The 72089-nt window shown below is 41.9% G+C and overlaps 1 protein-coding gene across 5 annotated transcripts; it reads left to right on the top strand.

The window, feature by feature from the left end:
- Nucleotides 1–28646: 28646 nt before the first annotated feature.
- Cnr1 (cannabinoid receptor 1) lies at nt 28647–54255 on the top strand. 5 transcript variants are annotated; one of them, XM_029476548.2, is made up of 2 exons: nt 28647–28762; nt 48967–54255. In XM_029476548.2, the coding sequence occupies exon 2, from the start codon at nt 49029–49031 to the stop codon at nt 50448–50450; it is 1422 nt and encodes a 473-aa protein (XP_029332408.1). In that variant the 5' UTR covers nt 28647–28762; nt 48967–49028; the 3' UTR covers nt 50451–54255. The 5 variants fall into 5 exon arrangements, with proteins under 5 accessions (XP_029332408.1, XP_029332410.1, XP_029332409.1 ...); XM_029476550.1 differs by lacking the exon at nt 28647–28762 and adding an exon at nt 29102–29454; XM_029476549.1 differs by lacking the exon at nt 28647–28762 and adding an exon at nt 29551–29622.
- The last annotated feature ends 17834 nt before the right edge of the window (nt 54256–72089 follow it).

The raw sequence follows: 72089 nt of genomic DNA, 5'->3' as shown, positions 1-72089 counted from the left end.
GTGAGGGAAAGCATTCCAAGAAGAAAGAGAACAGTTCTCTCTTCAAAGCTGCTGGAGCTCCTAGGATCTGTGGAAAGGCCAGTGTCGCTAGGACTGTGCGAGTGAGGGAGAACACACTGGAGGATGGCGTGGGTGGGCACCATATGGTGGCTGCGTGAGCGCCAGCCCAGAGAAGGCAGATGCTGGGTTCCTTCAGAGTTGTTTTCTCCCTAGAGAATGTGAAAGGACAGAGGGCAAAGATGTTGAGAACGTGTGTAAGAGGGTGGCTCTATTGAAAGGCTGTGGAATTCAAGTGAATCAGGACAGGAGAAAAGATGACCCGGACTAACGGAAGGAAGAAACGGGAGAGCCCGAGTGGGCGGCATCCACCCCACAGGAAGGGTGCTTCAGGAAATGGGAGCTTTGGGACGAAAACAGGGCTTAGATGTGTTAGATGAGCTTGCCTAAGTGCTGCTGGCGACACAGGCGAGGGAGTGACTCTGAAATCACATGGGTGAATGGGGTATTGAAGATAATCATAGAAGCGTGCACATATTGGGGGGACTGTCTGTACAGAGTCCTGCTACCAACCAATATGACCGCATTGCATGAATTAGAGAATGATACTCCCTTTCCTGTGGCTTTATCATCATCTACCAGAATCTATCAAAACATCTTTGCAGGGACACTGATGGACATATGCAACTATCTACATGCTGGATCCAACAGGAATGACAGAAGTCAGGGAAGAGGAGGATGCTCTGGGAACTCAGGCTGGAAGTGACCAAAGGGGCATGAGCAGCGTCGCTTGAAAGACAGTCAGGGTTGGGGGAAGCAGTGTTAAGACTAGTGGTGGGAATCTCAGGGGAGGAAGACTAATAGTGTACAAAAGAGAATAGGGTCCCAGTTGTTTGGGGTTTATGAAGGCTCGGCACAGATAGTCTAGACAAAGGGTAGCTTCCTGGATTGCCCAAGTATTATTATTATTTATTAAAATTTTTATGCACTATGTTTTGATCATATTCTTTCTCCTCCATCTCCTCCAAGATCCTCCCCAACTCCCTACCTATACAACTTCATATCCTCCCTCTCAAACGAAAACAAATCTATAAAAAATGAAAATATATAAAAACAAAGAAAAAAGAAACTCAGCAACACAAAAACAAACAAACAAACAAAGGGTGTGCAGACAAGCACACCAGAAAAATAAACAAAAAATTTTAAGCAGCCACGGAGTCTATTTTGTATTACCTAACGACTCCTGGACTCTATGAAGAATACCTGGAGTGTGGCTGATATCCTCAATGTCGTTTCACTGGAGAAAGCCGATTCCCCCTTTCTCAGCAAGTATCAATTGTAAATCGATTCCTGGTTAAGGATGGGATTTTGTGTTCACTTCCCTTTTCAGTCATAACATTTTTCTTGGTTAGAACCTGTGAGGGTCTTGTGGCTACCGCCACAGTCTCTGTGAGTTTATATGTGCACCAGCCCTGTTGTGCTTGGAAGACACTGTTTCTTTGCTGTGAGTCATCACCTCTGGCTCTTAGAGACTTTCTTCCTCCTTTCCCCCATAGATCCCTGAGCATCGAGGGAAGGGGTTTGATAAAGACTACCCTGTCCCAAAGTTCCCCAGTCTCCGTAATTGTCAAGTTGTGGGTCTCACGTTGATTCCCACAGCCTGGAAACTTCTCTGATGACAGCTACGTGACAATTCTGTGCGTAGAAATGTCACTAGGAGTCATTTTGTTGCTATGTTCCTTGAGCAGAATAAGGCTTAGTTCTTATTTTTTTCTTTACAAAATATTTCTGATTTTTTTCTACTGGATTCCATGCCCCCTCTTCCAAACTTTCCAGTAAATAATTTGTGCCTCTTTTATCTCAAGATCTGTTTTCCTAAAAGCCACTGCGTAGATTCCTATCTCCCCCAAAAGAATGTGGGCCTTGTTGCCTTTGTATTCAGCTGTGGTTGAGACATAATAAGTATGGAATGAGTGAATGAATGAATAAAAATATTTTTCTTTTGCTACCAAATCCTAGGAAAAACAATTATTTATTCACATCAACTAGCTTTATGTATGCTGCATCTAAAGCTCCCTTAGGTGTGAACTTTGGGTATTGCAGAGATATTTGGTGGTGTTGCCCACCTTTTTCTTTTATTAGATTAGATCCTTTATTTTGTAGTTGCACTTAATACAATTTTATTCTATTTTGACTATAATGGAAATAATTATTTTTTTAGCTTTCAGTCTTGCTAAATGAAAGAAACATTAAAAAGTTTAAACTATATTATAAACAACCATCAATTTATTAATTCGCAGTTTTACTTTTTTTGTTGTTTTGGGTATTCGGAAATCTCATGTTATTTCATCATTGACCCAATCATATATTTTGAATTTATAATAGCATTCTTTATCTCAGTAAGAAAAAGCTGACAACAGCCAAGTTCATCTCTGTTTTGAGAGCAGAAGAGTGTATTCATGGCTATGTGGAATGAAGATTTTAATGGCTTTATGATCAATATAGGTATGTTAATTTTTCTTTGATGATGGTAGAGTATATATATTTTTTCTTTTCTGGAGAGTAAATGAACGACTACTTAAAAGTTCCTTTCCTAAAGTATCATTTCAGGGCAGTAAAGATGCCTCGCCAAGTGAGGGTGTTGCAGCCACGTCTGATGCCCTCGGATCAATCCTCAGACCCCACAGAGTTCATCAAGAGAACAATTCCACAGTGTTTGCTGAACTTCAAATTAGGTAAAAATTTAAGTATCTACAAGAATTGAGAGGGAAAAATAGAGTCTTCAAGGACAGGCATTCTGCATCAGTAATCAACTCTCACATAGTCTGTGTCATCTGCATCTCGTTGATCTTGCTGATCACCTGGATGGTTTTGAAGCAAACTTCATCTGCATGCATTTCAATATAGAACTACTAAAGAACTCTTTTAAAAACTAGGCATGGGTCTGGGGAGACAGGCCAGTCAGTAAAATGTTTTGTTTTATGAGCATGGGAATCTGAGTTTGATACAGCGCATGTCAGCTTTCTGGTGAGGGTGGTGTATGTTTATAATCTCAGTTCGGGAGAGGCAGAGACAGGAGGATCTCTGGGGCTCACTGGCCAAACAGTCTAGCCTGATGGAGAGCTCCAGGACAATCTACTTCAAAGGAGATAAATGATCTTCCTAAGGACGACTCTAAATATTGTCATCCTGTTCCTAGGGCAAAAAGAACGTTCTTGTGTGCTGTTCTGTGCACCAAAGTTCTTTTGCACAAATAAAATGCAAGTAAAACAGAAGAAGGCAAAAACATACATGTTAATGTATACTTATGCACCCACATACACATGTGTAAACACACACGGACACATATACACACATTAAAAGTTTAATTACAATGCTATGATCACATTTAAAAAAATTAATACTTCTTACTGTTACTAAATATCTTGTTGATATTTGACCTTTTCCTTTTTATTCATCATTTTAAAATACATGTTGAATCAGCACTAAAAGGGGGTATAGGTATATGACTGTACTTAACTGTTGTCTCAAATCTCACTATTTTATATTGTTCCCTCATTCTGTTTCCCCTGCATTTTATGTGTGCAAAAGAACTTCAATGCACAGAAGGGCATAAAAGAACTTCCTCTTTACCTTTGAGAGATCTACGTTTTGTTGACTTATTCTGAATGGTACTTTATTAAGTACGTATATTCTATGCACGTCCTGTAGTTTGTTCTCTGCAGTTATAGAGGTCAGTTGGATCAAGCTGAAGTTTTGTGATGAACAGTTGGTGCTTAGCAGCGGCGTGTGCTACCATTGGGAGGTAAACAATACATGGCTGTCTCTCTGTGATGGTCACATCTCACAGTAATCACTACCAAGCTATTGTTCATTAAAGATTGTGTTGGCACATGTGTTGCTGCCTTGGTCCCAAACTGTAAGTGGAGCCTAGCCAAGCAAGTTAGGACACATTTTTTTTTTAAAGCAACTTAGAAAGTGCTTGCATCACAAAAAGATTTTTGGCTAGGTGTGGTACCATATAAAACAAATATATTTGCAATGCTCTAAATAGTTTAGTATCTTTTGAAAGAAGTATGAAATTGAGTGAGCACCCTGAACTTGCTGTTGTTAGGCACATAAAATTCTAACATTAATTTTTATTTAAACAATTTGGAATCCCTATTTTGAGGCCAATAAGTGCTTGAAAGAACATTTTCCTGTCTCCCTTTGGCTTCCTGTCCTCCATGAGGCCAAGTTGTTCTGTCTCTTCATCTTCAACATACTATGTTGTCTGGCAACAGACCCACAGCAGTGGAACCAACTGATCATGGGCTAGAACTTCCACACTGTAAGCCAAAATTAAACCTTTCCTCTTTTTAAGCTATTTCGGGCATTTTATCACAGTCATGGAAAGCTGACCAACACTTTCATTGACCTGTGTAGATCTTGTCTGCTGGACCTGGGATCTGAGGACCCAAAAGAACAGGTAGACTAGAGTCTGATGCTGTAGACAACCTGACTTCAGATTCAGTGTACTTTTATACATGAATGTAACAAAGAAAGCAATGACCCAAGGAATATTGCTTGATTTCAGAAAAACATAGTCAGAAAGGTATGTAAACAAACACCCAGAAGCACATACTACATATTGACAGAGCAACCCTCCCCCAGAACTTTGCTAAGGACAGGCCAATTTAAACACAATTGTCTGGTAAGTACCATAGATTATGTCTGAGAAAGCATGAAAGCAAGGCAGAAGAACATATCCAGGTTCAGGATACACTGACCAGATTGGGTTCTAAAGCTATGTTCTGACATACAATGAGAATAAACATGTCTTATAAATTGAATGTAAATTTTTAACAAAAAAAGACATGAAATCCAGGTCCAAGAACAATCCAGGGAACAAAATGCACCTGAGGCAAAAGGTCCTCTGCCTTTTTCCTGGAGCCTCTTTAAGTTTCCCAAGGCCTTGTTCACCATGTGCCATTCTTCTGATCATGTTCCAACAAACACAGTAGCAGCATTTCCAATTAGGATATTCCTTTTAATGGTTGGAATTCTGTAGAAAGAAATTTCTTATATGTGTCTATTTTGCTCATATCAGAAAAAAATGCCTGACTCCCTTTACTTACATGCTTTCAAAATAATACATTTTCATATCATGCTGGATATTTTTGTGTGTCAGCTTGACAAAAGCTAGATAGACATAAGCTGATGACATAGTCATCAGAGAGGAAGGAGCCTCAGTTGAGGAAATGCCTTTATAAGATCCAGCAGTAAGGCATTTTCTCAATTAGTGACCAATGGAGGAGAGTCCCCAACCCATTGTGGGTGGGGTCACCTCTGGGCTGGTGGTCCTGGGCTCCACAAAAAAAGCAGGCTATGGAAACCCTGGGAAGCAAGCCAATAAGTAGCACCCTCCATGGCTTCTGCATCAGCTTCTGTCTCTGGGTTACTGCCCTGCTTGAGTTCTTGTCCTGACTTCCTTTGGTGATGAAGGTGATGTTGAAATGTAAGCAGAATAAATCCCTTTGTCCCAACTTACGTTTTGGTCATGGTGTTTTGTTAGCAGCAATAGAAACCTAACCAAGACACATGTTTTCTACAGTTGACCACTGACTTTTTATTTTTCAGTGAATTTTCTTCTGAGTATCAGTATAAATTCAAGACTTGGACTATATATGATGTTCTTCTATTTAAGCACCAACTGTCTGGCTCTATTCCCATGTGACTTCTGAGAGCTCTGACAGGTCTTCAATAGAGCTTAATAGGCTCCTAGTTTTCTTAAATGTCATGCCAACTTATCTTGTCCCTCACCTGAAACCAGTCATTTCTTCAAAAACCCTGGTTTTTTTCTTTGTTGTTTTCTTTTCTTTTCTTTCTTTTTTATTTTTTTTAATGGAACTAGATTATTCTGAAGCCACCATCTGATTAGCAGAGGTGTTCACTCCTATAGCCCAGATACTATTTCTAGCAGTTTCTATTGATAAAGAGTATAAAAACTATATTTACATAAAGACACACAAAAGTAAATATAGGCTGTGGTGATTGCTCAGTGAGTAGAGGTATTTACTGTTAAGCCTGACAACCAATCCCTGGAACCCACATGGTGGAAAGGGAGACTCAATTCCTGGAAATTGTCCTCTGACCTTCACACTAGGACACAGCATGCATATGTGCACACACACATGCACACACTCAAAAATAAATAAATGTTCTATATGCATGTGTAACTATGATGGTAAATGTTTTTATTTGTTTCACTCTGGTATTTGGTTTAAAGAACATATTACTTCATGTACTCTATTGGGACAACCCTGGAATCTTTCAAACTATATTGGTAGGAGATAATTTTGAGTAGATCCCTCTTGACAATTTTTCTGATAGCAAGTTTAAAGCAAAAGCATGTTTAAAATTTTAGAAACAAAATTGTAAAGTATAGAAACATTCGTGGTTTAAAATTATATTTAAGACAAAACCGATCACTTTTTCAAAAAGCAAAGTAGAAAGTACATATACCACAAAATGAATTTTGGCTAAGTATGAAGTCACAGTACACTTACAACACTCTATTGGATTTTAAGGGGGGAACGGTCAAGACAGGGTTTCTCTGTGTGCCCCTGGTTGTCCTGGGCCTTGTTCTGTAGACTTGGCTGGCTTCAAATCCTCAAGCGCTGTAAGGCAGCACCACTGCCTGGCAACTTATAGCACTCTGAATACTAGCACATTGAGATTGTTTTGCTTCACAAGTTTTATTACAGAGGATATGTATACATAAAATCCTAAATCAGTTTTTATCTTATAATTTGAATGCGTATTTTGAAAGGCTGTTTTCAGAAAGGGAAAACGATTATTTTCTATATCATACATCACAACTGTATCTGACTTGTTTGCTCCACAATAAAATAGGCAGATTATCTTCCATCCTTATCAGCATTACTGGCTATTTCAGTTCGGCATCGAGTGAAATACTTGTATACATTCTTGCTTTTTAAAACCATTCTGTCGTGTCCTGTGCACTAAGTGTCTAGGTTCAAACTTGGCTGGCATTTTTATTTGCACTGAATGGACGAGAGCAGAAAGGATCTGAAATAGCTTTGCCCTAAAGTCAACTCTCCCATCCGTGCTAATTCAGGAGTGTGGAGGAGAGACAAATTATAAAAGTCCCTATTTTTGTCACGGTTTCTTCCTCCCCACCAGTGCCTTCACATCTCTGAAGGCTTCTCATCCTGTCATTACAAGGACACATTTTGGCATTAGATTAGACTCAGAGTTAGGGAGCAAGTTGATGAGCCTATCCTTGACTCTCACAGGAGTCCAGTCTCAGAGTTTACACCATCCACTGCTGTTTCATGTGCTTCTGACCCTTCCTGCTGCCCAACAAAGCTGCTGAGGACTGCAAAGGACTAAAGCATGCTGAGAGAGCATCTGTCAGCAGCTTGGATGACAAGCTACCTAACAAAACCCACCTGGTTACAAGCAGCAGATGCCACAGTGAGAATGTCACTCCACTCCTATGTGGTGGCCAGGAATTGGCACTGTAGAGATAGGTTGTGAATAGAGAGGAAAAAAGTCACACTATAATGCAGGTATATCAAAATCGAAGCTTTGTTTCATAAGTAAAGATGAAAGGAATTCTGATGGTAGAGGCTGGTAGAAAAACAAACAAACAAGCAAAACTGTCTACACCCAGAAAAACAGATTAAAGATCAGTTCTTTAGAGTTCCTGTTTTCAGTTCTTCCCAGAAGATATAACATTGTCTTAGTCAAGGTTTCTATTCCTGTACAAACATCATGACCAAGAAGCAAGTTGGGGAGGAAAGGGTTTATTCAGCTTACACTTCCACATTGCTGTTCATCACCAAAGGAAGTCAGGACTGGAACTCAAGCAGGTCAGGAAGCAGGAGCTGATGCAGAGGCCATGGAGGGATGTTCCATACTGGCTTGCTTCCCCTGGCTTGCTCAGCTTGCTCTCTTATAGAACCCAGGGATGGTACCATGCACAATGGGCCCTCCCCCCTTGACCACTAATTGAGAAAATGCCTTACAGCTGGATCTCATGGAGGCATTTCCTCAAGGGAGGCTCCTTTCTCTGTGGTAGCTCCAGCTTGTGTCAAGTTGACACACAAATCCAGCCAGTACAACCATCATTACATTTAACGCACACATTTAATTCAAAATCACTTCAAATGCACAACCAATTTCATTAAGTATGAAGGGATTTGGTAATAAACAAAACTAAGAGAAAAAAAGAAAGTGTAATTGTGGGCTAATAAGTTCACTACAACCAAATCAGTATGCCCTTTCCAGTGGCTTTGTGAGTCTTTTATTTATAGAGGATTAAGAACTTTCTAAACCTAAGCCAGGCAGTGGTGGTGCATGCCTTTAACCCCTGGCACTTGGGAGGCAAAGGCAGGCCAATTTCTGAGGTCTAGGGCTGCCTGGTCTACAGAGTGAGTTCCAGGACAGCCAGGGCTACCCAGAGAAACCCTGTCTAAAAAAAAAACAAAACAACAACAAAAAGAACTTCTTAAACCTAAAGCTTTATTTCCAGTTCAGGGCTTTCTCTTGGGGTTCTCTCCCTTTGGAAAGGGTAAATAGGATTTGTTTTTCCCAGTTGAGAATCTGAGACCATATAAGGTTGCTGTATAAGAGCTTCCCCTGAGATTGAAACATTCTATTCTGCAGTGGAAGCTCTTTAAGCTACTCAAAATAGCTTTAGGAAGTCCCTGAAACTGACCAGATTCACTAGCCCCTCCTCGCTTCCAGAGTCAGCTTTAAGCTGCTGAGAAGTCACTCTCAGACAAACCATACTGGACTAAAGACTCTCAGAACAGACCACCTGCCTGGAAGAAACAGAAATCAGCCTAGGTGCCCGAAAAGGACACTCTGCAACATGTTGAGGTCCCTGTGGGCTATGCAAAATGATCCAGATTCTCAGGGTTTGTGAGCTGCCACCCATGCTGGGGTTGGTTTTGGTGATGGTTCTGTTCCTCTAAGTAACCCCTCAACCATATTCTTGTGAGTAACCTCAATAAAACTCATGGTTCACCAAGTTGATATCCATAGTTTGCTCTATCGTGGGCTTCCACTCTGAGGTGAAGGCAAATAGACAAGTGTGTTGTATCACTCCAGGTAAAGACTTGACACATAACAAAGAAACACAAATACACATGCACACACACACAAACACACACATGCTCCTAAGAGAGAGAAAAACAGAGACAGACAGGCACACACGTACACACAGAGAGACAGTCAAGTACAATCAAGCAGACTTTCATTTCATTCCATGGCCAATTCTCAGTCCAAGAGTCATGTCTTCCCTTTGAAACGCCTCCTGCTTCTGGAAGAAGAAAGTTCCTCTTCAAACTGATCCTAGCTCCAAACTGATTCAGTCTAACATCCAAACAAACCAGGCCTGGTCACCTGCTGTACATTTTTCTCTCTACCATGACCTTCCAAAGCACTGCCCCAGCTCTTGCTTCTCTGGCTGTCCATTCTGAAGTGAGCTGAAGTGCAGGGCTGGGTTCCTGCTCCCCTCTGCAGGAAGTGGCTCTGGGCCTCACTTGGGAGTTTAGTTCCGCACTTAATGTCACAGAAATGTCAAGGTAGTAAAGTCACCCAGTTTTTGCTCACAGAGTTTTTAAAGCACTGCAAACTACTGCATTTACATTGCAACAAAAGAGTCTTTAATTCACTGACGGAGAGAGCTTAGCTGTTCAGTGCACACTCTGATTTTTTAGCAGCAGGGAACATTTCATCAAGATTTTAGACAGAGAAGACAAAGTATGGCTTAATGGCTCTGTCTACATATGTATTTCACCAAAAACTATTCTGTTTTCAGAAGAAAAAAACCCTCACACATTATTTCAATAACTTGAAAATTATTCAAATAAGCGTATTTCTTATCTTACCAGTTCACAAAAGCCAAGATCTGTATATAAAACTCCAAAGCCCCCTTGTCTTTTTTCTTAAAGCTTTGTGGAGAAATAATTGAAAATTGATTGAAGTCACATTGCACGAACATGCCTTATATCTATGGCAATTAAATTTAGTTGTAAGTTTAATTACAAATAGTTATAAATTTAATTGAAAATAAAAGCCTCCTTAAAGGCAAGATAATTTAGGACAACTTAAATTAATAACTAAGCTGATTTTCAGGAACTATACAGTTTATTATGTATATATTTTGTGACTTTTTTGTGCTTCCTTTTCCTTTTCATGTCCCTTAAAATAAAATTTTCTTCTCTGCCCAGAAGAAATGAAGTGTCTATTCTAAATAGACACTTGTGCCTCTCAATCTATCAGAGGATTGAAATAGGACCCAAAGAGAATGAGAATTTCTGCCAAACTCACTTGAGGAGTACCCTAGGTTTTGGGGAAAGCAGAAAATGAGAGTTGGGAGGTGAGTGTCCTTCAGCTCCTAAGGTTTGGGGAAGCCATACACTCAGTAGAAACTTGCGAGGTTCCTGGGACCTCTAAGACTTTGTGATCTGGACGAGTGAGACTCCTGGAGCTTCTGGGCTCTGGTTGGGCACCTCTGAGTCAGAGCCTACTGAGTCACCTTGTCCTGCAGAACTTAGATGTGGGTGTCAGCATCTAAAGGACCAAGGGCCCTGAGCCTGGAGGTCAGAAAGTCTGGGAGGAGGGGTCAGAGGAAGATGGATGAGGAAGATGTCTTCTTTTGGAAGAGAGCAAAAGCCACTGGGGTCAAATTGGGTTTACACAAAGCACCAATAAAGTCCCAACAATGGGGTCTTCTGACCACGAGACTTGCACTGCTCATGGAGGCAGAGGCCACAAAAGACCAGAGGTCTTCGTCAGACAGGTGGCTCTTTCACCTGTATAGTGAGCTTAGAGGGTGTCCATGCTCCCAGATGCATGACCCCAGGGAAGGGGAAAGGAGGGCTCTCTGCCCAGAGGAAGTTAAAAGGCAAACAGGGGCAGAGAAAGGCAGACTGCCACAACAGGATGAGACTGCCTTACTGGAACAGTGAGAGGTCTCAATGGGATGAAGATTGAGCATGCTTAGAGAGACTAGAGAGGCTGTGTGGGGGGGCTAAGGATGCACACACACACACACACACACACACACACACACACACACACACACACACACGTAACAACCAGGAAGTTACATCCATGTTTTGTGGCTTGGCTGGAAGTAGCCTGGGTGATTTGGATACACAGTCATACTCTGTTTCTGCAGGTGGAGCTGACCTGTCAGGATGAGGCTAAGCCATTATGTGAGATGCGTCCCTGGTTGTTTAAAGGTCTCAGAGACATGGAAGTATCGTAACAGTTCCTTCTAATTTTTTATAATAGTAATGAGGGAGAGAGGGAAAGAGGGGAAAGAAGAGAGGGAGGAAGAGGGGAAGGGTTCCTCAGACAGTGTGATATACATATGACTAACTATGATCTCTGACAATTTTAAACTTAATAATATAATTCATATAATAGGACCTTTCTTTCTTTATAAAGTTTAGTCTGTCTTTAACACACATTTAGAGCAATGCTAAATATAATAAAGAAATTAATACCTCACCCCAACTATAAAAACTACAGTTTAAGAACAAATAAAATAAAATACACCCATCTCAAAATTTTTAGTGTCCTAATATAAAGATACCAATGAAAACAAGGAGCTAATTCCTATGTCTAAAGCAACAGGGTGTTCTTACAGAGATTATTTACTCTGAAAAACATTTTATGGCAAACTTAAGACAAGATTTATGTTTTGTCAAAAAGATTGTTTTATGTTTTTTGTCTGTTTGTGTTTCGCAGTTTTGGCCACCCAGTAAACTGCTTTAACAAAATCAGGAGTCAGTTTAGAATCAGTGTGTGTTGACATATTCCTGTACATGACTGCTTTCTAAGTAACGATTTTAAACTGATTTTAGTACATTTAATGCTCTACGTACCTGTGACTAAAAACATTTATAGCCATGTATCTAAAGGTCGTATTATGCAGAAGTCACAGAGTTGAAAGTGTGTTAGGATAATACATGCAACATTATCAATAGGTGGTATTGCTCGGCACTGTGTAGTCTCTGCAGTCTGAGGGTCTCCATGAAGGAGACAGGATAATGGTGTTAGGAGTCCATGGCTATAGCCAGAGCCAACCTGAGAATGGGCAGAGCAGACCTAGCACTGGGACAGGCTGAGGAGTTTAAGTAACCCCACCCAGTGCAGGAAATACAATTTCTATACTTATAAATACTCTATACTAAGTAGCAATGGTCACAGAAGCATAGCTTCTGACAAAGAAACCTGAACACCATTTTTGAAATGCTAGAACATCATCCACAGGCCAAGTGTGTCTGACTTAAGAGCTACTCCTTCGATACCCCAGCTGCTTCAAACTGGGCCTAAGTGGTTTGTTGGCATGAACTTTTGACACCTGTCTCCTGCCCACCCATAACATGGGATCAAATCAGACCAATTAGGATCAATACCTTTGCCTAGTGTAATGGGACAATGGAGAGCAAATCACCAGATGGTAAATCACTGATGTCTTTAGAGAATGTTGTTCAGAGACAAGGCGGAGTTGTCAGAATTGATATCAAGTCATGCTGGGCGTGGTAGTTATTTATTTGTAATCCCAGGGAAGCTGAGGCAGGAGGATCTTAAGTTTTAGGACAACTTAGGTTTCATGATGAGATGCTGTCTTGAAACAAGATGCAGTTGTTGTGCCAGCTCCTCCAAAAGCAACAAAAAGCCACAAGGTTATTAAAAATTAACCGTTCCAATTTTTCTTTTTTCTTTTCATCTCAATATATCAATCCTAGGAGGGTCCAGAATCAAAAATTTAAATACATTTTGCTGGATTTAAGACATCATTAGTAATGTGCCAATAATATGCCATTATTTTATGTTCGGTAATTGATAGGGAAATCTCTGCCCAATAAACTATGATGACTTCCTGTAGGCTATAAACAGCATTTTATTTTATTTTGCTTTTTACTTTTTGCTGGATATTTGTGAATTTCACACCTTTTACTCCAATCCCTTTCATCCCCCCAGCTCCTCATACCTGCCCCCCACTCTTAGAACTTCCTCCCTCCTGAAAATAAAATAAAAATATCATTGTGGAAGCTATAGTGTGTCCCACAGTGTACCCTTTGTCCACACTTCTTTGCTTGCAAATGTCATTTTCAATGAGTCACTGGTTTGGTTCAAGGCCTCAGGCTTCTGCTACACTATCAATTTTGGGACTCATTGGGACTCCTCTTGGATATCTTGTTGTTGTCCTATGTCATGGGGATCCTATAGTTTTGGATCTGTAGGGTCAACCCCTTCCCATGCCCCAGCAGTTCATTGATGGGGTAGATGTTGGGGTGGGGGCCAACTCAACCCTGGATCTGGGTCTGAGGAGCATCTGAGTTACTGAGCCTGCCAGCTTGTCCATATTCATTCTGGTGAGAATGGGCTCTCCTACCCTCAGCTAGGTCATCCAATGCTGCAGGAGCTATGGGCAGGGCTCTCCCCATCTCAGGCCCTCCGAGCTGATTCACACCAACCTCTACAACCAGGGCCAGCTCTACTTTGTTGCACAGGTGAGGTGTAGGACCCCTCTCCCAAGTGTTGCAGCTAATTAGAGACAGGACCAGTTCTCCTACTCTCATGACCCTGGCCATAGATGTAGTGGGATAGGGTTGGGGTGAGGGTTGGGAGTGGTATGAGGCCTCTCTCTCTCTCTTTCTCGTGCCTCTGCACAGCATCCAAGTTGCAGGGCCAGCTCTCCCATGCTCCCACCCTTGGGGCTGACCCCCACACACCACTGACACCAGGGTCAGCTACACTGTGCTGCTCAGGTGAGGTACAGCACCCACTGTCCTGTGTGCTGCAGACACTGAGGGACAGGGACAGCTCTCCTGCTCTCATGACCCCAGGGCCAGTTCTTCCACCTGCTGCAGGTGGTGAGGGGGGTGAGGTAGGCATCTCTCCCTCATTCATGCTACCACATGAGTGGCTGGGCCAGCTCTCCCACACTTACACCCTCTAGCTGGCTCACCCTCAATTCATGCATCCAGGGCCAGCACTACTGTGCTTCCTGGGTAGTGTGCTGCACCTGGCATGAGGCAGAGTCAGCGCTCATATATATAAATAAATAAATAAATAAATAAATAAATAAAGACGCTCATATAAATAAATAAATAAATAAATAAATAAATAAATAAATAGTGGTTCTTATACATGGCTGCCTGGCATTAAGTAAAAATGTGTCTTCACCTTGGCTCCAAACTTTCATCTTGTCTATTATACTTGTTTCAGACACCAGCATGTTTCACTTCAAGGTTATGGTGTGAAAACAGAATGTGGGGAAATGTAACAGGCCTGACAGAAAGGACAGTATTCTAAATAGACACTTGACTCTCTCAGTACGACTAGCAGACTCTTGAAACAATAGACCCAAAGAAATGGAAAATTTCCCCCCAAAGAATCTCTTGGTAGGAGAAGGAAACGGCATCGGTAAGAAGGGGAAGCTATCTCTTAGAAAGAGACTTCAAGTAGCTCTAACAATGTGTCAGACCACCTTAGGGCTAAACTCATGGCCCAGACAAAGATGGATCAGTATGGGAGGGGCCACACTTTCCCTGAGACTGCTTAAATACATATATATCTTTGGCCCTTTGTTTAAACTTTATTGTCACTCCTGAACCCCAAAGACTGATTTGGGGGGCTCTTTGGATCTCTTTGTTCCTCTTTCTAACATGGTCACATTGAGTGAATCTCCGTTTTCTGCTTTCCACAATAATTTGGCTCCTTTGATTCCTTTACTTAGGATGAGTGACTGAATCTGGCTTGGGGCACAGCCTGTGGCCCCATGGGATTATTAAGAATCTCTATTAAAATGTGTTCTGTTTTAAATAAAATCACCCTGACACATTAAAACAGTGTGGCATACTTTATCTGGCCTATTTTGCTAAGTTTGGGAGCTATTTCTAATGTAGTCTTTGCAGTAAATAAGTAAATGAGGGTTAACTCAGCACAGACAAACAAAAATGAGAGTGAGTGGTTGGAAAATTACTAAGAGGCTGGACGAATTCTTCGCTAACCGGACCTTACATTGAAAGCAGGCCAGAATGGTCACATATGGAAAGCTGGCAGCAGGGAATGCACAGCTTGATTCATTATTGGGGTGGGGGTGAATTCTGGCTAAACTGCATATGTGGGATCCTCCCTAGAACTGGGCTCTTCAAGGACAGAGGTAGAAGCCTGAGTTGGGTCGCGGAGATCTGGGGGCTGAGAGACTTGATCAAAGGAGAGAATCTTGATCAATCAATGAATAGGCTTTTTGTACAGAATAATGTGGCAGAGACTGCATATCTTTATTTGAATAAGTAATTTAAAGTTAGATTTTTGATAAAACACTTAATCAGTAACTCCTTAAATCCCTGGAAGACTGAGTGTTCCTGAACTATTTCCCCTACCATGATCTAACACGGATGAACACGGATGAACAATGGCCACCAAGATAGCTGTCAACAGCAGAGTTTTGTGGGGTTGAATCTGATAGGTTCAGATAGTGAGCCCCATGGTCTAACACTTTGGCATTGAGGAGATACTGGGCATCCTCAATCTTCTCCTGCTCTTCCACCCCACTCTAAAACATGAAAAGGACGGATCTGACCTCGCTGGGAATCATAAACCTCTCTGACCTCAGGGCACACTTGCAAACCTTCTGAGTCCCTCTTTGTTTAATGATACCTCAGTGCAACTGCTTCTTCGTCAGACTTAGCAGGAAACACAGCCATTTTCCTGTTTCGTTTCTAAAGCCTCCTGTGCCATGAAGTACTAATTAAATAAATGTGTGTGATTAGTGTGCTCCTGCTGTAGAGGCTTCCCCACAAACCCGCTGAGAAATCAGTTCTTCTACGTTTTCATTAGCAAGGTTGCTTATGTGAAATTTAGTAGTGACCCATCATGTAGGGTCTTTCTCATGGTAACAGCACAGTTCTGAGGGTAAGAAGCTCTACGTGTTGAGATCAACACATCAACTCAACTATCCAACACACTAGTGGGTACCTGCCCACTCCCGTATCTGTCAGGTAGGGCCGGCCCCTCTCACCTCAGCACACAGCTCTATCAAAAGCTGTTCACCTGCAACCTCCTTGCACATGGGCTTCATGAAATCGAGTGTTTTGTTGGCTTAGGTGTCCCTGGTACCAGCTCTGTAATAGATGACAAATGTATTTATTTCAGTAATGATACCAGTTTCCTGTGAAGTTTTTTGTAGACCTTTGAGATGTGTTATTTTTGTTACTCAACTTGGCATCACAGTCTACCTCAAAAAGTCAAAATTAATAGTGGAAATCAGAAGATGAGATTTATTTAATGTAGCCATATTTGGAAGAGGGGCAAAAAAGATGCAGTCACCCATCTATGGGGTCCTGAAGTAAGATCACAGTTTGAATAGAAGACCAAGGATGTGTCTATCTAAGAGGACTAAGGCTGTGTATATAAGCCATCCTAGTCAGGGTGTGGTCCTGTCCACTATTGTCCCACCATTGTCTGGGCTTCAGTTTCAATCTGTGAGGGGCTCTGACAAGGTAGAACTGAATGAGATCTTGTTCTGGGAGATGAACTGTTCTATAGATGGGGCTTTCTCCTCCCAGAATCAGATCCCTAGAGAAATAGGCTGATAGATGGAGAGACGCCAGGGTCTTGTTAGACTATGCTCTGACATTGAGACTGCCATGCAAATCACACTTCTATGGACTCTATGCCATGCTTGCCCAACATTATTCCCAGGATGCCTCTTGGTCACTCATGCTTCAGGCTCAGTGTCCCTGGTCAGGATAGCCCGCTCTGTTCCCCTCTGAGGCCTTCCTATAGCACTTTGTCTTCTTCTTTCACAGCCATTCCAAAGGGGCCAGCAGACCATCAAACTATGTATAGAGATGACTTCATAGTGAGGACATCTGAGGTGAGGAGGAATGAACTCTGCCTCAGCTTCCTTCATGAGACAAGAGTGAAGAGCCAGATGCCACAAACACACCTCCGAGATGCTGACCATAGTCATCTGAACAGTAGCGAAAAGCACTGTGTGAAGCCCTCATCAGAGCCTTACATGGCCCTTACCTCTTTCCCTTCTGCAGCCTGGCATACAAACCTTACCCAAAACTCTTTTGGGTACTCCTGCATCTGTAATACTTTTTTTTTCTATTAGCCTGTCCCTTGTCAGTTAATTCACAGCTTCATAGCCCTGCAACCAGTAGAATCTAAATTGGTAGAGAAATCTCAGCACTGTTTATTACAAATTGATTTTTTTTCTTTTTTTTTTAGCATGATTGTAAGTCAGGGAGCAGAGTAAAGGACTCTGTCTTGTACTCCTGAATTCTCCAGAAGACTGCTAGCTGAGGCCCGGCCTTGACGGTGTTACTGTTTTTATTTCATTTGCACATATACCAGTTTAATTGAATATAGAATTCCTATACCAAAACATTTTCCCTCCCAAGGCTAGTTAGATATTTCTCAGTTGTACCTCTTTGATTATTGGTGTGTTACCAATTACTCTCTTTATACAAGTCTCTGGCCTACCTTGCTGATCTGTTTCAGATTTACCTGCCCCTCGGATCCTTCTAGAGGACTGAGGATCTGTCTCTGTCTTCAGTAGCTCCATTGCTGGATGCCTCCTGATTTAATTAGCTTATGGGAGGTACAGCAGGAGGGGGAGGGACCCATGCTGCCTTTTCTCACTGGTTCCCTGAGCAACAGCATCTCTGGCAGTGCTAAGCCCTTTACAGCACTGCAAGACACAGAGAACTGAGGCTCCAGGCCCAACACTCTTCCAGGCCCTGCTTTCTCTGTTCTCCTTGCTTCTTCAGCTCCAGCACCACCAACTGTTTCCCATTGCTGATAACCTCTGGCTTCCTTACTCTCCTTGTTTGTATTTCTAATCCTCTCATTAAGTACTAAAAGTATTGACCCATCAGAGATTACCATCTGTGGAGTAACCTTGATGAGGACTTTGTGGCAGTCATTAGGGACAGCTGTTTTCTGGCTTAGGTGCAAGCCCACTTCTTCAGGAAGGTGTAACCCGACCTAGGTAGGCAGAATCAGCTTAAGAAGTGTTAAAGGGAGGTATAATTATTCGTTTAATGAGAGAATGCTTTTTCCTTCTCAGGATCCCCATCCCCTAGTGTGGCTGACAAGATTTGCTATGGGTTCTGTCTCTTTCTTTTAAATAGCCAGTGAGTTTCCAGGACCCTAGCTCTCCAAGAAAGGCTTAAAAGCCACAATATTCTCAGATCTGTCGCTTCCTGTTTCTGGAAGAGACTGATGGTTGCTGGGTTTGCTGTGTATGTGGCAGGACTGAATGGGGCTGGGAGCAACCAGGATCACTGATTCTCTTAATAACCAGGCACCGGAGAGTGTTATTTCCTTATGGCATTAGCCCGGGCATTGTAATTAGACTTTTAATCTTTGAACCTTAGGCTGAGTTTCTTTGGACCAGCAAAAGTTTCCTTCTGATTAACACTTGGCTCTTTGTTGCTGGCCCCATAGGAGCTGTAGGCTTTTGGCCTGGCTATCCATAACACTCCCCGTGTATACGTCCCCATAACACCCTTCTCCCCGTGTACTTAATGCCCCTAAGTACTTCAATTCTTTTAACCATTTTTCAAAGTCCTAGTAAGTTTGAAAATTTGTAACAGTTTTTTCAATATCTATTGTCTGCTTGGCTGCTCCCATCTCTGTTTGTTTTTTTAATCTGGTGTTTATGGTTTTCAAATTAAGCAATCTTTCACTACATCATACTTTCATAATTATTTATTCATTATATAATCCTTGACTGTCTCTTGAATTGTCACTAGAAAACAAGTTAGTTCTCCAAAGTGTACTCAAAATGGCTGTTCTGAGCCAGATCACCCTCTACCCGTAGGGTTGTTTTATTTTACTTTATTTTTTTTTTGTTGTTGTTGTTGTCATTTTTATTTGCTTTGGTTTACAGCTATATTTGTAGGTGATGCAGTTTTTCTGTTTACCTATCATTCATTTGATTCTATTTACTTCCCAGTGTTTGCTTATAATTAAGTAAACCTTGACAGGGATTGGTGTGTCTGTACAAAGCCTTCCTTTTAGAAAGGGTTGGGACCCTGGTTAAAAAAAAAAAAAGAACTGAAAGAAAGAACAATTTCAGAAGATAGGAGATTTGGGATCCAGCAAAGAGGAGCCAGGCGATCTTGAATTTTTGAGTTGCTGACAGAAGCTATATTTTATCCTTTTCTTTGTAGTCACAATATAACATTTCAAAAATAAATAAATAAATCTCTCCTGACTTGTCACTATAAATCATGTTAGTTTCCCAAAGTCTACTGAAGATGGCTGCTCTGAGCCAGATCACACTCTATCCTTAAGGTCAAAAAGAGGAGGCTGGATGGGCAGATGAAGGAATTAATTAGTTCAAAGTTCATGAGCCTTTAAAGTCGTCATTAAAAGAAAATTTCCATTAAGGCAAGGGCCAATTTTTAAAAAAAATTTCTTTTGTTAAAACACACTGTCAAGTCAACACAATTGTAAACTTAAGCGAGAGCAACTTAATATTTTTGTAAGTGACAAAGTGCCATTTATATTAAAATGCCATTATTTTTTAAGTTCTGAACTCTTTTTCTGTAGATGTGGACTGAACAAATATGCAGATGAGTTATCTGAATTGCAAATGGTTCATGGGGAGCAGGACACTGTCAAGGAAAGAGCAGACCACTTAGTGAAGACCAAAGTCCCAGTTCATCTTTTTAGCTGTCCAACTTGCATATGCCATCCGAATAAAGTCTCTAATTTCCTATGCGAAAATCTGCTTTGCCTGCTTAAAAAGAAGGGGACTGGTGTGCATATTAACTAGGAAGCACTATGCACTCTTACTTGTGGCTATTATTATAAACTTCTTGAGTTGACTTTTAGCACAATGTTCCAGTTATCAGATAAAGGATATGACTGACTAAGACTGGAGGGGAAAATGAAACAAACCAAACAGACAAACAATCGAAACCGTCAGAGGATCTGCACACTAAAGGTAGAACAAAAGGAAGCAAGTTTGATGGGAGACTTGGAAGGTGAGAGAAGCCACTTTCAGAATGACTAATGCCTGAACCTGGCACCTTTGAAGTCAAGAAACTCTCAAATGAGAATAAACAGATACTTCTCTGCGGGTGGAAGTGAGGCAAGCGGTCCTGCTGAGGAACAAACTTTAGTTCTTCAATGGAGACGCCATGTTTTAAGTGTCAAATTGCATTAAGAGCCCAGTTTTCTAGTGATTGATGTCTGATGACTTTCTGTGGTCTGCTGTCTGCGCACTTCATTGAACATATTGTCTGTGCAGTATGCTCAAGCACTACTGTCTCCTAGGTCATGGGGGTTTTCACATCAACTGAAGGCCATTGTTCAAAGATGAGCCACTGGCCACCTCTCTCTAGCACTTTCCTAGAAGTGTGCAAATAGTCTCTGTCTTCAGCCTGTCTTTTCTGCACTCTATCTTCTGCTATAGTGCCCTTGACAACTCTTTAAATCCAAGTTCCTAATGAGTTTCCAAATGTCCTTGTTTGGTTTCAACTGCTACATTTTCTAGCCTTCCACCTTGTGAGTATTCTTAAGTCCCCAATTGCTGATTGCCATTTTTAAACCTCAGAGGCATACATACATGTTGAGTGCCTATGCCTAGAATGTTTGTTGAAAATTGAAGAAGATCTCAGAAGATAGAAAGACATCCCATGCTCATGGATTGGCAGGATTAATATAGTAAAAATGGCTATCCTGCCGAAAGAAATCTACAGATTCAATGCAATCCCCATCAAAATTCCAACTCAATTCTTCACTGACTTAGAAAGGGCAATTTGCAAATTCATCTGGAATAACAAAAAAACCTAGGATAGCAAAAACTATTCTGAACAATAAAAGAACCTCTGGGGGAATCACCATGCCTGACCTCAAGCTGTACTACAGAGCAATTGTGATAAAAACTGCATGGTACTGGTACAGCGACAGACAGGTAGATCAATGGAATAGAATTGAAGACCCAGAAATGAACCCACACACCTATGGTCACTCTTTTAGGCAATATCAAATCTCATTCCAGGGCATCCTTTCCTAATGGTCTCTGAGAATGCTAACTCTTTCTTACTCTGGAAGAATTAGTTACTCCCCCCTTTCTGTTTCTGCAGCATTCTGTACCCCAAGGGCAACTGTTATGTGCATAGATAAGCATTGGTGTCTATTTCCCCTACCACACTGTAAATCCCCAAGGCCTGGAACCTCATCTTTTTGTTTTTGTATCCACCTCCTTCCTCAGCATGAATTGCTCTATCATGATGCAACTGGGCAAGACTGGAAAGATACAGAATTTCAGGGGGATATTTGCCCAAAGCGGGGAAGTAAAGAAACACACAAAGAGGGTCCATTATTCCCTATTTCTTCAGTCTCAATCAGTATTCTAGTATGGATCTTTTTTGATTAAGTGGTGATTTTTCTGGGATATGTTAGCTATGGAGCTGGACACCCAGCATTTCAAACATGTGCCTTTGGAAAAGCAGAAAAGGCTGGGAATGCTGCCAAGTCATCTGTCTGTTGCTGCCTGTAGTCTCCTTCGCTATATAAAACTGGCAACAAGTACTAGTTGCAGCACACGGTGAAGGGAAATGGCTGAAACACTCCAGGGCATCCACGAGTGAGCACTGTCAGATGAAGCCTTCTCTCCGTACACTGTGTGGCAGCCTTATCCACGTCATCAAGCAGGACCGGAACCTCACCTTTCATCGTTGTTAGAAAGAAACAAAAACGATAGATTTGACTTTGCAAAACACAAAGCCTGAACCCCAGACATGAAAACAAAGCAAACGGTGGAAGGAGAAAATGAACTTTTGAAAGTTTCACTCTGACCTCCCTATGTGTGTACCTAACACACACACACACACACACACACACACACACATATGTAAGTCTCTTCACAAGCTAAGGAAAGGGGCTGGAGAGATGGCTTAGTGGTTAAGAGCATAGACTGCTCTTCCTAGAAAATGTAGTAGTTGAAACCAAACAAGGACGTTTGGAAACCTATTAGAAACTTGGATTTAAAGAGTTGTCAAGAGGTTCTGAGTTCAATTTTCAGCAACCACATGGTGGCTCACAACCATCTGTATCAGGATCTGATACACTCTTTCTTGTGTGTCTAAGGACGGCTACATAATATACTTCTTTTTTTAAAAAAAGCTAAGGAAAATGAGCTACGTTTGGAAGAATTTCCTCATTTCTAGATCATCATTTGGAAGAATTTCCTTATTTCTAGATCATCAAGTATGGGCAGTATTCCTGTCTGACAACGATCCAGTACAATAGTAGTTCTTGGTGATCAATTGAGTAGATTATTGGCTGGGTTCAATGAAGTTGGAACAAAGATTTCTGGTCTCTGAGACCTGAGTACCACTGTAGGGTGAGCATTGGGGTAACTTCTATAACCTGAAAATATAAAGAGGAGGGTACTTTTGCTTCTCTAGGGTTCAATAATGCAATCAATGTTTTAAAGAGTGAATGAGGCACTGGTCTAGGTGTTCAGCCTGCAATGAGCAAAGCAGGGAGCTCAGACAGCCTGCATCCAGGGGTGGGGCTGATGTCCTAGTGATGGCTTCACACTCTCCAGTCCTCTCTGAGTGCCAGTCTTGTAATATAGTCCACACTGTGGAGAAAGGATTTTCATGTGTTGTAAACTTAAAGTCAGAAAAGAATATTGTTACCTCAGGAGAAGAGATACTGGAAAATAATCTAAAGTGTAATGGATATTTTAGTTATGAAATTTACTGTAATGATTAAGTTTGTCCTGAAAATATGGGAATCCAAGGTTATTGTTAGCACAATGAACAGCAAGACACACACACACACACACATTCCCAATTACAATAACAGCATTTCTCCTTGTCCTTCACACTTGTAAGGTCTGTGGCAGATGGCACTGCCTGTGGTCTACCATCTTTAAGCTAGCTCAACACTATCCTGGAGATGGGACCAGCTCAGGATTTCATTTGAATCCAGATGTGTACTTAAATTAATCAACCAGATCCATTTAAAGCACTAGGTTTGCACTGGGTATTTTCCTTTAATATCTGCAATGCAGAAAAGTTTGATCACAGAATTCTACCCCAGGAACTCATGCCATGGGTTATGTCTGTATAATGCTATAAAGAGTTGCATGATGGGAGACTAGAGTAGAACTTGCATTCAAATTTCTATGGTTGTTTTTCTTTATAATAAGCATGTTTTAATGTTCATTGTCATAAATGTTACATTTAATCAATAAAAAATAATAAAAGCCTTAAAATTGACATCGACAACTTGAGATTTGAACTCAGTATATTGCTGCCATGACACTGAACCTGCTATTTCGACATCATATTATCTGTGAACCACTTTAGAAAGAAAAATGTTAAATATTCACTCAGTGTCAGCATATTCTATCTTTCAGGCCCTTCCCTACACTCATCCATTTCTTTGAAATATTTTGGGCAGAGGCTTGCCCTCTTAAAATGTGCAGGGAATTGTCTGCAGGAGTTCAAACCACCATTGCTTCATATCATGCAACATGTCAGGCCAAAGGTTTCACATGACATCATAAATGTTCCTTTTTAGCATTTAAGGGGCACAAGAGATAAATATTCTGGAAATTCTACCTTCCTGCTTCCCACCTGTTTCTTCTTTTTTTCTTCTCGTTCTCCTCCCCCAACTCCATAGTAATAAAAGATACTGGGATAGGAAAGAAGACTTCCTCTGGAGAGTGCAGAGGAGGATAGAAATCGGAGCATTGAGGACATAGTTGTAACACTGAACGGCAGAAAACCTCAGAATCAAAGTTGTCTAAAATGACATTTAGCAATGGTCCATTTTCTCCATACGCTCTTTTATAACTTTCACAGTAAGAAACTGTCACCTCAATTTTTTTTCTACATGAGATCTTATTGGGGAAATTATGAACATCTTCTAAATTGATTTAGACATTGAAGTTTTATATTTAAGCTGGCTTTCTGATACCTGGGAACCACACTCAACACAGAGAGGAAGTTAGCATCATTTTAGTCAATTTCCACACAGACATATGTTGTGCAGTCTTAATACTGAGTATTCAGCCTTGAGAAATGTATTTTAAGGAATAATCAATCATATGTCTTCTCAGTTTTTATGAGCAAACTCTGTCCCCTTGAGTTGAAGACTTAGCATTTAGCAGGCAATAGTCTGTAGCCTAGCACATAGTAGCAATAACCACAGGTAGATGGGCACATGGGGAAAGGGGCAAATTCCATAGCCTCACAAGGTAGAGGGGCAAGGCAGTATTTTCTCAGTCTGTTCTACAAAAGCAGAACCCTCATAACCGACTCCTCAGACATTCTTATTTATAACCCTTGAGGGTTAGCTCTTAAGACATGGCTTTTGAGAGACATTATCAATGACACCATAATAATCATTCCCCATCCTGAAGAGTGACAACCTTGGGCCATAAACTGATACTCCGTTCCATACATTTAATCATCTGCCAAGTATAGCCCATACTGTCGCTCAAGAGCTACCAGATTGGTTATTCACACATCATGGCCTCTTCTTTGGTCTTCATAAAAGCCCTCCCTCCCCTGCTCAAAGAGTCACAATTTATTTATTGTTCTTTCTTGCAATAAGTACAGTAGTTAAAATAACCTATGCAATTTTGTTCCCAAGAAGAAATCACTTGACAGTTAACAATCTCTCCAGAGTTCTTTCCCAGTGATTCCCGTGTTTATTATATTACTTGACATTGTCAATGACCATAAGGGCAGATTAGAGTTAGTTCTAACTCTTAGAAAAGAGAGGTCTCTACCTGGTAAGCAAGAGTCTGGGCCATCATCAGCATAGAGAAGGGGTAGAAGACCTTGAATCTCACCTACCTCTGTCTAAATCTATAGTTCTCTAAACAAAAACTTAGAAAACCATTTGTTATATCTTGTCCTTCATAAGGCCTAAGCTGTACCTGTTTGCTTCAATGACAGATATACTTAGACAAAGAAATGAACACACAGCATTGGCTTTTGCAAATTCTCAATTTTTATTGAGAGCCCAAGTTCCAGACGCCAGATGGGGGGGTTAGATCCATTATTACATTTACTCTTTTTTTTTTTTCTCAAGAAGGGCAGTCATTTTCTTTTCTTTTCTAAGTTCCTACTCGAACTTGTCAAAACAAAATGAAGAAACAAAGAAACCACAAAGAACACGAGTATGGTGGTTTGAATGAGAACAGCTTCTATAGGTTCATGTGTTTGAAGACTTGGTCCCCATTTGGTGGAAGTATTTGGTGAGGACTAGGAGCCGTGGCCTCGATGGAGGAGGTATGTCACTGGCAGCTGGATTTGAGGTTGCAGAAGCTCACACCAGTCCTGCTGTCTCTTCTTCTGCCTCGTAACTCTATTTCAGGTGGTGAGCTCTCAGCCACTGCTCAGTGCCCAGCCTGGCTGCTGGATGCCAGGCTTCCTGCCATAGTCACCATGCTTTGGAAACTGTAAGCCCCAAATAAACTCTTTCTTCTTGGCAAAACAAAGTTGCCTTCGTTCATGGTGTCTTATCACAGCAATAGAAAAGTAACTAAGCCTATTCAAGGAGGGCTGTGCATGACTAAAAAGTGTCTGTCTTCACTCTCGGCTATTGTTTGCTGTTTTTATAGTATTATACTGCTGCTTATCCCGAGTTTTTAGAACATAAATGTTTAGATATATGTTTTTAGCCTTTTTAATTATAGAGCATCGGTGACAGGTTCGTCTGAGCTTCATCTAGGGGAGCAAAGGCTGTATTGTTTATTCTGTTAGAGCATGACTCTCATGTGGTCTGAAGGTACGGGCGCTCCATCTCCTCATCACTGCTCCTCTGCTTGGTGACAAAACCACAACAGAACACATTAGCAGAAGAAAATGCCATCCTGTCATTTCTTGGCTTTCCTTGCAACTGCTCATCTGGCGTGTTAATGAAAGAAGGTGAGAAGGTGAAAAGAAAAGAAAAGAAAAGAAAAGAAAAGAAAAGAAAAGAAGAGAAGAGAAAAGAAAAGAAGAGAAAAGAAAAGAAGAGAAGAGAAAAGAAAAGAAGAGAAAAGAAAAGAAGAGAAAAGAAAAGAAGAGAAAGAAGAGAAAAGAAAATCCCTAAGTAGCACGCATTGAGTTGTGTGGAAAGATGACAGCCTTTGCATCTAATAGAGTATCCTGAGATCAAGGGGGTCCTCATCCTTCCTTCTCCACTCCTTCCTTTCCTTCATGACTCATCCCGACAACCAGCTTCTCCACTTGAAGGCAGTCTGATGGTGGCATGACAGAGAGCCTCCAGTTTCTTCAGCAGCAGCCCGTGGTTCTGAGATGCACACAGAAGCGGTGTGGGTGTTTCTTTAGGCTGCTGCCTTGCTGGTGGAACATATCACAAGCAGGCATTTCAGACCTCACACTGCAGCTGCCAGAACCTGGGCTGCAGGGCTGCAGGCCACCAAGCAAGGCAGAGCCACTGCAATACAAAATGCTTTAACACTTCTTAGGAGAGACAGCAACAGCTGGTGGAATTCTAAAGCTACTCTCTGAATTAGAATGAAATCGTGTAGCCAGATCAGTCCCTAAATATCTTTAATTACCCAGCATTCTAGCCCTATGGAATGATCATCCCTGCATATGCTGAATTGACATGGGGCCCAAACTTGGGCCCCAAACTCTAAAAAAGAATGATGTTTTTGCTTTGCCAGGTCCTGAATAAGGGAACCACTGTCCATCACCCTGAAAGGGGGAGGGGGGGTCTGATGAACCACAGCAAGTTAAAGGAGAAACCTCAATGTGCAGCCTCTTTGGGATCCAACGGCTGTCTCAGAGAGAGCCATTGCTTCTTTAATGTTCTGTGTCTAGTGTAACTAGGAGCACACTGACTGTTGCAAATTGAGATCTTTCTTTGAAGTTTAAATATGCCACTTTAACTGTGTTCTCATCTTCTACATCCCACTGAATGAATAACCCAAATTACACAGAACAGCAGCAAATTGGCTCATCACAGCCCTGTTATAATTTTAAAAGAATAAAGATCTGAAAAACCAGAGAGTCTGAAGGAACTAGTGATGCCTGCTAAAGAGTTGACAGGTCTTTCCTCAGAAGGACGTGGATTCGAAATTCAACCTTGGTTTGTAGAGATCAAGAGTCATTTACATTTTGTGTCATGTTTACATGTATCCTTAGTATAGTATCCCTATTAGGGATACTGACAGCTCTGCCTTTGCCATCCCTGATGTCTCCTCTCGGAGCACAAGATACACCCAGGGGCATGTGGGCTGTAGATCATTTCCTCCCGTATAAAAGTGATCTTTGCAAACTGAAGTCCAAGGCATCAGAGAATACCTGGCCTTTCCACGGTCAGCTGCCTGCCTCTCTTTTAGCTCCCCAACTCAGAAGGAAACATACAGCAGCCCATTGCCTGGCTGATGAGCTTAGGGCAGACAGAACTTGAAAAACATGTATGCATACCCCCGGGAAGGGCACTTTCCAAACAGCATAATTCTCTCTGTTTTAACAGGGCATCCCTTTGTGGTAATAAAACACCAGGTCACAAGTCAAAGTTTGATTCCATTATTGACTGTTATCTTTGAACTCTGAATACTGCTGGTACAATTTTCCAGATGTCAGACTCTAGGCCTCCCATTCAAGTTAACAGAAGGATAACTAGCTAAACAGTAATAGCTTCTGTGATCTCTCTCTGGTTAGATTAATACTGATAGTTTCAATCCACAGATCACTTCAGCCAGTCAACCAACAGACTCCCAGCATAGATAGATAGATAGATAGATAGATAGATAGATAGATAGATAGACAGACAGACAGACAGACAGACAGACAGATAGATAGATAGATATAGTGTTAGTGTTTCATAGGATTCAGTGAAAAAGTACACCACCAATCAGAGATTTGGAATGATTTTGAGACATGAATAAGCATCAACATCTTTATAAGGGGCCATCTTAGAAGAAGTAAAAGCTGGTGTTGATAAAAGACTTATGTAGAGTACCTCCCACAGGTTGCAAATGACTAAATGACTTCTTCCTCCAGATATGATATGGGCCACCAAGATGGTGGGTCAATATGGGGAAGAAGGTCCTTTACATACTACCAGGGTCTATCTGTGTTGAACACCTGAATGATGCTGAACAACAGTGCTGAGCCACCCGAGTGGATAAATAGCACCAACACTCACACGAAAGCTTGCTGTCTGGAATTACTGAGGAGCCCGGCTCCCTGACTTGATCACGCAGAGCAAGAACTGCCTGCTTCCTGGCTAGCAGGTAGTTCTGAGACTTCTCTAGAGTCTGGGAGGTCCCAAGAAAAGCAATGTCTCCCCCAAATGTTTGCTTCTGCTAGGAATCTGAGGTGAGGCTAAAATAGCAACTTCGACCTCTGAAAGAAAGGGGCAGACGACGAAGCCTCTTTCTCCTGTAAATCTTTAGAAAGAGCTGCCTTTATGCTGGAGACGTGTGGAAGGAGGCAAAGAAGAGACTGTACCTAGGCAGCAGGTTTAAGGCTCAAATGGTATCCCACATCCACCCAATCATCTCTCCTAAGCATTTCTCCCTCTACGGATTGGTCTGTCAGATCTTTGTTTATATTTACCTACAACTTGATTGCTTCAGCTGCGGACTCTGTCTCAAAAGGCCATCTCCTCACATGGAAATGGAAACTACTCTCTCTAGTGGAAAACAGTCTCAGAGATATTCCGACAGACAGCTAGCGCTCTGCTGGAAGCCTTTCTTCGGCTCGACCTGTAGGTAGGAAGATTTCAGGCTTTGCTTCTCAGAGCAGTCTCTCCTCCCCGAATTCTGCAGCTTCCTCTACACCCTCTATATTCCTTCTTCCTTTAGGCTCACCCTCTGGGATCCTTGTCACCAGATTCAAAACAGGGGCCAGATACACTGAGCGTTTGGCTCTGGGTGGGGGTAGGATGTCAGGGAGAATTGGTAAAAAGAGGCCTTGTAGGATGCTGTTTGGGCTAGACGTCCTCGAATCTGAGCAAGGCTTAAAATGAATGCCAAGCTGCTACCTTGAGGGCCTAGGAACCTAACGTTGTGCCTACAGCTGGGCCCTTGGACCTGACTTGATGTGGCTCTGTCAGGTGGAAACCTTACGAGTCGACTGGACCCAACTCTCCAGGGAGAACGAGGTCTAAAACGCAATTCAGCTGTAGCCACAATCACCTGGTCCCCGGGGCCCGGGCGGAGAATGGCCCCCTCGGCTGAAGCTGCGGGCTGACGCTCGTGTATAGGGTTGCAATTCGCCGTGATAAATGTAAAGACCAATTAAGGTTTGATCCGTGCACACAAGAGGCAGACGGCGGAGTGGAACCAATTAACGAGCATGTCCCCTAATTCCTGCGGCGGCGGCCGGGCGCACCGCGGGTCCCCAGGCTCCCGCCCAACAAGAGCCCCCGCCCGCCGCGGCGGCATCTCCCCGCGAGCAGGAGGTGCGGGGAGAGCCAGGGCTGGGGAGGGGGCGCCGGGCGCCCACGGAGCCGAGCTCGTGCGGCCACGGCTGGAGGCTGGGCGCGCCCGGGTGGTCGCGCGGGCCAGCGCGGGAGGCGCCCAGGCGACGCCGTGCGCCCCGAGGGCGGAGGGCTGGTGGCCGCGGCCAGGTAGCTGAGGACTGGAGGCGGCGCGGAGGGGAGGGTCGGGCGGAGACCTCACTTGGCCAGCCTTCCTGCCGCCCTGCTTCCCGATCCCGACCGCCCGGCGCGTGACCTCCAGTGAGGTCCTGGCAATGAGCAGCCCTGGTGATTAACGGCCCCGAGGTCGCGGGCAGTGAGGCACGCGTCCCCTTTGGCCACGCCAGGGTGGGAGGGCGCCAGGGAGCAGAGCAGGGTGAGGCCGCGGGGTCGTTGGTGGTGGCAAAGAGTGAGGATGACACAGTGGGCGCCGAGCGCCAGGGCCGTCCCTCCTAGCCCCCGGGCCAGCGCCGCGGCGGGTACCGCGCAGCAAAGTTTGGAGCCGCGGGCGCCGCGCGCCGGTCCCTCCCCGCGCAGATCCCTTGGCGGAGTCTCTGCTGCCGCCGCTGCCAGGGCAGGACAAAGGCTCATTAACACGTGATGGGACCACGCTTCATAAATGGGACTGGAGCGAGAGCGAGCCAGAGACAGCGCGCGAGCTGAGGGAGAGGCAGGGACCTCAAGCAGGGCGCGGCGACGGGCGCTCGGGCTGGCCCAAGCGGGCGGCCCCAGGCCGGCCAGCGCGGTCAGCGGGACGCCGGGGAGAACCGGGGAACGAAGCGGGCCTGTCCGAGCCCAGGGGCGCCAGTCCCAGGGGCCGTGGCGCACGGGTGCTAGAGGCCGGGGACGCGGGCGCGCAGACCGACTGACTTACTGACCGATCGCCGCGGGCACGCCCCGCTCCACCCCGCCCCACCGCGCCCCGCGCCGCCTCCCCTGCTCGCTCGCTGCCTCTACCTTCTCCACTTCTTTTCCGCCTCCGCCTCCTTCTGGCTCCCCTGGCGCCAGAGCCTTCCCCTGGCTCAGGCGGGAGCCTGGGCTGTCTGCAGAGCTCTCATAGAGTCTGGGGGCAAATTTCCTTGTAGCAGAGAGCCAGCCCCTTGGCTGGGCGACAGGTGCCGAGGGAGCTTCTGGCCCGTGGACCGGGGGATGCGAAGGGTAAGACCTGGCACAGTGGCGTTTGGGAATAGCTTTTCCGTCTCCCGCCCCCTCGGTACTGGCCAGTGGTCCCCTGGTGTCCTACGCGGAGTTCTTGCTCCGTGTTCCAGGAGAGCAAATCGTGCTAATGTGGTGTTTACTTAGCTGTATAGTCCCAGCTTGTTACCTGTGGTCTAAGCTACTTCTGGAGGCTTCTACCATTTACAATTTACTGGATATGCACCTAGCTCTGCATACACTGATGTCTGTTTGTAGAAAATGTGTAATTGTGCATGTTTGGAAAACAGGCACTTGAGTTGATGCTTGACGTCTTTTAGCCGTATCAGAAACTAAGTCTTCCAGAGTCTCTGCACCACATGTAGAAAACGACTCAATTAAATACTAAGTGTCATGTAAAGAAATCTATGTAAAATAAGGAACTTCTGATACAGAGTGATAGCTATAGCAGCCATCTCTGTTTAAGGAAAAGCTAATATATATAGTATTGATACCTGTGATTGAATGTTATAGGAACATGAAACTAAGAGCTGGCACCAGACGAATAAAGTTGACGCTTTATTTTAAAAGGATGTTTCTTGGTTAAGGCTTACAAGTCACAAATGGAGCATTTCCTGAATGCAAATGTTTGCTATGATAGATGTGAGAAACTGTTGTTTGGTCATTTCAAAGTTTAAAGCAACATGCGTGTTTCTAATTGTAGTACATGGTTTATCTCTCAAAGGTTTCAAAGAGGTGAGAAAAAAATTTAATAACCTATCTATGAAAAAACCTATTTCCTATCTTTAAAATTTTTCTTCCAAATAGGAGCTACTAGCTCTTCCTGCCTTTGTTTATTTCTTGGCATATTAAATCTCCTTGGACATTTAATCTAATAAGAGATTAGAGCAGATTTACTGGTTTTAAGGATGTTGAAAGATACCTCTCTGGGTCCCATAACTTCTCATTTTTATTGCCAACTTAATTCCTTTGAACAATGGGGAGATGCACATGCTCAGAGGAGACTCCGCGGGTACTGATTATCTGTGGGGTCACTCCTGACATCAGTCTGTTTGGCAGAAAATTGAGAAACTAGGAGTAGCCGACCTCCAAGGTTCCCACAGGACTGTCTGATTTAAAGTGCTGGTCTTCTAATCCCAGCTTTTGACAATTTGAAAGGGAGATAGATCTGCTGATCGATTTTTCTCTGCCTCCCCTCCCTCCATACCCCACCTTCGCTAACTCAGTTACGAGCGATTTTATCCAAAGGAAAGGCCACGAATACTTTCTTAACTGAGAGAAAAGATATATATATATATATATTTTTTCTGATTACATCCACACAGGAACAGAATGCATGCACCTCTAGAATGCTAAGCAGCACATACTGCAGGCTGTTGTTTTTAGGTACACTAGCAGTTGCTCTAGCTTCGAAAGAGGCTTCATGTTGATATGGTTTAAAAAAAAAACAAACTAATCATTTTAGGTCGTTAGGAGAACTTACTGTGAGCAGGCTCTTTTATTGCTTCAAAAGATGTCTCCCATTTCAAGCAAGGAACAGCCATGGCTGAGGTATGTATGTATGTATGTATGTATGTATGTATGTATAAGTGTCTACTGGGGTAGCTTTCATTGTGTCCCTGATCCTACATGGGGGTGCAGTAATGCCACATGGTGGGAATGCTCACTTGTGACCTTTCAAAATGACTATGCTTGCGTGCTCATTGTTAAGAAGACACATCTGATATTCTTGCCCCTACGTTTAATGGCATCAGTGGCTGTGTATAGAAATGGATGTTGTTGACTTAATGAATTAAGCCATAGGTGGTGAATTGTATATGTAAAGTTTTAATTCTGGGGAAAATCAGACCTCATGGTGGAGCAGGGCTTGGCTTTGTTTGCTCTCCAGTGTTTTCTGCTTTCCCCCCTGTTACCCATCTCCCAGCGGACTGTGTTCCTTTCTGGCTTGCCTGTGAGACTGCTCCTCTCTAATAAGCCTCACTGCAGGATCAGTGTGTTCTTTTTGGCATTTCAAAATGTTAAAATAGTGAAATTGTTAAATGTTATCCAGATGAAACTGCTCGGAATGAAATTTTCCAAAAGAACCATGATATTTGTGACATGTATTACAGACAATTCTGAAGGAAAACTCCATGAATCGTTTTATCTGTTTTCTCAAGAAGGAAGCAGCCTCATTGATTGTGTTGATAAGTGTTTAGTATGCTCTGTCAGCTTATTAATTACGAAAGCAAAGCCTGTGAAACTCTCCAAAACAATCTATGGCATTCTCCTGTGCTTTGACTTAGAATTAGCATTAACCACAAGAATATTTAGACAGGTTCCTTGGTTTGTCTTGTGTATTGGTCTTTGAAATTAGAGTTGGATTTACTACATAAGAGGAAAGTATTATGAAATAGAGCTTATACTAGCAGTTTAGAGTTCATGGCACTTACCAAATGCTTCTTCCCAGAAAACAGTTGGCCTGATAAATAATTTCCCATAACTAGCTATTTGGGAATTTACAAGGAAAAAACTAGCAAATTGAATTTAGTTATACCTAATAATACGTAATTAGTAAAAAGCAATTTGGTCATCGCTTCTCGAACTTGGTTAGTGAGATGAAGTCTCTCCTCTAGGATGCTGCCTGTTATTCTTGGGGGTAAGTACATTAGTTAGTTGCATAATGAGCACAGTTCAGAGCTTGGATTCCCAGCATCTTTAAAGGATGTTAGGTCTTCCCAGTTGAAGACTTGTCTATCCTATTTTGGTAGTCATCATTTTTGACTGGTCTGGTAGAGTGAAACCAGCCTCTGGATTTAAATTATTTATAATTCTGCTTTTTTACTGTAAACCAAGACTGCAGAGTTTTTGAAAAACCACCAGGGCTGAGTCACAGACTGCATACCTGTATTTTCAGAGTTGTGCTTATTTTTCTTTTACTGGCTGGTAAATAATGAAAAGGACACAAGGAAATAAAACATCATTTATGTATTTGAACTCTGGATTTTTGTATCTTCTTCTCCAGATCTCCAGTTCTTTCCCAATCCTGTTCTTATAAAAATGTTAACTTTATGTTATAAATGTACAGATTCTGTCTTGTGTGGGTTGGGACTTCAACACTTCCCCACTGAACTGCTAATTCTTTAATAACTATTTAATTCGCTTAGCTGTATGTTCTGAGATTAGATTAGGTTTGTCTTATAAAGTTCACTTCAGATTCTAAAATATTTCTTGGATTAAAAGAAGTGATAAATGTTATCCAGAATATCAATGCTCTCAAGCTCTATACTGCATAAGTTACAAAACTGAATGTGCAGACACACTTTTTTTAACATATGCACGAACAAACTTTCTCATTGTTGTAGGTCAAGTAAAAATTTAGGTACAGTGACTTTTTAAATATGTGAAAATACCATTCTGATTTTTAAATGAGTACTGCAACTTTGGGAAAATGTCCAAGTTCAAACCAACTATACAGATGGACACAGAAGACTCGAAGCAAAAGGAAGTATTCATGTTGAATTGAAACAAGGCTGCTTTGTTTCCAGGATAGGTGCAGATCTGCTCTGGTCTTCTGTGCCCTAATAATCTTGTGCATTACTCTAGGGGCCCTAAGGTCTGACTCTAGGCTGAGGAGGATCATCACCACACTTGATTATAATTATATCATAAACACCAATGCTTCTGATGAGTTTAAGACAGCTCTTTGCCAGTCTTGATAATTCAAATTTTTTGGATATTAGAACTATACCAATTGGCAGAAAATCACAAAGTACATGTTAAAATAGCCCCCATTCGCTTCCTATTTCAAATGTTATCATGTTATTACAAGGATGCTCAAACAATAAGGAATATGGGTGAGTGAAAGGGGAGGATTAACTCTAGTGCTGGCCATCACCTCTCACCATGATTCAGTGGCTTAATGTTACATGAATGTTTTCCTTGAGCCTGACACGTGGATAATAGGTGTGCTCATGATAGATAGATAATAACACATCAGAGCCGTTCCTTGAATGAAATCAGCGTAATTGCCTGTAATTTAGAGCAGAAAATACCTACTAAAAGCTTTCCTGGGTCATGTTTCTTCCCCCAACAGGGTATCCTGGCACACTAGAGCACATTCCGAGACAGACTTTTCTTAGGACATCTAGTTGCATGTACAAACGTTCTTGGTCTCAGACTGGCTCTTTCCCTAAGTTTGAGGACTTTTCCTCATAGATGAGTATTGAACAATGTTGGGACAGACTTTAATTGGAAAGTGACGATGAAATTCTTGAGGACTACAGTAGTTGAGTTTTTAAAGTTGTTGTTGTTTTCCTGTTTTTTTCTTTTTAAGGAAGAACTGTTTGTTCCCCAAATGTGAGCAAATGGGCCTGACATTTGTCCTGGTAGTGACCTGAGTTCTGCTCTGGCCTCAACTGGAGAGAATTTTTTTTTTTACACCTACACTTTAAGAGTCCTTTTGAAGTCTTGCTTTCTTTGTCTTGTTGTCATTTAGTTTTGAATAAACGTGTTGGAACTCTTCCTATGAGAACCCTGGGATTTCAGGCAAGCATCTGTTTGTATCTCGTTGCATTGCCTGCATCACTGCCATTGTATTTTGTACTTTTGAATATGTTTCATAAACGAGATTTTGCAAATTTTGGAGGGGAAAATGGGCTGAGTTTAATCTCCCCTCTTCTAACTCAAAGGAGAGTCCCCCTCAACAGTTGGATATCGCATTATCTAATGTTGCCTTCCTGCTCTCGTTTGCATGCTCTCTTATCTCTAGTTAGGAAAGCTGAGCAGATTTGATCCTTTTGACTTGATCCCTTATTACTCTTTATTAACTCTAAGTAGCATTTAAAATTATCTTTTTTTTTAAACTTTGGAGAGAAGGTGCAGTATAATTTCCTATATTTGATAATGTAATAGCTACTTTTTTCCTACTAGCAAATTCCATGCTATTGCTTTTTAAAGAAAAGCAGAGGCATCTCTCAGAACTGTGCCAGGCAATCTGTTGTGGTGGTTTAATATACTGACAAATGCTCTCACAAACTGTATATGGGTATTTAAATATAATTAAAATACAACGTAACTGGGATGTTTAGTTTTTCAAAGTTTGTGCTTCAATGGGAAGGCCTCTCTCCACCCTTTACCACTTCTTTAGCCATTCTTTGGAGCCCTACTTTTAAACAAGAGAATTGTAGTCAGTGTGATAATGGAGTTGGAATGAGTCCTGCGGTCAGACTGCTGAGAAATCCTAGTACACTTAAAAATCTTTAAAAATTGTGTCCTAAGTCTCTGCCTTTTTGGACATTTGTATTTGGTAATTTTACAGTACTGACTCCCATAGCAAGTAAATTGGTATTCTGTCTTTACCATTCATATTTGCTTTTCATACAGCATTCTTTAAAAATCAAATCTATCTATTCTTGTAAGAGACACTCAGTTGAATGCTGTGTGACTATATGTGTGGCTGGTTAAAATATCAACTCCTTTCAATGTGTCAGTAGCCAGAGTTTGCATATTTTCTTTACCCCTTGCACAAGTAATGAGCAAGTAAGTACACATGAAGAGATAAAAGGGAAAGCTAGGGTAGTTTACACATAACTGAGATGGAAAAAAAAAGTATTTTCCAAGAATGCTGTAGTCCTGCCTCAGTGGGAATTTGGCTTTGAGAATGTTCAACTACATTTAGAAGTAATATTTAACTTCTCATAAAACTAAGAGGGGATAATGATAAAGTAACCTGGGATTCATCTTCATTGTAATAATCGGCAAATGGTTGCTCAGAGTTTATACATTTGAATATTTTTGGATTATATTCCAACATGCTTATAGCTCCTAGGTACTTAAGAAAGATACCAGTTGTAGGTTATACTGCTATTAGATGCTAGTAGCAAAAGTCTACAGTGAGTCTCTGCCTCTGCAAAGTCTCCATGTTCATTTCCTGTGATGCATCTCTTTATGGTTAGGGAGTAAAGAACAGACACAAATGTTTCCCATATAAGAAAATGAGCTGAGGTGTTCATTTCTTTGACTTTCTAAAAATTCTTCTATCCTCAGCTGTTAAAATGTTCTTCTCAACGTTGTCTAAGAAATGTGTAGCAGTCCTGTCAAGCCAATCATGAGGTTTGTAAATAGAATTAGGAGAAAATGCTAAGAGTTTCCTAAATTAGGTTTGTCTACTGGGTCAGTGTCTATTGCATCTTGAAGATACTTTACCGGGTAAGATATGTAGCAGGAAGTTTGCAGAGAAAGTCTAGAGGAGCCCTGAACTGTAGTCAAAACATTGAGGGGTTCCCCAACCCTGCTCTCACTTGCTGGCTAGACAGCTGCTCCTGTGTTCCAGATGGACAGGAGTACCCAGGTCGGCCGGCGCCCTTTGCTGTAGGGAGCTCTCTTACCTTGTGCACATTCTCACACCCTGTTTCGTGCACTCAACACCTGAACTCACCAACAGTCTGTCCTCTCACACACACAGACTCCAGTCTTCTTAAAGCACAGCTCCCCCTTGCAGCATTTGGTCTTCTTTCATGGGTCTCATAACTTTAAGCAGTGGTTCTTAAATTTCACAAGTATTTCCTGGAGGTCTTGTTAGCAGCACAATGTGGCCGACTCTAGCATGTCTAACTCTATCGATCCAAACTGAATTTGCACTCATTAGTTCTCCGAGGCTGCCCTGCTGCTGACTTGGAGAATACCACTGGCCTGTGTGCTAAGCATGTGGTGACTCTCAGACTGTTCTCAAGGTGCGCAGGGGCTGAGAATCCTGCTCCCTTGCACCTGTCTTACCAACCTAGTCCTTTATCTTCATACCATTCTTTCCGAATGCTATCCGTTCCGGATCAGTTCAGAATGTTGTAATTGTGCCACACAAATCCCAGAATGAATTTGACCTTGAATGTGCACAACACCATAGAGATTCTGAACTTTCTTCCACTTTGCATGCTTGTAAACCACATCTTCCTGTTGTTTTTTGCATTGTGACTGAAGGCTAGTACTTCTACAATCATGCCTGCATCTTGTGAGCTCACTCTGGCTCATCTCCTGTGTTGCTAGTATGCACTGAAAATGTTCTGGCCATTTCAACTAAAGTAACTAAGACTTAAATGTATAGTTTTAAAAAACATTTTTAAAGGAAGTCTTGGACTTAAATGACAACATAATTCATTTAAAATTATTCCAATGAGAAAATAGTAGGAAGGGAATTGAATTATTTAGAAATTCTGCTTGTTCTCAGTGGATATGATTATTGGAACTAACATTTGCTTCTCTTGTGAAATAGTTCATATTAATCCCAATAATAAAAAAATTAGTTTCAATTAATTTTCATCTCAGAGTTAGTTATGATCTGTGTTGATAATTTCATGTTTGCAAGTTAGGTAAATATTTCATAAAACAGAAATGAGTTTGTTGTTAGAATTGAAGCTGAGCTCTGAGCCTCCCATTTTACGTTTATCTCTTGGCACAAACATATTTGTTTTCAGTAGAATTTTTCTTTACTAATACCTAATTACTTTCTTGAGGCAAAATTCCAAATATTCACAATTAATTTTTATTAATATATTGAATTTTCTCAATGCCTCTACCTTAGAAAAGTAATTAGAAATTTAATTTTTGTAGGCAGTAGTAATAACCAATTTTAACCTCCATAACATATTTTCTTCCTTATATTTTAATTAGTTCTGGTGTAAATTTATGAAATATTGTAGCAGGAGAAGTTGCCCAACCAAAGCAAGAGCTGTTTCCAGTGAATAGAATAACAAATGGATTCCCATGGGCTGATAAAAGCCACTCTATCTAGTGGCTGGGTTTTCACATAACTTCTCTTGACAGTCCATTTGGGAAAGATCAGCGCTTAGCATTCACTTGGGAAATGAAAAGAAGTCTAATGTAAGAACACTTCTATATGTCTTAAAGGTTTATCAGAAGCATGTATTAGGATCCACTCAAGGTTGGATATATTATAGGGATGTCTTTCACAGGTTAATTGTTAGAATTCATCTTAATTCAGAGGAAACAAGAATCAGAGAAAAAAGGAGGCATCTAATCTTTGCCTATGATTTCCACGTACTGTAGTATACAACTTAAGTCTGATTCTGTGAGAAGAGTCACTTGATAGATCATTAGTGATACATTTTATGTTGACATGTTACATCTTTTCAGGGGGACACTTGTATGAGACCAAGACTAATGTTAAATCTCCTAGTGGCCAATTGGATTTATTATAATGAGGGCAACTATTTGCCCCTGAAAGCCACTCTGTTAAGTTAGATTTGCACACTGTTGCTAATACATGCATCCATTCACTAGCTTGCTGTGTACCAGGTCCTGGGCCAGCCAGGTCTTGAGTCTTGTAGGGAAGGACTGCTGCAAGAGATGGCTCAGCATTGCCCACAGTTTCTTCTGGGAGGAATTCTCAAGGCACAGCTCATACTCTTTAGAACTCTCCCTTCATTATTTTAACTGTGGCAAGGGGTAGATATATGGATAGGTGTTATGATGTGTGACCTAGGATAGAGTATTGTATTCTTTGATTTCTTTACTCAACCCATAGCTATTACACAAGTGTGAAACGTTTCAGAGTAATATGTCGTGGAAAATGTTCTTGACTTTGTGTGTAATGTCTGTGCAAGGCACAGACTACATGCCTGAAGTGTAGTGACTGAGCCTTGTGAAGGCATGTAGCATCCATCGGCCACATTCTGCAGTCACACAGCTGATACTGACACATGCTAAAAGTCTAACAGGCATTCATCTTGCTGGAGCATCAAGTTTACGTGATTTGTCTATGTTGATTCAGCTTCAAGCCTGGGAATTGGTCTTAGGGGTTTCCTCTGGGTTTAAGAGAACTCCACTGCATCTCTGCCCATAGGGAGTGGCTGCTTCGAGCTTTTTCTTCACTCACAGCCACCATGTCTTGTTCTGAAGTGAGAGGGGATGAGAAAGGTGTCAGACATGAAGGAGGCCGCTTCATATATCCCAGCTATGCTGTAGAAGTGTCATTACAATCAACAGCCCTGTAAATTGACTAATGAGGCGCAAAAACATCCACTCATACCTAATTAAAAATGGTATCGACTTAGATTGTGTTTATTTCATTGTATTTCAACCAAGGTACTGCTCCAGAACCAGGAACTATACCATGCAGTTGTTTGTTATGCTTGTCTCTGAAGAACACAGGGCAAGGATGCTTTGCAGGTGGCTCAGGCAACCTCGCTGCTGTCCTTGAATCTTCTGTCCCTTCAGATTTTAATCATTCACTGAGTAACCTTTATCAGGTACTGCTTATAACTGATGTCGCTTGCCCAGATCAACTCTTCTATGAAAGAAAGGAAGGAAGGAAGGAAGGAAGGAAGGAAGGAAGGAAGGAAGGAAGGAAGGAAGGAAGGAAGAAGGGGCGGCCAATGCATTTTGTGGACTACAGAGTAAGGACTATGGATTGAAGTTCCATGTTACCTTCCCTAGAACATTTGCTCTTGAACATTTTAGGCAAAGCTTTTGCCTTCTGAACCTGAATTATCCGTATGCAGAATGGGGATTATAATACTATTTGTGCCACATAAATACTAAAGAAAAATAATGTGTCATTCAGATTATTCTTAGGCAAGAATTTAGGGAAATTCAGATTTGCTTTAATATGTATTTATTCATCTGAATCTAAGATTTGAAGCCAAAGAACATATTTGGCTTTTCTTTAGACTTAATTTATATGCTCATGGATTATTCAAAGTGAAAACACCACTTCATCTGCAGATGAAAGGAAGAAAAACTGAAAGCTACGCTACACCATTGACATCGTGTAGCGGATTTTAAACCATTACTGTGAAGACCTTGATAATGAATTGTAAAGATAAGAGCCCAGTACCTGGGTTCTTCATATGTTATGGTCTAGAATAATATATAACTTTCTACTTTTAATGAGTAAGTCTCATGCATAAAGACAACCCTGTGAAGTTTTTATTGACTCGAAAACTGTATATTCTTTTCTAGGAAAAGGCTGCTTCCAAAACCATATTCTTTCCGGACTCTGGAAAATATCTCTCTTTCACAGGAAAGGTCAAAGCACTTAGTAGGAGCAAACATCTAAGCCACAGAGCAGAAGTAAATGGCAAATGGAAATTATCTCCCAAGTCAAGTCGATTCACAGTATTGCCGGTTCACCTGTGTGGAAGGCTTTTCCTGGGGCACTGTCACCTCACAGTGCTTAAACCTATGTAATTTCAAGGCATCTCTTTCTTGAGCCCTGCAATTAAATTTTAACAAGCCAGTAAGTGTTAAATAATAGGGCACATTTCACATTAGATTTGTAAGGAAATATAGCCTTGAAAGTATCTTAATGTCACTAGTTCATACTAATTGATATTTTTTAAGAAGGAAAAAAAAAAACCCTCATACCTTTGTTAGTAAAGAATAGAGCAGTGAAAATGGTGTGTTTCATACGCTCAATTTTTCTTTTACAAAATATATTAAAAGTTAAAGCTTTCAGAGCTAGTCAAGCATTAACAATGGAATGGAATACATATATATATTTACATGTGTGTGTGTGTGTGTGTGTGTGTGTGTGTGTGTGTGAGAGAGAGAGAGAGAGAGAGAGAGAGAGAGAGAGAGAGAGAGAGAGAGAGAGAGGGAAATGGAGCAGACAATAATGCAGGGAAGAAATATTGTCTACTTCTGACTGAATTATCAGGATTCTTAAGTTAACTCTTTATTTACACAGCTGTAGAAGATGATGGAGAGGAAGCCCAAACCGCTTCAGTAGTTCCAAACCATAGAGAGTAGTTGGTAAGCCTAGTCATTGTCGCCTGCTCAATTGGAAGCAGAGCATCATTCCCTGGGTGCTGCTGCTGCTCTGGCCATGGAGACCATGACTTAGACACAATACAGTTATAGTAGCCAACTAGAATGTCTCCTGCTAACTTTAAAGAAGTAGATGATCAAGGCACTTTTCTTGAGCAAATCAGTAGAAAGCAGACTTATTCTCAGGAGTAAATGGAGAAACAGTGAATACATCCATGAGGACCTTGAGTCTTTTGAACCCTTCATGTGACACTTCCACAAGGCCACCCAAGCAGCAACCGGAATAAGGAAGTAATTAAGGAAAGAGCAAGATTTTCAACATGGATCCAAACTGCCCTATTTGGTCTTAACCCTGTCAGATTAGATATCATGAGCTTGCTACTGTCTCATTTTAGCATTTATAAGCTTGGGATATTAGGGAATATTGGTACTGTGCCAATATAGTCTATAACCATATTAGGGCATACCCAACAATTCTGATACTTTTAGAGCTTCTCTATATTTATGGACATACAACCTGCAATGAGAAAACAGCAGCCTATTACCTGTTATCCCAGAGATAGTACTCAGGTCAGAATTGCAAGATCCAGTCGCATCAGTGACAGACACCTAAGTTATTGTAATGCCCCTCTTAAAGCAGACAAACAAAACAACCACAAAACCCAAGCAGGTCCTCAGAGTAACTGCTGTCAAATTATACAGACAGACTTGGCAGCCCCGGAGGTCTTGGTTTCAGGCTTGTTCTACACTCTGCCTATGGAACACATGGCTAGCATGAGATATCGTTTGGGATTTTGCTGTTTTAATTTAGTGACAGGGTCCTGCTGTGAGAGCCTATGTTGAACTCACGATCCACCGGTTTCACCCACCCAGGTGCCAGGATTACAAGCATGGACTCCCACATCCAACTTTACACATGAATGTTTTCTAAAACATTATATGCTATAGATATAAAACAATATATGCTATATAGAATTAGGGATATGCTATATAGAATTAGGGATATGGACCTTGGATAAATATTTTTAAAAGACTCTCTCCATTACCATCCTCATCAAATTCCTTTTGCTGATAGCATAGTCAGCTTGTTAATAATGTGCATGTTCCCCGCCCCCCACCCCAGGGAGGAGGGGTAGAGATGCAGGTGTGTGCGCAGAGAGGGGAGACAAGAACAGATGGTACTAACCTGGGAATCAAAGGAGGCTTTTCTAAAATAATAGATTTAACACATTTAAACATTTTTATTATTGTTACTACAAAGGCACGATTTCTATATTAAGTCGTTAGGAGATTTTAGCTGCCATTCAATCGTTTTTTCACTATGACTGTGTAATAAGCCCCAACTGCTTCTTTAACAGGCACATCTACACATCCTGTTAGAATTTCCAATTACGATTTTCCCATTAGCAAACAAAAACAAAATTAATGGTAGCTTTGCCCCCCCCCCCAAGCCTAAGCTATATTACAAATGAACTCTCAAAGAAAACTCTCCATGCAAAAATAAGGTGGAAATTACTGCAATAATCCAAATGTAGAAATAAAGGAAAGACTTTCTGAGATGCAGGACATTTTGCGTCTCATTAGCCTCTACAATAGCCTGTACACAGTAGTGTTCTGAAATACACAAAGTCCACTTATTTTACACTCTTCCCCTGACTCATATCAGACAGACATGGCAGCTCATGACCACCAGACTCTGGCTTAGATTTTACATGCTGTTGTTAAGACGAAAGTGTTTGGTTGCATGAGCATAGGCATTGTGGTCCTATGTGGTGAATATAAATTCAGTAAATCACAGGACATTTTTGAGTTCTGGTCCCTTGTCCATCCCTAAAGCATCATAACTCTCTCCAGTGCCGTCTACAGCTTCAATCCCTGGGTCCATGCCAGTAGGCAGATTTACCTGGAGATCTGGGATTATCATCAACAACTATTGTATTGCCTTCACTTTGCACTGTATCGCCTTTGTTTATGTTTTAAAGAGCAGATAAGATTTGAAAATACGATGCACAATAGCTTTAATGAACTTACCATTAAACCTCAAAACAGATACAATGTTAGAGCCGAGCTCCTGGAGTCCTTCAGATATGGGTTCCCATTTGTGTTCTGGATAATTTACTAACTACCTAATGCCCTCCTTTTTGCCTGGGGAGTCAGGTAAGAAATACATGCCTGAGAGTCACTGTGTTAGTTTACTGACAGAATGTAGGTAAAGTTTCTCAAGTGCCCAAGCACATCTGACGTGCTGTTAAGGCTCTTCTCGGCGTGTTTGTATCTTCTCTATGCCTTAGACTTATGTGTTGATACAAGGATACAACCAAGTAAACAGCCTGTAAGTGAATTAAGATAATGCATTTTTTGAAATATGAGTATATAATGTAATTAGTCTATATTATATATTCTTGAAATGCAGTTAGTATGTAGAATATGGTGATGAGCCATCATCAGTAGCACTAATAGGGAGGATAGTAATGCTTATTGAAGACTTGGTGTTTGTGCCAGGGCTAAGAACACTTTATATTGAGTTAATTTTCATAACAGTTTTGTGATTTAGGCATCATTACCATCCCAAGCTTGTAGATGAAACATTAAGGCCTAGACCCATCAATGGCTTGAGTGGATGTGGCCAGACAGTCCTGGTCTTCCAATTTCTGGAGCAGTTTTCTCTCCATAGACAAGGGCTTTGTTGATTAGAATGAGTAGGGAAACTGAGGGAACTAGGTCTGAGCTTAGCAAGTGGATCATGAGAGTTCAAAGCAGGGGCTTGGGACCCACACCGTCCAGTGGGCAGTTGATGGGTACTTTCAGCACATGAAATGAGGTCCACACCCCAGGCTCAGCCCAAGTTCTCCCACCTACTTTATGTGTTAATGGTATATTATTTACCTTCTCTGTGCCTTTCATACAAGAATTACCTCATAAGCAATTGCAGTAATAAAATGTGGTGATCCATGCAAAAGGCTCAAAGAGTCTCCTATGCATAATAAGCTTTCTGTATGCTTTAAAGTGTGTGTGTGGGGCGGGTAAGGGAGGTCTAATGACACTTAAGAGGTACACCTGATTATAGAGGCCAAGAAGGAGGTGCTGTCACAGTAAGTCCAAGCTAAGGGTTAAGATGACTGGAAAGATTGCTCACAATAGCATACACAATGTGAAAAACAAGGTGGTTGGCATTAATTCATTGAGGCATTAGCTACAGTAACAAAAGATGGTAAAAACCCCAAGCCTCCCATCCATAGGAGGCTGATCACATTCATCTACCAAACCCTTAGGGCAGTTAGAGAAGGAGGGATTTATTGAACGAGCATAAAGCTGCCTTTGGTGTGTGCTGCTAAATGGAAAGCTATACAGTACATGCAAACATTTTCCAAAGATGTACAGAGGTGGTAAATGCACGCGCGCGAACACACACACACACACACACACACACACACACACACGCACAGAGGTGCACAGATGCACACGCACTCCGATATGCATAGACTACCTCTATAAAAACTAACAAGAATCTCTATGTCTCTGAGAGATGCATTTCTAAGACTCGGGGGAGAGGGGTATTATGGTAGATCTTTTAGTACTGTTTGAATTTGAACCTTGTAAATCTAAATACATATTAGCACCTATAAAATGTATTAATATGAGTAAAAGGTTCAAAGGGTCTCCTGCTCATCACATGCCTTCTGTGTGTTTAAAAGTGTATGTGTGTGTGTGGGAGGGCATTAATGACACATAATGGGTACACCTGACTATAGAGGCCAAGGGGGAGGTGCTATCACAGTAAGCCCAAGCTAAGGGTTAAGATGACTAGAAGGACTGCTCACAGTAGCATAAGCAATGAGAAAAATAAGGCTGTTGGTGTAAATTCATTGCAGCATTATCTACAAAGTTTCAAAGTTAGCCTTCAACTGGGAAAAGTGAAGAACTAGCGGCCAAGAAGAGATGCCAGAAGGGTGTGGCCATCGGATGCTCAGGATAAGGCTGCCCAGACAAAGGGTTACAGAGCTATTTTTATTTTCTTTAATTTTGAGAAAAGGAAGTAAGTCCTAAGTCATTTAAAAAATTTATCTCAGAATGAAATTCCATTGCCGTCTTATTACAAGGTTCAGGTGAGCATTTCCCAGAGATTTTAGTTCCCTGTTGTCCAGATCTGACGAAGGCTATAAAGTTCAGTGTTCTGTTTGGAAACCTCATTCTGGCTATTTCAGTAGCTATGTAAATCTGTGCTTAAATGATGTCAGGAGGCTGATGACAGAAGAATCAGGTAGGGGAGCTTGCTAACCCTGCTGGTGCTAAAGTAGCATTGGCTCCAGTCTAGGAAAATCTCTAGCCCACAGAAGACTTGAATGGGAGCAATTTAATAGAGAAGGGGTCAGGAGGAAGGTGTGTCAATATGTCTGTGTATCTTAAGGTCAGTGAGTGACCTTCCAGAGTTGGGCACTAAGCACTGTCTTGAGGAAATGTCACAATGTCTCTTTGATCATGGATAAAGATTTTCATACGTAAATTAAGTTGTTCAGCAAACAAGTTTGCAAAGTATACTAGTTGACTCCTATGGTAAGATACATAAGACATTGTTATTGAAGAAATGATTATGTGAGGGAGAGAGCTATAATAGAAACAGGGATACTTGAGAGTTGCTTGCAACCAGGCTGAGGCTGTTTGAGTAGAGAAATCAAGAAGCACCAAGCACCAAGCTTAGGTCCTGGACTTTGGTCCCATTTCTGTATCCTTCCTGCCTACAGCTTCTGCAACTGCCCTTTGCCCCTAGGAAAACTGTCCAGAGTTTTTTGGACTTGGCAGACGAATTATATTCAGTATCACCATGAGCATAATATCTTACAGCTCCTGCTTCTAGCTAGGGAGTCAGTGACTCTCATGTGGGCCTTGCTCCTTGGCAGTCCAGGGATAATGTGCAGAACTGCTTAGATGAAGGGAGAAAGCTCACTTTCCTGAGTGACAGGAAAATTTACCATCTGTTTGACAGTGCCTCTGGTGTGTCACTGGAGCCACTATCCTGCTGACCTGACAAGGTGAGTGGGCAGTTGAGCCTGCCCTTCAGCTCACCTGTCACAGAGCACCGAGGTCACTCACTATCACTGCCTGCCTTGTTTCTCTGGGTACAGCTGCCTATGTCACAGCTCATGAGTACAGCCCCCATGGCTGTTACTGCCTATATATGGTACAGCTCGGGAGTGCAGACCAGATGGCCACCTCACCTGGAACGCTAATAACTCCCATCCAAATAGAACTCTACTTTGAATAAACGTGTATGGGCTTATTGGGTAAGAAACCTTGACCCCAGTCACATGTATGTCCCTTTCCCATTTTCTCGGTGAGATTCTTTCACTCAGTAGAAGAGATATGTTCTTGTTCTACTTGAAGACAATATTTGTGAGACAACTCTGTTTTAAGCTTCTTTCAGTGTGCTATACATAGTGGTGAGAATTAAATACTAAGATAGATTAGGTCTCCAGTGAGGTCCTCGTTGAACTTTCTGTGGAGCTTGGGAGCAAGAAGCAGACCAGGTAAATGCTGTGATGCAAATCTTTCATTATTCTGAGAGTACCAAAGTTGGGACTTAGTCTGAGCATGGGAAGCAATGAGCTAAGGAAATGGGAATAGCAAATTGCTAAGGATAGGGGCTCTCAGGCAGGCAGAGGTAGAAGGAGTGGAGTCACAGAGTGAGCCTGTGATTGTATAACTAAACCCTATGTAGTACAGCCAAACTGGGAGACCAGGCTGGGGAGGGCAGGACTGGAGAGACCATTGTTGGATAACAGAAGGGTTTTGTCCTGAACTTCACCCAGGAAGCGTGACCATGGAAGGCTCTCAGGGAGAGCAGACAATGAGAGGGTCAGAATGATTGACATCTGGGTTGTATGAGCCCCTAGGGGCAGCTCGTATTGAGTCTGGGTTTGGTTTTTGGGACAGGGAGGTTGAAATGAGAGTCACACAGTCTTCACGTGTTTGTGAAGGTCCCTGCAGCAGGTATATGACAATGATCAATGCTGGGACTAGCAAAGCTGCCCAGGAGGTTTGTGATTGAATCCCAGTAAGCCATGTTGAGGCTCGGCCACAGAGGCAGCAGAGTGCAGAAGGAGGGCCACATCTACCACTTAACGGCTGCCCCAAATTACTTTTGCTTTTACAAAAAAAATGTGAAACTTGAGGTATTAATTTAAAAAACTTTATCTTTGTGTCCTATCCTGCTCCACACTCGTCCTGCATATTGGGCATATGTAGCCTTTCTTGGGGAAGTCTGCTTTGACATCTATAGCTTATGTTCCCCAGTACTGTCAACTGTTGGGACAGCCAACCTTGCCTACAGGTTCTGGGCCAGCTGATCATGTCCTCTGCTAGATGTCAGACCCCTCTGTGGGCCTGATGCTGTTAAGTGTCTGGTGCAGTGCATGATGTGCAATGGGTGCTCTATAACTTATTGAATAGATAGTATATTAATAGGTGAACTATCTTGACAGATAGGCTCTCTGTATTTTGGCAGAAAGACCTAGAATTTCAAATTTTATTTCAAAAGATAATAGCTTTCTTATATGTGTTATACAGAGAAGCAGTGAATGACAAAATATTAAAATGTATGGTTATTTAACTGTCATGTGTATCATCCTGTGTTTGTAACAGTTTTTATAGACTAATGAGAAAAATGGCCATCTTTTAAACATTTATAAATGCCGGGATTTGTTCTCTTGCTGTATATGTTGAAAACAACACCAAATTGCTTAACTTAGAGTTGAAGGATCCGTCATGTTAGCCATCTGCATTTCCAGCACTGTGGCCTTAGAAAGCACTGCACATCACCAGGGAGGGCTATCTCCTGTCCCTGTGCCAGCACACTGAGGTGTGAACTCCTGAAGTACCCCCTCTATCATTACCACCTTCCTTATGTTAACCTTGGGATCCCATAAGCCTCTGTGCTAATCTTCCTGATATTTCCTCCTAATTGTCATAGACATTTTTATAAGTTCTTATCTGCCGTGCCATGATCCCAAACTCCCTTCCTCTGGGTGAGGACACATGCCTGGTGAAGAGTGCTTTCCCACCATGGTCTGGAGCTGCCTCTGGTCCTCTTAAATGTCTTCCTTTACAATTAAACTGGACAGCTCATCCCTTGGTTCTATACCGCCATTTCACTGATTGTCTTATCTGTCCAGTCTCATTTCTCTTTTAAGGTATCCCACAGGGCAGGGATTATGTCCCTAGCCACATCATCACAGATTGCTATGTACTTGATAGTAGAAGCCTAGGGGCCAACTCTTCCCATGAGGTGCACAGTGATTCTTATTTCATTGGGCTTGGCACATTTGACTATACAGATCCATGCAAGACCATTGACTTTGGTTCAAAGACATCAAGAAATGACAACCATGTGTCTCATCTCCTAATATTTGGGGGTGAGGTGGGGAATGTTGGGGCCCTTGTCTAAATAGACCTATTGTGTTGACTGAACCTCTGTGTTCAGAGGTGATACCAATTTGTGGTGCCTAGTGTTTCTGTTTATTACACTCCTGACTTTTCTTGCTACTCAATGTTTTTATGTTTTGTTTTCCCTCCTGTTAGGGTTCCCTCCCGGCACTTCTTTCTCAGTCACGTTGAGCCTGGCCTAATCAAAGACTGAGGTTATGAAGTCGATCTTAGACGGCCTTGCAGATACCACCTTCCGTACCATCACCACAGACCTCCTCTACGTGGGCTCCAATGACATTCAGTACGAAGATATCAAAGGAGACATGGCATCCAAATTAGGATACTTCCCGCAGAAATTCCCTCTAACTTCCTTCAGGGGTAGTCCCTTCCAAGAAAAGATGACGGCAGGAGACAACTCCCCGTTGGTCCCAGCAGGAGACACAACCAACATTACAGAGTTCTATAACAAGTCTCTCTCGTCGTTCAAGGAGAACGAGGACAACATCCAGTGTGGGGAGAATTTTATGGACATGGAGTGCTTCATGATTCTGAATCCCAGCCAGCAGCTGGCCATCGCTGTCCTGTCCCTCACCCTGGGCACCTTCACGGTTCTGGAGAACCTGCTGGTGCTATGTGTTATCCTTCACTCCCGCAGTCTCCGATGCAGGCCTTCCTACCACTTCATTGGCAGCCTGGCAGTGGCCGATCTCCTGGGAAGCGTCATCTTTGTCTACAGTTTTGTTGACTTTCACGTGTTCCACCGCAAAGACAGCCCCAATGTGTTTCTGTTCAAACTGGGTGGGGTTACTGCCTCCTTCACAGCATCTGTGGGCAGCCTGTTCCTCACGGCCATCGACAGGTACATATCCATTCACAGGCCTCTGGCCTATAAGAGGATCGTCACCAGGCCCAAGGCCGTAGTAGCCTTTTGCTTGATGTGGACTATTGCAATAGTAATTGCTGTGTTGCCTCTCCTGGGCTGGAACTGCAAGAAGCTGCAATCCGTTTGCTCGGACATCTTCCCACTCATTGATGAAACCTACCTGATGTTCTGGATCGGAGTCACCAGTGTGCTGTTGCTGTTCATTGTGTATGCATACATGTACATTCTCTGGAAGGCTCACAGCCACGCAGTCCGCATGATCCAGCGTGGAACCCAGAAGAGCATCATCATCCACACCTCAGAAGATGGCAAGGTGCAGGTGACACGGCCTGACCAAGCCCGCATGGACATTAGGCTGGCCAAAACCCTGGTTCTGATCCTGGTGGTGTTGATCATCTGCTGGGGCCCTCTGCTTGCGATCATGGTGTATGATGTCTTTGGGAAGATGAACAAGCTTATCAAGACGGTGTTTGCCTTCTGTAGTATGCTCTGCCTGCTGAACTCCACCGTGAACCCCATCATCTATGCTCTGAGGAGCAAGGACCTGAGACATGCTTTCCGCAGCATGTTCCCTTCATGTGAAGGCACTGCGCAGCCTCTAGATAACAGCATGGGGGACTCAGACTGCCTGCACAAGCACGCCAATAACACAGCCAGCATGCACAGGGCCGCGGAAAGCTGCATCAAGAGCACTGTTAAGATCGCCAAGGTGACCATGTCTGTGTCCACAGACACGTCTGCCGAGGCTCTGTGAGCCTGCTGCTTTTGTGACTGCCCAGAAAAAGAAATTTTTTTTTTTTAGCTTAAAATTTAGAAGTCTGTTGTCTCATCGGTTATATATTTTTTAAGTTTACCATGTTTAGTAAAATAGTGACTGTCACCATGCTTACTTAGTTTGCTGACATCTCAATAGTTTAGGTACTTAAACTCCATTCCCCAGGGGTTTACAGTGAAGAAAGTCTATCTCTGCAGTTACTCGGCGACCCTTCAAAGTCTCTGAAATAGAAGGGAAAACTTTGGCTTCCAAATCTGAAGCCTAACTATCCATAGAAAACCACCATGAAATAAGTAATGCCTTTGTAACGACAACTTTAATGATGCTGTGTCTGTCCATAGTATAAAAAAGGTACATTTTCACGATAAGTATAGTGCTAAAGTAGAGATACTTTGTAACATGTTTTCTGTCCTGTTAGTTGTGTGTCAATGTTTACTGTGTGTGTGTGGTTTTTTTTTGTTGTTGTTTTTTTTTTGTTTTTTGTTTTTTTGTCTAGCTTAGCAAAAACAGAATGTAGCCCTCATAAGAGCTATGGCTTACAGGAGTGGTGATGTAGCAGGGTGACCCCTGTTTAGATAGTATTACTGTTCATGAGACAATTTTAGAAACCTTAGTATTTCTTCCAATATCCGTATCTAAAGTTAATATTGAAATAAGCATAAAGGTTTATTTTTCTGTTAAAACAACAAGAAAATTTTGAAGACTGTTCAAAGTATTGAGCAGAATTCAAGGACACTTAAAACTGTGTTAGGCCTGCCTTTTCATATGAGGACATTCCATATCTTCTGGACCCCAGCTGTTCAGTTGGATAATGGATTATAATCAGAATGGAAAAGAGAAAGCACATTGACTTTTAAAGCTGACACTCTGACTTCCTGCAGTTGTTGGCTGTAACTGGACCTCTTCAGACAGCATGTGTCAATCTTAGTGTACACTGTGACCACTGTGCAGTTGCTGTTTCCTTGACGTGTATTGCATCGTTATGTTCTCGATTTAAGTAGATTTCAGGCCTTGATGGCCAAAAAACCAGTTGTCTTCTTCTTGAGAAGAAATACTGTCTGACTCAGTAAAATTGTGCGTGTGATCGTAATGTGTATGTGTGTGTATGTGTATGTGCGTGTGTTTGCGTTTCTCTATCTTGTAACTGTTACAGCAATGTCCCCCAACTGTTACAGCAATGTCCCCCATGAGGAAACTGACCAAGGGTAAACCATACCACTTGCTGCGCTCTTGCACATGAACTTAGCTTCTACAGTTGAGCTCTTCATGAAATCCTGTTTATAAAAATTCTGACTAAATCTTTTCAGAAGAATCTTCCCACCTAGGAGACCGGATTAAGTATTCTAATGCCATGTAGGTGTTCCGTAAGGCCAGCGTTCAGCAAGAAGTCATCAGTAAGAGGTGCCAAAAAATAGAGGATTCTCCCAGGAAGAGGAGAGTGTGGAGGATGGTGGGCACCTACTAGTAATCAAGTCCATGGGAATGGAAATCAGTAAGGGGGGTGGTTCTAAGACCTTCTTCTATACCCGCCCCCTACAGTAGTAAGTTTCAGTGGTGCATGTCAGCGGTGCAATCTCAGGTTAAGTAACAACATGCCAGCTGGTCCAGGCCATTTCATTACAGAGGGTGACAGCCCAGTACCTGGCTCTGTTTGGTATGATTGGGCTAAGGAAAAGGTAGTGCCTCCTCTACTTGCTGGTATTAAGATGTGCCAAAACATAAAGATGAGGGTGGCTAGCTTCTGATGGCATCTCTGCCGTGGTGCTCAGAATTGGGCCCTTTTCCGATAAAGAGAAGTATTGCTTTTAGGAAGCCACTCTATCCCGATAAGTTCTACAGAGAGTCTCTCCTTGTTCAGGTTTTCACCAGCCCCAAGAACTGCATGGCATGAAGTGGAGAGCTAGCATCTGTTGGTGATTTCTACCATTTGGGGTTCCCAGCCTGACGGGGCAGTACCCATTCTTGCAATCAGTGTGACCTGAGGGCCAAACTAGGATATGTCTAGATTTGGCCTGCTGCAGTCTCTTGCTTTTCTTCTCTGTGCACAGAGGAGGACTCAGTATTGAGAGAATACCACCAGGGGCTAGGAATTGCCAGCTTCGTCCTACATGAACCTGAATATCAACCGACATGTCTCTAGCTACCAGGCAGTACCATCTCTTCTCACAGCTACAAAGACCTGGTAGGAAATTCTAGGTATAGGTATTTAAAAAAAATCCAAGATTCACTTTTAGAACTGTATTTGTGTAAATGCCATTTTAGTGATAAGATTTTATAGTGTATTGAACTTTCAAGACCTAACTCATATTTAATAAGCTAAGGGACAATGGGGCTGACAGCACTAAACTTGGTGCTTATTGATACTCTAAGAAATATCTGTGAAATATCATCATGTGTGCGTTAAGCTACCTTCATTTAAAAGGACTTAAAATAAGTTGGATCCACTTTGGCTTTGACCATATCATTTCCTAACCCTACTGACCAAAACATTCTCCCTAGTGAGTATTAGTCATTAGAATTGCATTCATTAGTATCATTAATTAACCAGCCCCTTAATTAGATTCATTACTTTAAATGATTTTAATTTGATCACTTATGTACTCTGGCATCAGGGTTATCTATTTCCCTCTGACATGTGTCCTGAACATGCATTCTTCAGTCATTACTCATCTTAAAAAGGGGCCAATTCCCAAACTGTTTGACTTCATCCAAACAAAGACTGAGTCCTAGACTAGCAGTATCAGTTAAACAAAGAGAGCTGTCCCTAAGAGCCTCTAGTTTTTCAACTATGTATTAAGTGCATGTAAAAATCAGTGTGGGTCTGGGCAGCGTAGACATATGTCTGTGCCAGATGACTCCAAAGCTGTCGGATACTGTCAGGTTTAGCTGGTATCAAATGCCAAGGAATTCTTGCTACCTAAAACCATCTGCATGAAATAGGCCCAATTACCAGATGAGAACTAGGTCTCTAGTTACCATTCAGTTCATTAATTTCTGCCATTCCATACCCATAAACAGGACCACTAACATCATGCACAAAATTAGATTCCTCATACTCTTGACTGTATATTTGTATGATATTTTAAAATCTCCTAAATGGCCATTCACAGTTGCTTTGCACTGGCCTTCCAGTAAAATGTTAACACACCTATTGTAATATACACAAAGCATTCTATCTACTGATTTGGACTGAATGTATGTACATAGGTTTTACAAGAAAAAGTCAGACATTGAAGCAGTGGTTTACAGATCAGTGATTTTCAGATAGAGTTTCTTTCAGTTGCTGTGGAATCTTTAAAAAGCACTCTTAGTGTGAACTTACTGAACTCTAGGGGTCCTGGCGATCAGAGTCCCCTAGAGAGGAAACCTTTTCTTGTAATAATATGAACCAAGATACCAGATTATCTTGAGTCTCACTTCCAGTGTTTCAAGTGGAAAACGTATCTCCTTATTGTCTCTGTAAATGGAACATCCTTACTTTCTCTCTTAAAGAATATTGTACTGTTAGATGTTTGTTGAACTGGTAGCATCATTGAGACTGCTGTGATGTCCTTGTCAGTAATCTGTATAATATTTTGTATACAAGTACTGGTAAGATTGTTATTAAATGTAGCTCTGGTCATTAAATTCCTAAAGCAAAGTAGTACTTCTGTAATATTTACAATGTATTAAGCCTACAGTATATTTTATTTCATTGATGTAATTTAATTGTTATTTATTCAAGAGAAAGCAGTTCATCATGTCTATTGTCTAAAATTACCTGGAATCAAATAAAAGTTCTAGATTATCATGAAAAACATAACAGGCCTTTGAATTCTGCCTTGTATCAAAGTCTAATAGTAAAGCATTGGGGCGGGGGTGGGGGTTGAGTAGGTGTGTCTTCTCCTATTATGTCTAGGTAAGGCAGCCCAGCCAGAGGGAAGAGATCCAAAGGCAGGCAATACTCAGTGACAGCCCCTGCTCCAGTTGTTAGGGGTCCCACATGAAAACTAAGATATGCACATCTGTTACATATGTGTTAGGGGGCCCAGGTCTGTCCCACGCGTGCTCTTTGATTGGTGGTTCAGTCTCTGTGAGTCCCTCTAGGTTCAGATTAGTTGATCCTGCAGGTTTTCTTGTGGTGTCCTTGACCCCTCTGGCTCCTTCAATTTTTCCTCTCCCTCTTCTACAAGATTCCTGAGATCCACCTAATGTTTGTGGTCTCTGAATCTGTTTCTATCAGCTGCTGGGTGAAGCCTCTCAGATGACAATTATGCTTGGCTCCTATCTGAAAGTATAGGCAAATATGATTTAGTGTCAGGGGCAGGCTCTCTCTCATGGCATGGGTCTTAAGCTGGGCTAGTCATTGGTCCAGAAGTTCCCTCAATTTATGCTCCATCTTTTATCCCTGCATATTTTGTAGGCAGAACAAATTGTGGGTTGAAGGTTTTATAAGTGGACTAGTATCCCCATCCCTCTATTGGAAGTCTTGCCTGGTTATAAGACATGGTCATTTTGAGTTCTGTATCCCCTGTTACCAGGAGTCTTAGCTTAGCTCCCCCTCATAGGTTCCTGGAAATTTCCCTTGTCCTAGGTTTCTAGTTTGTCTCACCACTGTGCTTTTTAATGCATAGTTTAATTAAGGATTCTAATGATTTTGTAACTTATTAAAGCAAACAGTTGCAATACCTAAGTTAAAATTTAACATACACACTAAAACACATTAAAGAGGGTAAAGTGTATTCCTTGAGCCTAGTAAAAGATACATGTCTTTTCAATAGTCTACAAAACTGGGATTTCAATTCAATTAATAAAAAGAAGCACTAGAAAAAAGTTTAACTTTTTGAAACAAAAGCATGTAATCAATTTTGAAGAAAGGCATTTAAAGATATTGAAATTATGAATCAGTGAATATTTAAAGCTAGGTTATTTTTGTTTTTAATAAGTAACCTAAATTAATTATTCTGCCTCTTTTATAATGCAAAAGCTTAATGCTCTGACAAAAAATTAATTATATCTGTTCTTAGATATCACATTTTATGTTAGTACATCAAAGGTAAAGGATACATATTTTAGTATTATTACAGCAAATTTTAAAACCCCAACTGGTTTTCCATTGACATATGTTACTCCCTATATTGAAATATATGTTTGAAATGATGTCAGGATAGAAACACCAATGTAGTCCACTAGAATTAGTCCATGTTGGAATTCTCTGTGCTATCTTATCCAATTTAACTTCTATACATCTCTCCTCTCTCTTCCTTCCCCTCCTGTCTTCCCCACTCTCTTCATTGATTTTGAAACAGGCTCTGGCTACACAGTCCAGGCTGGCTCCACACTTGTAGCCCTCCCATCTCAGCTTCCAAAGTGCTGGGATCACAGCCACACACAGCCACACAGATTTACACCAAGTTTTTAGCTAAGGATCAGAAATGAAACAGTTATGAAACATTGGATCTAACTCGACAGGTGCTATGCCAACCCTTCTACATAGCATGTCAGCTCTGTGATGTGTAGCCACTGTTAGTGTATAGGTAAGAGGAAAGGCTAGTGAGATCACAGAGCCAAGGCTAGAATCATCAAGGCTTCTCTGATCACAGAGTCCATATTACTTTGTTTATAACAGTGCTTCCACCTACATATTCATTTTGTACTTAAATACATACACACACACACTGGCAAAGTTAAGATGATGAATCCTTGCACATGCCAGAAAGAGTAGTGCACTCAGGGCTCTTTCCTCATTGCTATAATCAAGTACTCTACAAGTCACTGAAGAAATGAGAGCTTTGTTGTGCCTTGCAGTTTGGGGGTGTAGTCTGTCACAGAGGGGAAGTTATGGGGGCAAGAGCATGAGGCAGTTGGCTGACCACATTGCATCCACAGTCAGAAGTCAGAGTTATGAACAATGGCCTTCCGCTTCCCTCCTTCTTGTTCAGTTCATACTGGAGACTGTGGAATGGTGCCGGCCACATAGCTCTTCCCACCCTGATGAACTCAGTCTAGAAAGTTTCACATATAAATGCCCAGAGGTTTGTTTTTATCCTGACTCTAAATCCTGTCAAGTTCAACAGTCAGCATTCCACTTCTGTATTTTCAGCAGGTTTGTAGGCTTCAGGAGGTCCAATACTGTGTGCAGAGAGTAGTAAGTTGCGTTTCTTTCATGGAGACCTATGGCTTTTAGCTCTAGATTTTAGATTCCTCCACAACACCAACTTGCAATGGAATAGGAGAAACAGAGTGGCGAATGACTCTAATCAGTTATGAGGGTTTTCTTTCCTTCATTTTTCAAACAACAATTAATAAACTTTATTATATCTATCCTGGTGGTCAAATAACTGTGGGCTTTTCCCTGCTTACCTAATAGGAATTGGACTCACCCTGGTTAGGTGATGGGGTAGCTGAGGGAAAGTTTGATTCATTTCACTATAGGCACAGCCTGGTGCTAGCTACAATTCCAGCCTTTGCTTGCTCACTACATGAACGTTTGGTTCCAATTCACTTAAAGAAAACAACCTACCTTCCATCCTTTAGCCTGGACACAAGGCATATAGAAAGCATATTCTATACTAGTCAATGAAATATAACTTGTTAGGATTGTGATAACCACATAAGAAGTTTATAACCCTGTCTTGTACCTGGTACTGATAATAGTGGTTAGAACTGAGCTCATTAATTCTAAGAGGCATTATCTCATTTAATCCTCTCACTCACCCTGTGAAATATTACTATTCCTGTTTGACAGCCAGTCTCCTGCCTAAGGTCAGGAGGCTGCAACTAGTAAGTGGCACAGCTTGAACAAGCTCATTGCTTACCAGATTACCGAGTGAAGATCCAGCGAGTTTACAACAAATGAACGGTGCATGTATCCTATTCATTTCAAGCACTGTTTATTGTCTACCAGACTAGATCATCAAATTACTTAATCTCTAGTAAAAACGTGAACCACCAGACCACCTCGATGCAGCGTAACCAATAATAAAATGCAGAGAGCAACCAGAAGTGGGAGGGAGTGATGCTGGCGCAGAGTGCCTACTGAAGAACAGACAGGAACTAGCCTTGAAACAGGTTGTATATGAGCATGCTGGGAAACGGGAAAGTGAATACGGGCAAGCTGGGAAACGGCAGGGTGAGAAATAACGGTAGGATGGGGACAATAGCTAGAGATGTAAGCTAGTATAAATGTCCTGCGAGTGGAACCCGAGCTGGGAGCATTCATTGTTCTTGGTGAAGCATGCTGCAGCTTACGTTGCCTCTGCAGACCCGTGGTAACGGTCCACAATGACAGAGTCTACCCAGCCTTTTGGTAATCATGATGATTCAAAGGCACTCTTACAAAACACCATGTACACATTAAGAAGTTTCCCTTCCTGCAAGGCAGAGCAGAGAACTCAGAGGTGGAAGTAGGGCCTCCCTCTCTGTATTTCTTGTTAGCTAGCCACTTATTTTTCCCTTCTGACGCTACCAGTCACTACGAAATGACCATTATTCACTTGGAACAGAAGGACATCAATTAGCTCCCCAAACAGTACAGTCACCAGTCCCAAAGTGTTCTTGGTCATTATTCACCTGGGCTGGGGCAGCCCTTTGGTCTGAGAATGACAGGGACCTTATTGAGCTCCAGCCCCTGGGGCTTCCAGCCCTCTGCCCCTCTGACCTCCTTGTAAATAAGATTATTGTTGTTGCTTCTGTCTCTGTTGCCTGAGGGAAATCCTTCAGGAAACAAACAGATCAGGACGGAAGAAGGGGGAGAATCTTTTTGAACTATCCCAAGCAGCCCCAGACCTGACCGAAACCTAAAATGATTTCATAACATACTGCTTTCAGGTGTGAGTCTGGCTTGTTCCCAGCCTAATCACCTATCTTATGTCTTTCATGCTTCATGAACACATACATCCACAAGAATTTCTTTATGAAAATCTTGTGTCATTTTAAGAGATGAGAAGTTTATCTTTTATTGTAATAGATTTTATTATTTGAATTTATAAATCTGACATTTTTTTTTCTGGCTGGTGCCTTATTCAAAATCATTATTATTCCAGACAGACACAGCCGCCTTCGCCATACAATCTCGCCTCTGATGGCTTGCTTTACTAAATCTCAGCCCATTTAACATGAGCGACTATGAGCAACTGTCACCTGGCCACTGAATATGGATCTTTTCAAGTGTCCAGTTCCCTCCCCTGCGGAGGAATTGGAGCAAGAACACTTTACAAGAAGTACCTCTCTTCCCTTTCTCTCTTTCTCTTTCTTCTTTCTTTCTCGCAATGGGACAATCTCTGTATTTTACAGGTATTTCCTTAACTAGTGGATGTAAATATTGGAAGTAGGCCTCACTTAGCTGCAGAATCTTACTTAACATCTCCCTAGAATAAGCTTTTAAGGGAGATGAGAGTAACGGGGACATCTGTCTATTTCAGTAAATAGTGTTCAACAAAGATCACAGCTAAGTTGCTGTCCCTGAAGATGGGACAGCTGAGAATTTTCTTCTCCCAGAATGACAGCCTTGCCAACCATTACTCTGTCCTGTGGAAGGGAAAACAGTGTTCAGTGTAGAGGCAGGGTGGCTGCATATTTTCCCAAAGCACAAATACTCTTGGTTCAAATTATATTATGCCTAAGCAGAAGGAAGTAGGAAAAGAAATATCGATTCTTAAAAACAGGCTATGAAAATAAATTCTTTAACTATGCTGGGTCGGGAGAAAGTGCAACAGGAAGCTTCGTGACTATACTGTGGGTTTCAGAGCCACGCTATGACAGGACAGCCACCACTGTGACCAACTTCCATAAACTTGCATCTCTCATGAACATCCTTACCTTGTTTGGTAGGATATTAAAATAGAGACACACCCTTAAGCTTTTCAAAACTGAAAAGCAATCAAAAAGAGTTCCCATGTTTTCTCTAGAAGGTAGTTAGTCACGTCGGAGGGAAGCAGTCATTAGCCAGAACATGACTCTCATCTTAGGTGTGAAGATGGGATCCTATGAGAGAAGAGCTGTTGAACAAGGGACTTGTTTTGGCAACTGTCCTGTCTAACAGGAAGTGGTACAAACCAATCTGAGAATACAGCTCTGCCCTTATATCGAGGGCTCAATTATTTTGAATGGACCGAAAGCATGTTGAGCAGTGAGCCAAGAGAAACTCAAACAGCAGGCAACAGGCGTTTACTATACTTAAAAAAAAAAAATCTAGTTTGTGTTCTGAGCTCTGGTGTACAAGGACCCTGAAATTGTGTACACAGGTGACAGCAGAGGTAGAACCATCTTTGGAAAATAAAAACATGAGCTTTTGTCTAGAACAATCGGAGGCATGAACAAGAGAGCACAGCACAAACGGAAGTGTTCATTTTGACTTTCGAATCAAGATTTAAAAAAATTCTACAGGCCAGGGATTAAAATGTTTGCAAAGATACCAGATCTAGAAGCTTTAAACAAAACAGATACACCTCTCTATGCAAATGTAAATAAATGCAGAAATGAATGAATTTAAACACAACTTCAAGCAGGTACTTCTAGATCTGGCTATATATGTAATGCTAGAGAACTGTAGAACTTAATCGGGTGTGTCTCACTGAAAGCCTTCATACGATTCATTATAAGCAGTTTTCTGCTTTGAAGATAGGAACAGCACTACCGTTTATAATGTTCCCCTGGGAGAATGAGTCCTCACCTCCTCGATACTCTGTTAAAAGCATCTTAGTGGGAGCACCTCTACAGGTGCTTCAGACACCTTGATGTTCTGAAGTTGAAATTATAAATAGAGAGATGAGGAGGAAATTATTTCCTCATTGAAACACACTGCCCTGCATGAAAGCTTACAGCAGAACATGCTTCAAGAATCACATGCTCCCCTGGCCGATTCAAATGTAACCAAGAGTTTATAAACCTAAGGTACAGAAATGTTTAAGAAGCTTCCTTACTATTCAGAGAGAGAAGTTTCTACAGCGTTAAACTGCCCACTCATCCCACCTGACCTTATAGAGGAACCTCTCTCTCTCTCTCTCTCTCTCTCTCTCTCTCTCTCTCTCTCTCTCTCTCTCTCTCTCTCAAAGCCCTTCGTTCTTTGCTGTGAGTATATGATGAGCTGACTATGTTCAACTCTTCAGGGCATAGGGCCCATCTACAAATGTGTGATTATACGTGGGCCTAAAACAACTCATTATTGTAGGTATTAGTAGATGAGAAGGAGTGAATCACAAAATTCTTGAACAGTCCCCAGATTCCCAGGTCCTTGGTAGCCAAATGCAAAAGGCTCTGTCCTGATTAGTGATCTCACTTACTGGTGCTAACAAACAGATAGGAGGCTGGCTTACAGTCCTCTGGATTCACTCATTGACCTCCATTCACTGATAGAAATAAAGGCAGACAAATGGTCAGAGACTGGGCAGCCCATTCTTGGAGCAGAGATATGCTGGAGACTACACAGTCCCTAAATAACAAGACTATCAATGAAACAGGAACAAGTTGGGGTGGGGGTGGGGTTACCTCCAGTTAGCAAGGGTTTCTTCTTATCTGTGGGATGCCCAAACCACAGAACTCCTTAGCTCAACATAGTATGTTGATGACTGCTATCATCAGCTACCAGTTTAGAGAGTTGCAGAGACTCCATGAGTCTACTGTGGTGTCTGGGAAACCTGAGTTCATGGCCTGACCTCCCAGTTGGCCTTTATATAGACTGTGCTTCTCCCCTGCCCCACATATGACATTGCAATAGTCCTATTAGTTGGCATTATGATGAAATAGGAGGCTTCCTTGGTTAAACTGCATGTACATCTGTGGTGTTCAATGTACGGGACTGGATGGAATTTATTCTGGGGAGTTTAGAAAATGAGGGAGCGGTCAAATAATGCCAGATAGACTGTCTTCTCATGAGCTGGCCCTACCACAGTCCTTTCATGTAATCCCATTCTATGAGTTTTTATCCATCTCTAAACCCTCAAAGAGCACAGCAACTGAAAAGCTTGAAAAAAAGAAAGAAAGAAAAAGACATCAGATTTCTGCTGCGGAGCTGCATGGTTCAGAGGATTCCTTTAAAATATATGATCTGTCTTCTAGGATCAAACTCAGTGCCATCCAGTTCTCCCCAGAGCCTCCTAGTGACTCAGCAGCAGGCAAGCAACACACAGAACTCACAGACAGTGCCAAATTCTTTGCAATAAGTAGTATTTCCCACCAATGTCACACATAGGTAAACAATTGAAAGCACTGAAAATGGGGGACTAAATCCAGTTGACTCCTGGTGGGTTTAAAGTGTTGCTGGAAAGGTGGAGTGACTCGGGTTTCTATCTCAGTGTTACTTTCGGATCTACCTTTCACAATCAGTATAATATAGACTGAAGAACTTAAACATATAACAGTTCAAAAAGAGGAGGACTGTGCAATGATTGTCAACTCGTATAGTTTGATGAGATAGCTCCTTCCTACCTTTTGTTTCATGTTACAGTGAGGCCGAGGCAGCGTGCAAAGAGCAGAAGGCTTGGTTTGCTTCCTTGGCCCAAGTCAACCAGAATTTGATTGTTGATTTATACATCTACTAAAGGATCTGGCTAACATGAATTAATTATGAGGAAGGAAACGAAGATTTATTCAGCTAGAGATTCATTCTTGTCACCAAGATCCTGTAGCAGATGGTAAACCCTGGCACATTGAACATATCAGTCATTTCTACCTTAGCATTTCTTTAGGAGTGGCTTCAGTTATACATACATGCATATACATATGTACATATATGTGTATACATTTTTAGATTTAAAAATAGAACTATATGAACGTGTGTGTGTGTATGTGTGTGTTGCAGAATAAGCACCTTCATGCAGAGGATGTCAGATCCCGCAAAGCTAGAGATATAAGAAGTTGTGAGTCACTTAATGTGGGTCTTGAGATTCAAACTCTGATCCTCATGACTGAGCTCTTAGGTCCTCTTTTTTTTTTTTTTTTTTTTTTTTTTTGATTTTTATTACATATTTTCCTCAATTACATTTCCAATGCTATCCCAAAAGTCCCCCATAGCGCCCCCCCACTTCCCTACCCACCCATTCCCATTCTTTTGGCCCTGGCATTCCCCTATATTGGGGCATATAAAGTTTGCAAGTCCAATGGGCCTCTCTTTCCATTGATGGCCGACTAGGCCATCTTTCGATACATATGCAGCTAGAGACAAGAGCTCCGGGGTTCTGGTTAGTACATCATGTTGTTCCAACAATAGGGTTGCAGATCCCTTTAGCTCCTTGGGTACTTTCTCTAGCTTCTCCATTGGGAGCCCTGTGATACATCCAATAGCTGACTGTGAACATCCATTCCTGTGTTTGCTAGGCCCCGGCATCGTCTCACAAGAGACAGCTATATTCGGGTCCTTTCAGCAAAATCTTGCTAGTGTATGCAATGGTGTCAGCGTTTAGAAGCTGATTATGGGATGGATCCCTGGATACGGCAGTCTCTAAATGGTCCATCCTTTCATCACAGCTACGAGAACTTTGTCTCTGTAACTCCTTCCCTGGGTGTTTTGTTCCCAATTCTAAGAAGGTGCACAGTGTCCACACTTTGGTCTTCATTCTTCTTGAGTTTCATGCGTTTAGCAAATTGTATCTTATATCTTGGGTATCCTAAGTTTTGGGCTAATATCCACTTATCAGTGAATACATATTGTGTGAGTTCTTTTGTGATTGTGTTATTTCACTCAAGATGATGCCCTCCAGGTCCATCCATTTGGCTAGGAATTTCATAAATTCATTCTTTTTAATAGCTGAGTAGTACTCCATTGTGTAAATGTACCATAATTTCTGTATCCATTCCTCTGTTGAGGGACATCTGGGTTCTTTCCAGCTTCTGGCTATTATAAATAGGGCTGCTATGAACATAGTGGAGCATGTGTCCTTTTTACCGGTTGGGACATCTTCTGGATATATGCCCAGGAGAGGTATTGCTGGATCCTCCAGTAGTACTATGTCCAATTTTCTGAGGAACCGCCAGACTGATTTCCAGAGTGGTTGTACAAGCTTGCAATCCCACCAACAATGGAGGAGTGTTCCTCTTTCTCCACATCCTCGCCAGCATCTGCTGTCACCTGAATTTTTGATCTTAGCCATTCTGACTGGTGTGAGGTGGAATCTCAGGGTTGTTTTGATTTGCATTTCCCTGATGATTAAGGATGTTGAACATTTTTTCAGGTGTTTCTCTGCCATTCGGTATTCCTCAGGTGAGAATTCTTTGTTCAGTTCTGAGCCCCATTTTCTAATGGGGTTATTTGACTTTCTGGAGTCCACCTTCTTGAGTTCTTTATATATATTGGATATTAGTCCCTTATCTGATTTAGGATAGGTGAAGATCCTTTCCCAATCTGTTGGTGGTTTTTTTGTCTTACTGATGGTGTCTTTAGCCTTGCAGAAGCTTTGTAGTTTCATGAGGTCCCACTTGTCAATTCTCGATCTTACAGCACAAGCCATTACTGTTCTATTCAGGAATTTTTCTCCTGTGCCCATATCTTCAAGGCTTTTCCCCACTTTCTCCTCTATAAGTTTCAGTGTCTCTGGTTTTATGTGAAGTTCCTTGATCCACTTAGACTTGACCTTAGTACAAGGAGATAGGAATGGATCGATTCGCATTCTTCTACATGTTAACAACCAGTTGTGCCAGCACCATTTGTTGAAAATGCTGTCTTTCTTCCACTGGATGTTTTTAGCTCCCTTGTCGAAGATCAAGTGACCATAGGTGTGTGGGTTCATTTCTGGGTCTTCAATTCTATTCCATTGGTCTATTTGTCTGTCACTATACCAGTACCATGCAGTTTTTATCACAATTGCTCTGTAGTAGAGCTTTAGGTCCGGCATGGTGATTCCACCAGAGGTTCTTTTATCCTTGAGAAGAGTTTTTGCTATCCTAGGTTTTTTGTTATTCCAGATGAATTTGCAGATTGCACTTTCTAATTCGTTGAAGAATTGATTTGGAATTTTGATGGGGATTGCATTGAATCTGTAGATTGCTTTTGGCAAGATAGCCATTTTTACAATGTTGATCCTGCCAATCCATGAGCATGGGAGATCTTTCCATCTTCTGAGATCTTCTATAATTTCTTTCTTCAGAGACTTGAAGTTTTTATTATACAGATCTTTCACTTCCTTAGTTAGAGTCACGCCAAGATATTTTATATTATTTGTGACTATTGAGAAGGGTGTTGTTTCCCTAATTTCTTTCTCAGCCTGTTTATTCTTTGTGTAGAGAAAGGCCATTGATTTGTTTGAGTTAATTTTATATCCAGCTACTTCACCGAAGCTGTTTATCAGGCTTAGGAGTTCTCTGGTGGAATTTTTAGGGTCACTTATATATAGTATCATATCATCTGCAAAAAGTGATATTTTGACTTCATCTTTTCCAATTTGTATCCCTTTGATCTCCTTTTGTTGTCGAATTGCTCTGGCTAGGACTTCAAGTACAATGTTGAATAGGTATGGAGAAAGTGGACAGCCTTGTCTAGTCCCTGATTTTAGAGGGATTGCTTCAAGCTTCTCACCATTTACTTTGATGTTGGCTACTGGTTTGCTGTAGATTGCTTTTATCATGTTTAGGTATGGGCCTTGAATTCCTGATCTTTCCAAGACTTTTATCATGAATGGGTGTTGGATCTTGTCAAATGCTTTTTCCGCATCTAACGAGATGACCATGTGGTTTTTGTCTTTGAGTTTGTTTATATACTGGATTACGTTGATGGATTTCCGTATATTGAACCATCCCTGCATCCCTGGGATGAAACCTACTTGGTCAGGATGGATGATTGTTTTGATGTGTTCTTGGATTCGGTTAGCAAGAACTTTATTGAGGATTTTTGCATCAATATTCATAAGGGATATTGGTCTGAAGTTTTCTATCTTTGTTGGGTCTTTTTGTGGTTTAGGTATCAGAGTAATTGTGGCTTCATAGAATGACTTGGGTAGAGTACCTTCTGTTTCTATTTTGTGGAATAGTTTGTGAAGAACTGGGATTAGATCTTCTTTGAAGGTCTGATAGAACTCTGCACTAAACCCATCTGGTCCTGGGCTTTTTTTAGTTGGGAGACTATTAATGACTGCTTCTATTTCTTTGGGGGATATAGGGCTGTTTAGATCATTAACCTGATCTTGATTCAACTTTGGTACCTGGTATCTGTCTAGGAACTTCTCCATTTCATCCAGGTTCTCCAGTTTTGTTGAGTATAGCCTTTGGTAGAAGGATCTGATGGTGTTTTGGATGTCTTCAGGATCTGTTGTTATGTCTCCTTTTTCATTTCTGATTTTGTTAATTAGGATGCTTTCCCTGTGCCCTCTAGTGAGTCTGGCTAAGGGTTTATCTATCTTGTTGATTTTCTCAAAGAACCAGCTCCTTGATTGGTTGATTCTTTGAATAGTTTTTCTTGTTTCCACTTGGTTGATTTCACCCCTGAGTTTGATTATTTCCTGCCGTCTACTCCTCTTGGGTGAATTTGCTTCCTTTTGTTCTAGTGCTTTTAGGTGTGTTGTCAAGCTGCTAATGTGTGCTCTCTCTAGTTTCCTTTTGGAGGCACTCAGAGCTATGAGTTTTCCTCTTAGAAATGCTTTCATTGCGTCCCATAAGTTTGGGTATGTTGTGGCTTCATTTTCATTGAACTCTAAAAAGTCCTTAATTTCTTTCTTTATTCCTTCCTTGACCAAGGTATCATTGAGAAGAGTGTTGTTCAGTTTCCACGTGAAGGTTGGCTTTCTATTATTTATTTTGTTATTGAAGATCAGCCTTAGTCCATGGTGATCTGATAGGATGCATGGGACAATTTCAATATTTTTGTATCTGTTGAGGCCTGCTTTGTGACCAATTATGTGGTCAATTTTGGAGAAGGTACCATGAGGTGCTGAGAAGAAGGTATATCCTTTTGTTTTAGGATAGAATGTTCTGTAGATATCTGCCAGATCCATTTGATTCATAATTTCTCTTAGTTTCTCTGTGTCCCTGTTTAGTTTCTGTTTCCATGATCTGTCCATTGGTGAAAGTGGTGTGTTGAAGTCTCCCACTATTATTGTATGAGGTGCAATGTGTGCTTTGAGATTTACTAAAGTTTCTTTAATGAATGTGGCTGCCTTTGTATTTGGAGCATAGATATTCAGGATTGATAGTTCCTCTTGGAGGATTTTACCTTTGATGAGTATGAAGTGTCCCTCCCTGTCTTTTTTAATGACTTTGGGTTGGAAGTCAATCTTATCAGATATTAGAATGGCTACTCCAGCTTGTTTCTTCATGCCATTTGCTTGGAAAATTGTTTTCCAGCCTTTCATTCTGAGGTAGTGTCTATCCTTTTCTCTGAGATGAGTTTCCTGTAAGCAGCAAAATGTTGGGTCTTGTTTGTGTAGCCAGCTTGTTAGTCTATGTCTTTTTATCGGGGAGTTGAGTCCATTGATATTAAGAGATATTAAGGAAAAGTAATTGTTGTTTCCTGTTATTTTTGTTGTTAAAGTTGGCATTTTGTTCTTGTGGCTGTCTTCTTTTAGGTTTGTTGAGGGATTACCTTCTTGTTGTTTCTAGGGCGTGGTTCCTGTCCTTGTATTGGTTTTTTTCTGTTATTATCCTTTGAAGGGCTGGATTCGTGGAGAGATAATGTGTGAATTTGGTTTTGTCGTGGAATACTTTGGTTTCTCCATCTATGTTAATTGAGAGTTTGGCTGGGTATAGTAGCCTGGGCTGGAATTTGTGTTCTTTTAGTGTCTGTATAACATCCGTCCAGGATCTTCTGGCTTTCATAGTCTCTGGTGAAAAATCTGGTGTAATTCTGATAGGCTTGCCTTTATATGTTACTTGGCCTTTTTCTCTTACTGCTTTTAGTATTCTATCTTTATTTAGAGCATTTGTTGTTCTGATTATTATGTGTCGGGAGGTATTTCTTTTCTGGTCCAGTCTATTTGGAGTTCTGTAGGCTTCTTGTATGTTCATGGGCATCTCTTTCTTTAGATTTGGGAAGTTTTCTTCTATAATTTTGTTGAAGATGTTTGCTGGTCCTTTGAGTTGAAAATCTTCATTCTCATCCACTCCTATTATCCGTAGGTTTGGTCTTCTCATTGTGTCCTGTATTTCTTGGATGTTTGGAGTTAGGATCTTTTTGCATTTTACATTTTCCTTGATTGTTGTGCCGATGTTCTCTATGGAATCTTCTGCACCTGAGATTCTCTCTTCCATCTCTTGTATTCTGTTGCTGATGCTCGTATCTATGGTTCCAGATTTCTTTCCTAGGGTTTCTATCTCCAGTGTTGCCTCATTTTGGGTTTTCTTTATTGTGTCTACTTCCCTTTTTAGGTCTAGTATGGTTTTGTTCATTTCCATCATCTGTTTGGATGTGTTTTCCTGTTTTTCATTAAGGACTTCTACCTGTTTGATTATGTTATCGTGTTTTTCTTTAAGGATTTGTAACTCTTTAGCAGTGTTCTCCTGCAATTCTTTAAGGGATTTTTGTGCTTCCTCTTTAGTGTCTTCTGCCTGTTTAGCAGTGTTCTCCTGTATTTCTTTAAGTGTGTTATTAAAGTCCTTCTTGAAGTCCTCTACCATCATCAGGAGATATGCTTTTAGATCCGTGTCTAGCTTTTCTGGTGTGTTGGGGTGCCCTGGACTGGGCGAAGTGGGGGTGCTGGGTTCTGATGATGGTGAGTGGTCTTGGTTTCTGTTAGTAAGATTATTACGTTTACCTTTCGCCATCTGGTAATCTCTGGGGTTAGTTGTTATCATTGTCACTGTTTAAAGATTGAAGCAGAAGCTGTGTTCCACTCACCAGCAGTCTCAAAATCCTGCGGCGGGGGTCGTGGGTAGCTGACGGTACCCCGGTGCTGGTCCAGCCGGAAGAGGCCTGTGGTCCTACTCAGGCCGGTTTTCTGCTTCCCTAACTAATGCAGTCTCTGGTCCCGCGTGCAATTGGATTGGAGCAGAAGCTGTGCTCCACTCTCCAGAAGTCTTAAGATCCTGTGGCGGGTGTTGTGGGTAGCTGGCGAGTGTCAGCTGACCCTGCGCTCCAGCTGCCCTGGTGCTTTTCTGACCGGAAGAGGCTTGTGGCCCTATGTAGGCCGGATTTCTCTCTCCCCAACCAGAGCAGTCTCAGGTCCCGCGTGATTGGACTGGAGCAGAAGCTGTGTTCCACTCACCAGCAGTCCCAAAATCCTGCAGTGGGGGTTGTGGGTAGCTGGCGGGTGTCAGGCAACCCTGCGCTTCAGCTACCCCAGTGCTGATCCGGCCGGATGAGGCCTGTGGCCCTACTCAGGCCGGTTTCTGCTTCCCTAACTAATGCAGTCTCAGGTCCCGTGCGCAATTGGATTGGAGCAGAAGCTGTGCTCCACTCACCAGAAGTCTTAAGATCCTGTGGTGGGTGTTGTGGGTAGCTGGCGAGTCGCTCTTAGGTCCTCTTAACTGCTAATTCATTCTCTGGCCCTAAATTAATATTTCTAACAGATACTTTTACTTCATGTGCCATATGCTGACTTTAAAAACATTTCTTTAGTCATGATTAATAAATCGGAGTTAGGAAAGCCCTTCCCCAACTTAGAACACACCACTCACTGTGTGCATAGAAACCTCCTCTGGGTATTACCCTAGAGGAATGCTGGAGCTTCTTGCTCCTGGCTGAAAAACACTACCTGCTTCTGTCACCAAGAGGAGGGAAATAAACAACTGAACAATCATAGTCCACTTTAGCGTGTTGATTCAGTCTAACGTAGGAAGTTGATGCTCACCAGACTGAGGATGTGACAGTGGGGCAGACGGGAGTTAACAGATATAGAAGAGGGTTTGGAGGATGGAGCTTATTGTGGAAGCAGCTGGAAGGCTTTGGCCAATGAGAGGAGAGTAAGAGATCCTCACGCTCTTTTAGCCTGTCTGAATATGAAATCTGAATCTCTATTTTTCAGTTGTTAGGGTATCATTGGACAGATTTAAAACTAGGATGGCTCTAGAATGCACAGAACGAACGTATCATTCTGACTGCACATGAGCTTTGTATGTGTACAGTGTGGAGCTTCTGCTTCTGAATAGATGTAGGATCTGTTAACCCTGCCGTGCACATCTTAGTCATATCTGTAAGACTCTCTCTTTCTGCCTTCACCACCTCAGTTCAATCTCTTAAAACTTCTGGTTACATCAGTGGAATTGTGTGTCTTCTGCGCTATGACACTCAGACTCTAAGTATAACCTGCTGCAAGGCATTTTTCAAAACAGAAGTCGTTAAAAGTGATTTTAATATGCTCCAGTGTAAGAAATTCTGTTACTTTTTAAATCTGGAGTAATTTTGTCATGTTTAAATATGTTTTTTTTCTATTTGAAAATTATTTTCTAACAGTGTCTGATTTTCACTAATTTACGTGAATTTTCTCTTGGCTCTCCGTGATTGTGATCGTCGCCATGATCCTTTCCTTTCCAGGACTTCCTGAAGCAGTGCCAGAGCCTTTCATTTCTGTTTCCATTGATACAGCTTTTCGACCCAAGAAGCCAAATATCATTCATGAACAAATTGATTTTTAAAAATTCATCAAGAAGCAGCCATCACCTTCTCTATGTGTCTGTGGCTGCTTCCATCCACCAATTCACTCAGGAATTCCTTAGATTTATAGTCATGTGTAAATATACCATAGAAGTAGAAATTAAAAGATTCTAGGCACTTGTCCTAGTTAGGGTTTTACTGCTGTGAACAGACACCATGACCAAGGCAAGTCTTATAAAAACAACATTTAATTGGGGCTGGCTTACAGGTTCAGAGGTTCAGTCCATTATCATCAAGGCATCAAGGTGGGAGCATGGCAGTATCCAGGCAGGCATGGCACAGGAGGAGCTGAGAGTTCTGTCTTCATCCAAAGGCTGCTAGTGGAAGACTGACTTCCAGGCAACTAGGGTGAGGATCTTATACCCACACCCACAGTGACACACCCATTCCAACCAGGTCACACCTATTCCAACAAGGCCACACCTTCAGATGGTGCCACTCCCTGGTCCAAGGATATACAAACCATCACATTCCACTCCCTGGTCCCCATAGACTTGTTCAAACACATGAGTCTATGGGGGCCACACTTAAACATAGCATAATGCAAAATGCATTTAGTCCAACTTTCAAAGTCCTCATAGTCTATAGCAGTCACAACAATGTTAAAAGTCCAAAGTTCAAGGTCTCTTCTGAGATTCATCCAACTTAATTAACTGTAATCTCCAGAGCAAGGCAGGAAACCAGCTGTGCAAACTCCAAACTCTGCATCTCCATGGCTGATGTCAAAGTGGTCTTCAGATCTCCACTCCTTTATCATCTTTGTTGACTGCAACAAACTGCTTTCTCCTAGGCTGGTTCCACTCCCTGTTAGCAGCTTTCCTCAGCATGGCTCTGGCATCTTTAACACCTTTGAGTCTCCAAGGCAATTTCAATGTTACAGCTTCTTGTTTCCACTTGATCTTTCTAAGAGCTGGCATCACTTTTCCAGCTCTGCCCTCTGTAGCACTCTAAGCTCAGGTTGATCCACTCCACTACGGCTGCTGTTCTTGGTGATCACTCCATGGTACTGACATCTCCAATACACTGGGGTATTCCACACCAACTAGGCTTCACCAATAGCCTCTCATAGGCTCTCTTCAGGGTTCCAAGCCTCAAATCCTTTGCATGACCCCTTCAGTCCTAAGCCATCAACTACAGCTGAGGCTTCACCTTCTCCAATGGCCTTCCCTGGACTCTCACAGTGCTAAGCCTCAGCTTCTCTCCATTATCCCTTCATTCCTTCGCAAGCAGTACCACCTGAGTGACTCTTACACATTACCAAGTCCAGCCGCAGCATGAGGTAAAACCTTGGTTATCTCTGAAACACAGCTTCTTTGTGCTCCCAGCAAACAATTTCCAGAAGATTTCACCTCAGTGATGCTGGTCTCTTCTTAATCACTGCTAATTCCTTAGCTCCAGCTAACCAGCATCAATTTTCCCAGTAGTTCCTTCCATTCTTAACTCTAGAGCCAGAGCCACGTGGCTGAAGCTGCCGAGTTCTGCTGCTTACAGGAACTAGAACATGATCCCCTTGTACTATTACATTATCACTAGCTTTATGTTTTCTAAATCCTTCACTGCCTAAGCTTGGCTATCCTGGTTAGTGCTCTGTAGATTGACCTTGAATGCAGAGATCAGCATGCCAGTCTCCTGAGATTAAAGGTGTGTACCACCATGCCTGGATTTAATTTAGCTGGGTAGGATCTTGCCCCAAGGTCCCACTCCCTTAATCTGTTATCTCCTAGAACACAGGATTTTGCTCCATTTCACTTCCTGGTATGCCTTTAATACTCGAACCATATATTTTATATTTGGCCTTTCTAAGCTTGCTATGCTTGTTCAAACTTCTCTTTGTGAGACTTAACCAGAGACCAGAGTCTCTGCTGGGCTTTTTTGAAACTTCCTTTGTCAATGCAATTAATCCAAGTCTCTTCACCTTAGCCTCAGGCAAACTTTTCAGACAAGGGTAAAAAGTAGCCACATTCTTCACCAAAATACCACAAAACCAGTCTTTATGCCACATTCTGAAATTCTTCTCCTTTGAAATCTCTTGGGCCAGGTCAACACAGTTCAAATCACTCCCAGCAACAAAATCTTCCATATTCCTACTAGGATGACTCATTAAGCCCCATTTAAAGCATTCTACT

This window comes from Mus caroli, unplaced genomic scaffold (genome assembly GCF_978045245.1).
Source record: "Mus caroli unplaced genomic scaffold, Mus_caroli_1 scaffold_6, whole genome shotgun sequence".
NCBI lineage: Eukaryota > Metazoa > Chordata > Mammalia > Rodentia > Muridae > Mus > Mus caroli.
Note: the sequence above shows the minus strand (reverse complement) of the source record. Positions and strands in the feature narration are given on the sequence as shown.

What these genes read in the sequence shown, in the direction of transcription:
- Cnr1 (XM_029476548.2), top strand. Translation starts at nt 49,029, where the DNA reads ATGAAGTCGATCTTAGACGGCCTTGCAGATACCACCTTCCGTACCATC.